Below are 72,089 nucleotides of genomic sequence, written 5' to 3' on the forward strand. Positions count from 1 at the left end.
ATTTATCAGGGTTTTGTTTTTGTTATTTGGTCTTTTGGTGGCTGCTGCTTCCTATGTCTAAGAAATATTTTCCTGGCTCCTATTAATAAAGATATACTCCTGTTTTGCTCTGAAATGCTTATGATTTCAGGTTTTACATTGAGGTCATTCACCCGTCTCATATTACATTTTGGGTATGGTATAAAGTAGAAGTCAAAGCTCACTTTTCTTTTTTTATTTCCAGATACATAATTGTTCGAGCACTATTTTGTTGAAAAGACTTTTTCCCCCATTGTGTTGACACCTTTGTCAAAAATCCAAAGACCATGAAAGTGTGGCCTGTGTTTGTGATCTCTATTCAGTCACTCTGTTGTTTTTACCAGTTCTGCTGTACATTGTTGTGACTGCTATAGTATAGTAAGTTTTGAAATTAGATAATATAAATTCCTGAAATCTTGATTTTCTTCTTCAAAATTGCTTGGGCACCCTAAGTCTTTTGCATTTGTATTTATTTATAGAGTCATCTTGCCAGTTTCTCCCAAAAGTCCTTCTGGGAATTTGAAATTGTATTGAGTTTATAAATACTTTGGGAGACAATTGACATTTTAATAATAATGAATCTTCCAAACCACATACATAGTATATTTTCAAAGCATTTAAAAATTTAAAAATTTTTTTCAGCAATGTTTTGAGGTTTTCAGTGTAAAGGTTTTGCATATCTTTTGATTTGGTTATTCTTAACTTTTTTAATATGAATTGAAATTCACTTAATATGAAATTGACTGTTTTAAAGTGACGTTTTGGTGATATTTAGTACACTCACAATTTTGTGAACAGACACTTTCTCTTTGGTTCCCACTTTCATTACTCAAAAGAAAACCCTGAATCTATTAAGCAATCTCTACCAATTCTCGCTTCCCCACGGCTCTGGAAACCACCAATCCATTTTTTGCTGCTATGGGTTTGCCTATTTCAGGTATTTCATATAAATGGAATCCAGCTTTCTGTGCCCTTTAATGCCTGATATTTTTCATTTTGCATGTTTTCAAGGCTCATCCATGTTGTAGCATGTGTCAGTATTTCATTTCTTCTTACAGCTGAATAATATTTCATTGTATGTATACACCCCATTTTGTATATACATTCACATGTTGATGGGCATTTGGGTTGTTTCTACAGTTTGACTATTGTAAATAGTGCTGCTATTTACCACACTCATATGCTGTGGCTGCTAAGTCGCTTCAGTCATGTCTGACTCTGTGCGACCCCAGAGATGGCAGCCCACCTGGCCACCCCATCCCTGGGATCCTCCAGGCAAGAACACTGGAGTGGGTTGCCTTTTCCTTCTCCAGTGCATGAAAGTGAAAACTAAAAGAGAAGTTGCTCAGTCGTGTCCGACTCTTAGCAACACCATAGAATGCAGCCTACCAGGCTCCTCCGTCCACGGGATTTTCCAGGCAAGAGTACTGGAGTGGGTTGCCATTGCATTCTCTGACCACACTCGTATACAAATATTTAAATGGTTGTTTTCAATAACTTTGGGTTTGCACCTGGAAGTGGAATTGCTGAGTGATATGGTAATTATATGTTTGATTTTTTGAAGAACTGCCAAACTTTTCACAGTGGCTATATGTGAAATGAATTTTGAGATGAAATAAGTTGAAGAGTTCATTGAAGTTTTGATTTTCCTTTCCTTGGTGATTCATGATGCTGTGCGTCTTTTCGTGTGTTTGTTTGATATCTGTATATCTTTTCTGGAGAAATGTCTATTCAGATCTTTTTCTCATTTCTTATTTGGGTTATTTATCTTTTTATTATCTAGTTGTAAGAGGTGTTGTTTTTTTTTTCCTGCTCCGTGAGGCTGTGGGTCCTTATTTCCCTGACCAGGGATTGAACCTGGGCCTCAGCGGTGAAAGCACCTGACCATTGGACCACCAGGGAGTTCCCAAGAGTTCTTCACATATTCTGGATGATCCCTTGTCAGGTACATGATTTGCAAACCTTTTCTCTAAGCTCTTTTTGCTTTTTTGATGGTATCATCTATAGCACCAAATTTGTAATTTTCATGAAGTCCAATTTACCTATTTTTCTTTTGTCTCTTTTGCTTTAAGTATTATAATTAAGTAACCATTGCCTAATCCAAGGTCACTAGGATTTACTTCTGTATTTTCATTTTTATTGTTCTAGCTCTGAGACAGACTGTACTTCAAGTAGCACTGTCTTAGAGTAAGGAGCAAATAATACCTAAGTCAAAAGAATCATGCTAACTGGTGGGATTTCAGCTTCAAGTGAAGCTGGTGAGGGGAGATATTTTGTTTATGAGAGATCTCCAGCACCCTTCAGATTATGACAGTCAGGGGACTCCCAATTAACCCAGTGCACAGGGTGCCTTGCTTGGCTCACTCGGCGGCAAGCAGTGGAGTTTAGTGGTTAAAAGCAGAGGTTAATGTCACAATGGTGAAAGGTTCAAATTTCTGATTTTCCACTTACCAGCTGAGTTACTTAACTCCTTCCAGTTTCAATTAAATAGTTAAGAACTGTAGTCTCTGCCTCAGAGGGTTGTTGAGAGGATTAAATGAAATAATGCTTTAAGACACTTAGTACAATGTTCTGCTTATTGTCATCGCTCCTTGAAAGTTGGCTGCTTTTATTATTACTGGCTGCCAAGTAATTGGGTGATAGTGCCATATAAGTAGAGGGATGAGAAAGCAGCTACATATAAAATCACAGTTTCGCCAATGATGGTTTAGTATTGAATTCAAAGAGTATTTAACCATGTTTTTAAAGCACATGATTTGGGGGAAATGTTGATTCTTTATAAAGTCAATCTCTAGAGGGCCATAAAAGCTATTTTAATCACTACAACTAATTACAAGGAAGTATAAATCAATAAACTTTGCTAAATGGTCTAAAATATAATAAAGAAAGCCATCATTAACAATCATCCAGGAAGCCACTGTCCTTAATAGTGAGATGAAATAAAAGTTGGATGAGAAGAATGAATTTTATTATTTGAAAACTCCAGACATTACCAATGCTTTCAGGGAAGTTCTTAATTTAGGACCAAGTTGTGAATTTTCAGAATGATTATTTACTTTAGGTAACTTGATTTTATTACCTCTAAATAACATGTATACCGTGCCTGGTCTGGAAATTTGCAGAAAATATTTTCAGCTCTTATTGTTCTTCCCATCCTTTCTCAGCTCCAAACCAGCTCTCTTTCTATTCCCCCTCCCAAAGCCGTATTACTGCTTCAGAGCCTGGAGTCCAGAGGCACTTGGGAAGCTTTAGCTCTCTTCTAGTCTTGTGTGGTGGCCCAAGTCTGGAGTCCCAGGGCTACCGTCTGATCGCAAGCTTACCTTGCTGCCCTCTGAATAGGAGAACCAGTGTCCATACGGGTTCCTGAGTCAAATCTCTCTCCGCCTGGCACATCCCGGACTCAAGGAGTGAGCTTGCTCCTCACCACACTATTTGTTCTCAGTGGTGTGTTTACCTGAGGCTGAAATCTGCCCATGAAGTCCAGGTAAGCAGAGGGGCCTGTTATCGTGGGTAATGATGATCAGTAGCCTCCTGCTTCAGAGACGCCTGTGCCATGGGGCTCTATTCCCTTGTGGGGTCCTGGCTACTTATCTGGTCATGGCTTTACTTGCCTTTCCAACAGTGTACCTTCCCAACCCAGTTTCTGTGCTACTCTGGGGAGCAGATCAAGTTCAGGTCCAGCCCCTTCCCCCATCTTTGTTGTTGTTCAGTCACCAAGTTATATCTGACTCTGTGACCCCATGGACTGCAGCACACCAGGCTCCTCTGTCCTTCACTATCAATTTGAGTTTGCTCAAGTTCATGTCCATTGAGTCAGTGATGCTATCCAACCATCTCACCCTCTGCTGCCTCCTTCTCCTTTTGTCTTCAGTCTTTCCCAGCATCAGGGCCCCTCATCTTTACCAGTTTATATTGCAGTCAGGGATACCAGACAGGTTGTAAACCTGCTCAGCTGTGATGATGGAGCCAAGAGATTGAGTAGGAAAAGCTGTCCATGATCATAAGAACTGGATTTGAGACTTTACTCAGCGACTAAATAGACTTCAAAACCCCATGACTTCCTTTAGCTAAATCAATGGGCTAATGAGAAGGTAAAATGATGTAACCAGAATAAATATGTATCGGAAAGTTGTCACACAAACAGGAAGTTGTGTTACTGTTGGCTGATCAGAGCTCCCAAATAGAGAAAAGGGTTTTGTAATCAGTTAGAGTTAACAGAACATCTAAAATAGCAGTGGTTAAACAAGATAGAACCTCATTTCTCTCCAATACAAAAGAAGCTTGGAAGTGGGCACTCCAGAGTTGGAATGGGGGCTCAGTAGTTGTCAGGGATCCAGGCTTCTATTATCCTTCTGTGCCACACAAGCATATAGCTTCTGTCTCAAAAGTCACCTTCATGGTCTAAGAAGACTTCCAAGGCTTCCTCCACATTACATACATCAGGAAAGAGAAACACTGCCTAACTAATCAAACTCTTTTGAAGGGACCCTCTTGAAAGTTCCACGTATTTCTACCTCCATCGTCTTGGCCACATCTGACAGCATATAAGCTGGGAAAGGTAGTCTTTTATCGAGGTGTATTGCCATCTGAGAATAGTCTGTTGGAGAGCAACCAGCAATTTGCCACATAGAGGCATCTGAAACCAAAAGAAATGTCAAAATTCTCTGAGTTTAAAGTAGTAACAGTGAAATGAGTGACTCTTATGGTGGCCCAAATAAAACAAATGAGATTCACTCAACTTGTTCAGCAAAGAATGTTTTGTATCACTGCTGCATGCCAGAGACTATTCTCAGCACCAGGGAGGTGGTAGTGAGCTGAAACAACCCTTCCCTGCCCTTATATAGATTAGGGTGTATAACCTCCCCAGAAAGAGTGTATAATTGCAAACTGTGATATAAGTTGTGTATGGGGAATGTTGTAAGATGGTCACACTTGAGCATTGTGCACTGAACTTTGTAGAGCAAGACAAAGGAGCTCTCTTCATCTGGCCTGAAATTGGCTAGAAGTACCTGCAGTGTGGGAGACCCAGGTTTGATTCTTGGGTGGGGAAGATCCCCTGGAGAAGAGCACGGCTACCTACTCCAGTATTCTTGCCTAGGGAATTCCATGAACAGAGGAGGCTGGCAGGTTGCAATCTATGGGATCGCAAAAAGACATGACTGAGCAACTAACACTTTCACTTTCACTCCAATGAATGACGTGGTTACCTGTCCTTAGAATGGCTATGGTTTTCCTCTTCTCTGACCTTCCTCACTGCTGACCAAGGCTGCTTTAAACTCTTACCCATAAATGAAAGTGTTCCTCTCTTCTCATTTATATCCCCTGTAGCTAGGAGAGAATTCTTGTCTATTTTCCATAGAGCTGAGGCTATACTTCTTGCACAATATAAGGAAATTGGGATATGATGTCCCACGCTCCTTGCCTGTGGCAAATAGATGAGCAATTCTCAGGCATTCTGAGGATCAAAAGCATCAGTCTGAACTGTCTAGTCTATCCCAATAAATGGGCTGGGACTTCTGCTTTGGTTTGCTATTGCCCTTTCTGATCTTATAATTTCATTTGGAATTAAAACAGAACTTTTATTTGCAATGCTCATATTCTACATTCGCTAATATGTGGGCTAACCTTGGAATGATAAAATAGTTGAAGTAAAGAATACAGCGTTTTTTGGCTGTCATTTCATGGAGCCAAGGATTTTATTTGTCCTTCTGGAGGGTAGCTTTATTTTTAGCCCCATGTGGTGTTCTAGATGGATGTTCTCTTTCCACAAGGCAGCTCAGATAACACAATCACATCAAGTTTTAGGGACAAATTCTTTCTGTTCCAAATTAGAAGCATCAAGCATTGCTAGGATACAGCGCTAGAACAGAGGGGAGGCATTTATTCTGCTCAACGAGAAAATAAATGGGTTATGATGTTTCCATATTATATGCTGGATTTCCTTTTGAAAATTTTGGTGCATAACTTCAGAGTTGCATGGAGGATTGATAAGCGCCAGGGTTTGTGAGGAATAGACTCAGTCTGACTAAAAAGAAAACAAAATACCTTGAAAGATGGGGGGACTCTGAGGCCATGAGAGAAAGGAAACAGGAGTCTCCAGCACTCAAGGAAAGACGCAGAGCTGGGCTTCCATGGAACCTGGAATTTAGCTGGAGATCCACAAGGCACTAATGTAGTTTCAGCATTCTAGCAGCAGAGGTCAATGGTCTCCCACTCTGAGCTTGACCATTAACTCAATTCAGGGCTATGCCATGAATAACTTGTCTAGGCTCTCAGACATATTTTGTTATCTGGTTCTAATTTTTCTTTTGCTGCAAGATCATTCGCTGGTATTTTAGCACTAATAACTCTGAGACCAATAAAGCTGCAATTGAAAAGAAAAAAAATGACATTTCAGGCTTGCTTGCATGCGTGCTAAGTCACTTCAGTCGTATCTGACTCTTTGCGACCCTATATACTGTGGCCCACCTTGTTTACATGGCAGCTTAAGAAAAAGACTTTAAATTCATCTGCAAATCTTTAGTTATTTCTCCTCTGGAGCTTCTGCTCTTACTCTGAAGATTATCTGGTCCCTTAGTTTCTGCAGAAGATGACCTCTGCTGTCCCCTGGTGGCTGGTCATGACGACAGGTCTGTGCCTTTCCTGGTAATTTTCTGTCACTTCCGGTGTTATTGACTTAAGAGTACAAAGCTAAGGATGCTAGGCTTCCATCCCTATGTGTAATCTAGAGCTTCTGTAGGAGAAAATTCTCCATCAGCTTGACTGACCAGCTTCTCTCCTCGTACCAAGCATGGGTGCCAGTTTCAGAAATGTGTGTCATGTCCGACAGGCTGTGTGAGCCCCATGCCCCGGCTCCTGGAAGAACAGCCTCCTCTCAGCGGTCAGCTGCAGCATCTTCACATTGTTTTTTGCTAGTGTCATTGGGGGCCTGTCCTCAGACCCCAGGACTTTGTTTATATCCCTTCTCTGATCCAGCTTCCCATCCTTCATGGGCTGGGAAGAAAATCACTAATGAGTATCCCTCCTTTGGTTTCTTAATGCAGCGGCTAAGGATAAGAAAATTTATCTCAAGGGTGGGCTAATTGTGAAGTTTGTATTGATAGCTCATGATAATGAAGATGGTGGGGGATAAGTATTAAATATCATGGCAATGCATTTTAAACTTCATTTGAAATCTGTCAAGGGATGCCATTGGTGAGATGCCTCTTCAGGTAGGATGGTCTTAAGCAATTCCAGGGCAGGAGAGCATCCACAGTAGACTTCCATTCAACTCAGAATTACTTTAGACATCCTGGCTCCAGAGGGTCACCACTGTGGCCTGTCTATCTCTTTCATCTGAGAGGCAGAATTTTTGGCATAAAATTATCTCATGGACTTGATTAAACATCACAGTATGGAGAAAGGCACACTACCGACTCCCTCACCAATACTGTTAGAAGACACAGCCAAAATTTAGAACCTTACTTTACCCATACAAAGATACCATCATGATGAGGAGGACTCTAGCTGCTGACAATGGCCAAAGGCTAACTTAGACTTCAATAACCATTTCTGAAGGAATTCCATTTCCAAAAATAATGTATTCAAACATTTTAAGCCAAAATAATTCTAAAAAGTATTAGTGTTGCCCCTAAGCAGATGTCTATAACTACATGAACACAAACTTTACTTCATAGTTTTTTTATTATAGACTTTTTATCCACATGAATGTTAAAGAAACTACAACAGAGTTAAATACCATTTTTGATAACATGATTATATTCTTAATTACACTCAATATTAGACTGTAAAATATTTCCAGAGGAATACAATCTTCATTCATACAGCAGGCAAAGTACCAGAGAGGAAGGGGCCATATACAAGTCTGTCCAGTTTGCTAGGAAAAGCAGGTTCGCACGGCTGATACCATCCTAGCTGCTGAAACATGATCCCCGCTCCTGGGACAGGTCTTGTGTCGTCTTTTCACCAAGAATCACTTCTTCAGATGTAAAAGGGAGTCTTGTAGAGCTGCTCTCTCCAATTGTGCAGCCCTGAGATCCCCCGGGACTGTCCATGGGTTTCCCACGCCGGTTGGCTAACAGCACTCCCATGCTCTGGGTTCGGTTGGCCTTTAGAAACACAGACTCGAACTTTGGTTCCACCAAAAGATGCAACAAGCATTGACTGCTCTGGTTGGCTCCCCCCTCCCCCCACTAGTGAATGGCCGCTACAGTCTATTTTACATGGTTGTCCACGCTGCTTTGAGGTCACTTGTCCTTGGGTTCTCCCGAACCTGATTTTCTATCTGATTCCCAAGCCCTTTCCATTTGCAGTCTCTGTGCGGGTCTGAAGTGCTCAGGGGCAGGCTGTATCTTACAAGAGCATAAGAGGAAGTGGTTCTGTGCACCTGGAATAAGACAAAAAGCACAGAATGACAACCTCAGTATGATACAATCAGATAATTTAAAAACATTTAAAGTAATATTCAGTATATCCTTCAAAGGAGACATTTTTAGTACAGTTTGGATAAAAATGTTTAAACAAGTGCCCATGAAAGCATCTTCCTTTCCCCATGTGTTTGCCTGCTACCTTAGATTATGCATCTCTGCTGACGCTGAGCCAAACTAGAACTATTACATCAGAGCCTGCCAGTTTGCTGCCCTTACTTCACAGTAAGGTCATTCTGTTGGGTTCCAGAGACTCTGATTTGTTGTGAGCAAACATTAAGCCAGACAGCCTGCGGTAAAGCGGCAGACAGAGTTACAGGCACTGATGTCCTGCTGGCTTCAGCTGGACAGTCCAAGTTATATCCATTTTTCTTGTTCTGGGTGTTAGGGCAGCTCTAGAGGTACGACTGGAGGTTTTGCCATTCAACATCAGTGGGACCACTGGATCGGTTTATTAACCATGTATTTATAACTGATAATGGAAGATGTGAATTAAGTCATGATTTCAGGTTCCAAGTCAGGGGAGAGTGGATGAAGTGTGGGCAACCTGGTTCAAATCCTGCCGCTTGTTAGCAGTGAGACCACACAACTGCCTCATCTCTGCATTTCGGTCTTCTCAGCTGTAGGATGAGGAGAGTAGCAGTACTTCTCTCAGTAGGTTGTTTTGAAGATAAAATAGTTGATACAAAGCACTTAGACACAACCGAGTTACTGAGCACGCACGTGTGCGTGCGTGCGCGCGCGCGCGCGCGCGCACACACACACACACACACACACACAGAGAAATATGGCAGCACACTCTCATTCTCAATGGAGACTCTTTTGTTTGACATCAGAGGAGAGAAACATGCTACCCAGCTCCCACCCTTTATTTTTGATTGTTACAAAAGAAAAACACCAAGTGTTCAATTACAATTCCTCCACACCCTTTTAAGGACTTTTTCTTGCCATCTTCTAATAGCAGCTATCCCAGAAGTGCAGTAAAAATGACAGGAGTTTACCAAAGAGCTAGATGTTGTTAGCATAGGGAAAAAAATCACATTTTCAAACTCTCTAGAAAGATGTAAAAAGGCAATCAGTGATGAAGAAAAATGCAGACAGAAGGCCAAAAGTAGGTGGGTTATACTCTTGGGTTATCGAGGGTTTTGAACAGACTTTAATAAAAGGAGCTCGTTTGTGAGAAAGAAGACAGAATTTGGCAGAAGACTGGCATTCAAGAATGACAGTCAACATTTAGAACTGATGGAGGTTTTGATCAGGTTTGGCCATCCACATTTCATAGATAAGAATGAGCCTCAAAGATAGTAAATGAAATTCCTTAAGATGACATAGGGGAGTAGTGTCAGATTTGGAAGCCAGACTCTTTCAAAACCAGCCCAATAATCCTGGAAAGACAGAGAAGGGGCTTAGTGTTAAACAGACCTGTATTGAATCCTGGCTTTGTCACTTTCTAGCTAAGTGACCTCACTGAACCCCTGTGATCTCATGTATGAAATGGAGACAGTAATAGGATCAACCATAAAGAACTGTAAGGATCAAAAGAGAGAATGTGGCAGAGAATCTGACCAAGTATCTGGCATGGTTAGTGCTCAATGAATGCCAGTTATTATTATTTCCAGCTTGTTCAGCAAGTTTCTATGACTATGAATGAGCCATACCTATGATTCACTTTTTACTTGTAAAAAATGATTTTGTTCTCTGTGAAAGACACAAGTGTTTCACTGAGTCACAGGGATGACATTTGTATAATGTTAAGTGGAGTTTGGGAAAAAAGAATGTAAAGTAATATTAAATTGGTGTTAGTATCATGACATTTTTATTTGCAGTGTAGATTTCACACACATTACACTGCAACATCTGTGTAGGAACTGGGGCACATTAATGATTGAAGGTAAGGAAGACCATCAGGAATAATTCCGGTGTTAAAAACAGTTCCAGATGAAAGGATAATATGTACAACATGTTGCAATATTTTTCAACTCACTTCCATTGTACTTATGAGCTCACGATAAAGCAAATGCACAGAACAGTACAATGTCTAATCTACAAGGGTTTGTTTTAGGAGGTAGTTTAAAGATAAATAAAATAAACTACAGTTTACACAGCTGGCAGCTAAACAAATAGAATTCATTGCCCCAAAGGGGGCTATGCTTAGGTTGAAGAAAGGTTTCGATGAATCCATGGATAATGGATCTGAAAGGAGTTATCAAGGGAAAATTAAGAGTTAGTCAGTATATACACCTAAATTTTGAGGTTTATCTTGTTAAAAACACAATTTGGCTCTTCTAATGGAACTGCATAGTTAGTCCCTTGGTATGGATGGACTTTTATTTTGATTTGACATGGAATCTCTGGTGTCCTAATGCAGGACAAATAAGATTTGCAGAGCAGTGATATGTGGCAGCACTTGCTCAGCTTATTAAGTGGACTGCCTGTGGTTTTGAAAAGCTTCCTCCTCTTAACAGTCACACTGGAATCCACTGGGTGGCAAGAACACAGCACACTACCTTAAGGGTCACTCTTGCATAAGACATTAATGCATCAGTCCCTAATTTGGAAACCTGTGGTCACTCAGCAAGACAGAATTTGTCTCTCTCTCTTGGTGTAATGATTTTTATTTTGTCATCTCTCCTGGGGTAATTCCTTGCAGGCTTGGCATGTTGAGAATCAAACACTGCCTCTAACAATATGGTTGTGATTCTCTGCTTGGCTGATTTAGCTCAGCATTTAAGTAACCACTAATCTTCTGAAAGCACCAGGGTCTACTTAGAGAAATCCCTGTTGTTTGCAAGGATGGAAACAAAATCAGCATGGAGGAAGCATTACTTACTAAACACAAATCAATCTTTTTTTTTTTTCCACCTCTCTGTACACTATGCCACCATCAAAGGCGTGGTTTCTGGGTGGTAGGTCTTCATTTTGCAGGTGGAGAGCAGCTCACGTGTGACAAGTAGAGAAGATGAATTGGGGAAGTGGACGGTAAAAAGAGTTTATTGAAGTCCCTAAGTATAAATCAAACTACAATCTAATGGATGTATCACAAAGGTGGAGTGAAAAAAGCCAGATACAAGAGAATGTTCTCTATAATGTCTTTTGCTAAAGTTCAAAAACAAGCAAAACCAGTCTTCTCGGGTCAGGGGAGTGATTGGAAAGAGGCACAAGGTGCTAGAACCAAGTGAGTTCACTGAGCTTTGAGTTCTTGACTTCACGACTTGTATAACTTGGTGATTCGTAGGCTTTGGTGAATGTGCTATAGTTCAATGAAAAGGTTACTTAAAAAGCACATTCCAGTATTTACTCTTTGATTTGAAAGAAAAGTAGTTTGACATTTTCAAACTTTTATACATATGGGTTTATCAGTATTCATTTGGATGATTCTTGCTCTGATTACCTTGATATCCTGCATTAAGATTTATTAGACTTAATGTCCTAAAATTATTTATTTCACACTGCTGGGACAAACCTGGTCTATAAAACTGAGAAAGAAAGCACCTCAAATCAACTTCAGACTTAAGAAAAATACCTGAATGTACAGAATGAAGCCAAACTCACAGGTGCATTTGTGTAAGTGTATGACTTCATGGAGACGGAAACAGAATGACAATATCTGAGTGTCTCAAAACAGAATGGCTTATTGTCCGAGCAACTCTGTGGCTAAACACCTGCTCACAGAAGTCACTGTATAAGGACTAAGCAGATACTGCACTTAAAGTCAGGAGGCCTAGAATCCTTCCTGGTTTTGCAACAGAGACATAAAACCTCATATCTCTCTTCACCGTATCTCAGTTCCCTGTGCATAAAATTAAGGGAAAGCATATGAATGAGAGACTGTCTTGGAAAGAATTTTGAGCTCCTAATGAAATGTGACATACATACAATTGTTTAAGACAAATACTGAAGATTATCACTAATAAGGGGCTTCCCAGATGGTGCTAGTGGTAAAGAACCCACCTGCCAATGCAGGAGATGTCATAGATGTGGGTTCGATCCCTGGGTCGGAAAGATCCCCTGGAGGAGGGCATGGCAACCCACTCCAGTTTTTGTGCCTGGAGAATCCCCTGGACAGAATAGCCTGGTGTGCCACAGTCCACAATGTCACAAACAGTTGGACCCGACTGAAGCCACTTAGCATGCATCACTAATAAAGACGATGGCAAGAAGCAGAACTGTCACGTGTGCATAGTATAGGAAGCTTGTGATAGGCAGAAGAGAAACGTAAGGAAAGAAGAGGAACCACGAACCTGTACTGCATAGACTTTCTTTTTTTTGCCAATCAATTCTATTGAGGTGAAAATAGGTTCCAGAGGGAAGGAGTGAGTAGTATCATTCTGATGGCAATGAATAAAATTGATAAATGACCACAATCCTAGTTGGCCATGAGCACACACAAACACCACCTCTGACATCTGAGCTTTTCCACTGATTTAGCTGTTCTAGCTGCTAGGTCATTTTAGTGTATTGCTACAAAAACAACAGTGTCCTAGCTTTGCATTTCTTCAGTTCTAATAATTATATATATCTTCTTCTATATCATAAAAAGTTTTTGAAATGGTTAGGTATATTCTGAATATTTTGAACTGTGGTGTTGGAGAAGACTCTTGAGAGTCCCTTGGACTGCAAGGGGATCCAGCCAGTCCATCCTAAAGGAGATCAGTCCTGGGTGTTCATAGGAAGGACTGATGCTGAATCTGAAACTCCCATACTTTGGCCACCTGATGCGAAGAGCTGACTCATTGGAAAAGACCCTGATGCTGGGAAAGACTGAGGGCAGGAGGAGAAGGGGATGACAGAGGATGAGACGGCTGGATGGTATCACCAACTCGATGGACATGAGTTTGGGTAAACTCTGCGAGTTGGTGATGGACAGGGAGACCTGGTGTGCTGTGGTTCATGGGGTCGCAAAGAGTCGGACATGACTGAGCGATTGAACTGAACTGAACTGAACTGAATACAGTCATTGAATTTTTACTGTCTTCTTTCCCCTAGGTGTCCAGAATTCTTGTCTTTTAAATTGTTGCCAGATATGTGACATTGGATCTGGCTTCATCTGTAGAGAAACAAGGACTGTTTTATAAAAGAATGAATGGCTAAACCTGCAGAAGAAGTTCTCAAAGGTCTATGTCGCCTGCAGTTATTCACAGCACCATCTGCCAGTAACTCACTGAAAGCTGGATTTCAGCAAGAATTTGAGCCAAGAAGAGAGCAAAGAAGAGGAAACATAATAAGCACAGCTTTAGACATTCTGATTTCCTTCAGCGTACCAGGAATCGGGGTGTTAGGAGGAACCAGAAGGAGCAGAAAACTTCAAAACAGAACGAAGACCACATGTACAAGACTGACTTGAGAATTTCCTTAGCTTTAGAAAATTTCCACAGAATTTGTAAGATGCACTTAGCTTCTTATTCAGGAAGTCCCAGGCCCAGAATGAAGTTCAACAGTGTATCAGCTTAAACATAGGGTGCAGCACCACCCAGCCCCCGGTGCTAGGGGGCTACCATCAAGTACATCAGTGAGGAACACAAGCAAGCAACTCAGAGTTTTCTCTGGTGAGCTCACCTTTTAGCTTTTGCTGAGATGGGCACCAAGCTTTTCTTTCCTGATCAAGCTTGCTGCGTAGGGAATCTGTAAGATAAAAACAAGCAAAACTCTCCAGGTGAGCTAAACTTGGAGACAGAGGTGTAGTGGACACCCTTGCCCTTCATTGTGCCTAGCGATTTGAATGTCTGCGGATCTGCCCTGAGGAGAAAAGGTCTCCATTCTCCCCAGCAGGGTGGCGCTTCTGGGATACAGCATTCCTAAGTCCCATTAGAAAGCATTTCAGGACAGAGCAGATGATCACACTAGACTGTTGCTACAGCTAGTCTCTGAGGTTCCTATGTGACATCTGACTTAAGAAGTTTAAAACAAAAAAAACTTGCATTTAATAATATGGTATTCTTATGTCCAAGGTCACAAACAAGAATGTGATTACAAGCTAGTTCAATGTAACTTTTCATTTAACTAGAGCAATCAAATGTCTCATTATAAATCACAAATAAGATTAACTAAATACAAACTATTACTCTGGGTAATTTCCTGATAACTACTAAGAAGCATCAGAAATAACTGCACTGAATGGAAAATATGACCCTTGAGAATTCTACCTGAAACTTGAAAAATACTCTTCAATACTGGGGCTTTGAATGAAAGTCCCTCACACTTGATATGCTAGAAAATTCAAACAACTGAAATTGGACTACATGTATAATATTATTTACATTTGCCTCGCCATTAAATCTAGTTATGTTATTTACCTTCATTATGACAAGATTAAGTTCAGAAATCTAGTGATTTAAGTCTATTTTACATTTAAAGAAACACTCAGCCTCTAGAATGTAACATGAACTATGGCTGATATTATATAAAAGCAGCGAAGGAAATAAAATTATAGCCACTCAATTAAGTAATATTTTGTGTCTTGTTTTAGACATCTCTCACATTCCCAGTATATTTATGTTTTGCTCTCCTGATCTACCAGTGCATAAATATGAACCTTTATCAACGGGAAGGAGCTACAAACCTACAGTGATGCTGGTGACTAAGATTAACTGGACCAGGTGGCCATAATAACTGGTTTGTCAAATCAAACAGTCTTTTTGATGAAAAAGAGAGAGAAAACTAAAATAACTGTCTCAGTGTCTAGATACACAACCACAACATGGATGTATACAATAGAGACATATCCGATAAAGGGCAGGATAGCAGCACTGATGTTGCTTCACACAGGACCATAAAAAGTTCAGCGTCCTAATCTCACATTTTAGGACAAGAGCTAAGGTCAGCTAGATGACCACGACAAGAACAGTCACACAGGGACCTACTCTAGGTACCTTGTCTTTCCACTCTGTGTTATGCTATAGCTGCTATTAACAGAGACACACTTGAACCTTGATTTTCCACTATGTTGTATGAAACAGTATGCCAAAAATACATGGATCACCTCTCTCTTTAGATGAATGCTATCAGAGAGCCTTGAATGGAATTCTATTATTTAGGATCACAAGTGGAAAAGATGGAAACCTGGGGTATAGAGAATTACCTAATAAAATGCATTTGGGTCACTCTTGCATTTAGAAAGCATTCTCAACATCAAGATTAGATGCCACAAAGATTTAGTAAGTATCTTCTGTACCAGGCACTACATGAGATAAGTTAATATCACCATGAGCCATCTCATCAAAGCCAGTAAAGTACTCACCCTAACCTAAAGAAAACTGCCTGAAGGGCACTACTTTCACATCTAAGTCAGAATGCTTTCTCTTTCTCTTTTTTTTCAGAAACAGCAACGCAGCATCTCATTACGATGGGAAGCTGATAAGGAAATTCTTTAAGAGGACTCAGGGAAAAAAAGGACATTTCCAAATAAGCATATTTGATCCTCAAATCTCCAGACTGAAATCTAGATCTGTGTGAAGAACTGTTCATCTCACGTTGTGAGCTGAGAATTATTAATTCCAAGTCCTAAATCATGAATGATAAATAAAGAATATATTAGCATACGGCCCAGTTGTTCATGGAAACTATCCTATTTCATTGATTCTAAGATATACTTTTCCCCCTCAGATTTTAACATTTCTGAAATTGGCTGTACTATGATTGATGGCATCCTAGAATAATAGTTAGAAGCTTCCTTTTCTTATGATACATCAAGTAATGGGCACTTTTATGATTGGTGGTGCATCAGGTTCTGTCTTCCGCATCTTGGGAAGCTTATGACCTTAGAGGCTCCATTTAAGACAATTACGCCATGTAAACCCCACATATTAGAATTCATAAAAGCTTTCTTTTCATCTTGATCAGCTTGGAAATCATCAAGACTGGCATGGACAAAAACCTCTGGAAGTTATTATGTAACTTCTAAATTACCTAGTTGGCTCTAGTGTACCAAAAGGATTGAGATTTTGCCAAAAAGGATAATTTCCTAGTTTGTGCCAAGAGAGAGTTAGTCTGAGCTCAGACATTAAAGTGGATCTACATTTCAAAAAGAGAATGACGTGAAAAAGGATATACAACTTATAAACAAGTGACTGCTTTGTCAAGATGCAAGGCAATAGATCAATAACTGGAAGAGGACCCACTTTAGTCAAAGCCATCTCCTGGAGAATCTTAAGGCAGCTTCCACAGACTTTCAGACTTAGATCAAGTCCTCTGATGTGTTACACATTTAGGCACAAAATCAAAATCCTCTAGGGACCCAGGGATATTTTCTAAAAATAAAGCGTTTGATCTACCTTTTAAAAATATGTAAAACATATTTACATATGTAAAACATACATTTACATATGTAAAACTCTCCAGGTTCAGAGAGTAGAAATCTGGGCAAGTTCCCATCCTAGTCAATCCTAGAACACCTCCAAGGAAAGACTGTATTATCTTTGAAGAGCTGTGTCCTTGCCGAAGAGGGAACACTTCTACAGCAACGATAAAGACCTGTCACTGCTCCTTTCCCTGCAAGGCAGCACAGCGCTCACACCATCAGAGAGTTGTAAACTGCTTTTTTACAAGTCCACAGTGAATGAAACATTAGTACTAAATCTAGTGGACTAACATGATGTTAATTGAGGCTTTGAATGAAGAACTTTGAGACCGGTTCCCCTTGGCTGTGTGTGACTGCAGCGTTCTGGAAAAACAGTAGAGGGCACCTAAAGACCAGCACATTTTAAAAGTGTTTTTTTTTTTTTTTTTTCCTTAATCTATGCGCCCTTGGTAGCAATCCAGCAAGTTCAAAGGATGTGAATCTGAGTCCAGACATTTATCGTGTTTTCTGTTGCAGCTTCACAATGTTCTTCAAGAACGATGACTAATGTCTTCAACAACTATGCCTTCAACTATGACATGCCTTGAACAAAGCTAATGGTAGTAGCCTCTATATATATGTACTTGCTTTAAAAAAAGTGTTGCCAAATTAGCAATGAAAAAAAAAAGGTTACCAAGACATTATAGTAATCTCGGCTCATGTTGTAAATTATACTATATCCTAGTCCTTGGAAAAACTTTAATCAAAAGGTCATATACTCTTATAGATGTAGAAAGAAACTTATGTTTACCAGGGGTTAAAAATGGGGAGGGATAAATTGGGAGATTGGGATTGATATATACACACTACGATATATACACACTACTATATATACAATAGATAGCTAATAAAGATAACTAAAAATGCTTTTTTCCTATTGTATAGCACAGAGAACTCTACTTAGTACTCTATAATGGCCTATATGGGAAAAGAATCTAAGAAAGAGTGACATATATAAATATGTATAACTGATTCACTTTGCCGTACAGCTAAAACTAACACAATATTGTCAATCAACTATGCACTAATAAAAATCTTTAAAGCAATGTCATACACTTAGCAAAATACCTTCATTTCATCCTTTAAATTTTAAAAAAACTACACATAACATTGTAATAGTTTTTTCACTTTCTTCTTAATCCTAAAGGATAATGGTTTTGGTTTACAAATTGAATACTTTTTCCCTAGAATCATAATTCACTTGTGAATGAGAAATCTTTTGCTCTTGATTATATTTAATGTAATAAACATCTTCATGAACTTGCTAATTCTAAAAATGTTTTTGATTCATACCGAGAGGAACATATTTCTTTGTATGAATAAATCTAGTTTGGTAACGAAAACATTTTAAGCATTTGAAAACCCAAGGCAGAGGTGGAGGACTATAACATAAACTGTGTTAAGAACATTAAAACTCTAATTTTAAGCTATTTGTAAAAAAAAAAAAAAATTAGCTTGTGGCCCAGGTATGTTAAACAAATTGCATATGCTTTAAATCTCACATTGAAATAAATGCACATTCATTTATAAATGTACAAAGAGAATCAATCATTTGAATCTACAGGCACCACAACTTTGCATTTAACAAACTGTAAAAGGAAGCAACGGTATGGAAATTACAGTCAGCAGATAATCTAAAAATGCAGGCACCAAAGAAATTCATAAGTTTTCTTTCTATGGCAATGATACCCAAGATGCTTTCAATATAATCTTGAATAAGAACACTGTGTAACAGCATAGGATAAATGCATTGTGGGTCTATGGGAATTGTTACCAAATATGATGGTTTTAATATACTTGAATTTTCTATGACTGCAGGATACAGTAGGTTTTCATCTCATTTAAAGGAAAAGAAACCTATTCTGCAGGTAAATGACTATTCTGTAACTTATGCTCTATACACTTTAAATATAAAATAATTTAAGCATAAATGAATAAAATAATTTTGGTGAATTGTTCTGTTCTCAAGGAACAAAGTATGTACCCATATTTAGTGATGAGGTAGAGCACTAAACCAAAAATACTGAGAAAGTCAATAATTGTGATACCTGGCAACTTGATTTAGATATAATTCTAAAGACATTTTTCTCCAGGTACTCTAGCAAATACAAGCTGAATAAGGGACAGGATGTTTCCATTCAAGAAATCTTGAGTCCACTGCCTCAATTCTAAAGCAGATGGTATCGTGTGAACACAAGTCCTTCTTGCACAAATGTATCTTTAGCCAATAGTTCCACTAACAGAGGTACTACTTCGGGAAAGAACATGCCATTAAATTGATTATTTATACTGGCATAGCATTTTATGATTTACATCTGCATTTCATGCTTATTAAGCACTTGTGCCTTATCATATACCTATCAAGATACTAGGTTGGCCCTTCAATGGGTCCCTTTGGTTTAGAAACTGATACAATGAACTATATAGGATGAATCTTGAACTCAAGTTTGCAGACCTTAAAGTTTGTATCTGTTAGTAAAGCATAAGCTCCTGGTAATTCACTAGTGGGGCTTCCCAGGTGGTGCAGTGGTAAAGAATTTGCTGCCAAAGCAGGAGATGCAAGAGACGCAGGTTTGAACCCTGGGTGGGGAAGATCGCCTTCAGCAGGAAATGGCCACCCGCTACAGTATTCTGCTGGAAAATTCCATGAACAGAGCAGCCTGGCGGGCTACCGTCCAGAGTCGAACCCGACTGAGCAAGCATGCACAATTCACTAGTAAGGCTTCTTTTAATAGTTTTGGTAGTAGTTACCCAGCACAAAAAAATATTTGGGGAAATCAGGACCAAGCCGGGAAAATCTGGAAAAGAATTAAGAGGATGGCTACATTAGATTATCAGAGTCAGGGGCATCCATGGGTGGTGATTAATTCAGCAATCTCTACTGATAGCTATTTGATATTAGACACCATGCTTGGTGTTGAAGGCAACACGAAGACCCGGACATTTCAGGATAGGGGACACAAAAGGAGGGGAAGAAGCAGAAGGGATAAATCATGCCTATTTCACCAGTTTTCATGTTGGCAGTGTGGATGTGCTTTTGTGGATTTCAGGAATTACATAGTACCCACAAGGGTTGGGGGGAAACATTCCAACTCCTCCCAAAGAATTTAATTTGCAATCAGGAAAATTTACTATCTAGAGGCATATGAATTAATAACACTTATCTAGATAAATGACTACATGACGATAGAATACTTTGCAATATAATAATGATATTTCACCATACCAGTTTGTACCATCCCATACACCGAATATCTCAAAAGACGTGAGACATTTTTCCCTTTATTAATACTGTCTGCTTATCACATGGATGCAATGTCACGTCCTCTTTTACTAAAGAAACCAAGTGTCAAAGAAAATTAAGACACTAAAGTTACATAACTGGCCTTAATAACTAGCACTAAAATAATTATTTAGTTTCCTTTCCTAATGCCCATTTTGCTATGTTCATCACCACCCAGGAGTCACACCTTTTTGGTTGCACGTACGCCAATTTTTGTTTTAAGAGTCTGAAAATCGTATCCTATGTAAAATAAGTAAAGTCTTAAAATTTTATATCCTTGTACCTCTGATTCTATCTTTATATTCTTTCTTTGGGCAAATTAAGCAATACATAAATTCACAGCAAGTAATAAGCAGCTCTTATTATCTAGGTATCAAAAGCTAAGGACAGTAGATAATTTTCTTTTTTAACTCCTGTGGGGGATTAGTGGCCAACTGATTAAGAAAATGCTTTTCTTCCCCAATGAATTTAGGTGCAAATAAAACTAACACGAACAAAACCAAAACAAGAAGAAGGATCCTATTTAAGAGGATCTTACGTTGAGGTGGTTTTCAGAACTGAGAGTCGTTAACCAGCACTTGAGATCCAGGAAAACCTCAGAAGGAGGGTTAGAGTTAGCAGCACTTTTAATAGAGCCCTCAGAATGGGGGAAAATGTCGTGAAATACAAGGATGCTTTCAAAATGACTCTCGGCAATCTCCATTAAAGCAAGCACGATTTTCTCCCACGCAGAAAGGAAACATCAATAACCATCTTTCTTAAATAATCTTGACAGAGAGCTAGGTGCCTGGCTCTCTAGACAAGACAGGCAAGTCTGCGTAGACAAACATTTCATGGCAGAAGGATAGCGGGGACCAGCTCAGAAACGCCAAACAACCCAAATTATAACAACCGTGCTGTGAATAACATTAAGAATCAGTGTTATGTCTTTACCCAAGTGATTAAAAATATCTTACAAAAACTGAGCAGAAATTATTTCCCCATTGTACTCATGAAAATGAGGAAGCTTGGGAGATGACTTTCAAAGCACCAATAAATAATACCAGATGCATCTGCATGGGGATAAAGGGTGAGAAAAACAGAAAAAGAAAATACAACTCAAAAAACAAAAACAAAACACTCACACCATTAATTAGTAGATGTTTTCCTGTTTCCCTGTTTCTGTATCAACAGATCTCAGTCCGTGTCCACTTTCAGACACGATTAGGATAGAGTGAGTAACATACTTCATTTGGAAATAATTCGTTTCTTTTCATCATCCTTCAAGGGAATTTAATTGATGAATTGTGTTTATACTAAGTTCTATTGACAGTGGTGGGCCTGGCTCAGGTCTGGATGGTGGAGGGAGGGGGAAGACAAAGACAATGGCCCTTCCCTGGGCCTCTGGCACAGCCCCGCGCTGTGTTCGGAGGTTTGCACAGTGAAAGATGATGCAGGTACCTCTGGTTCACTCTCAGAGACGATGTACACATCTGTCCATCAACACATGGTAGGTAGTTACATTTAGAGGAAACATACTGACACATCTGTTTATCCTGCATCTAAGTAAATCTCTTGGCAATTAGCATCTAAACCAGCGGAGAGGTGAGTGGACCAAAGGATTTCAAGGAAAAAAACAGGAGCAGCTTCATACATATCAGGTGGTTTTGAAAACAAACCCATCACCTTGAATTTATTTTTGAGTAGAAATGCATCTTACAATTTGTAACTGTTGCACCATTTCTTCTCTGTAGGCTAGTTCCCTTTTCATTTGATCCTGGAAATTATCTGGAAGGAGAGAGAAACAGGGAAAGAAATTAATTAAAGTGCAAAATCTACTTTTGGTATATTTAGCACATTGATGGTATAGTGACAGTTCCACAGAAACACTCCCCCTTAAAAAAATTTTTTTTTTAACTGGAGTATAATTGCTTTACAATGTGTTGATTTCTGCTGAACAACAATGTGAATCAGCCATAAGAATATATATACATATATATATATATCCCTTTCCTCTTGAACCTTCCTCTAAACCCTACTCCCCACCAGCCCACCTGTCTAGGTCATCACAGAGCATCTGGGTGAGCTCTCTGTGCTATGGTTATTTGAAGACATATTTTCTCCAAGACTGTGGTTTAATCAGAATAAATAGTAAATTCTGAGAGTGTATTAGTCACTCAGTCATGTCCAACTCTTTGCAACCCCATGTAGCCTTCCAGGCTCTTCTGTCCATGGGATTCTGGTGGGACTGGTGGGCTACAGTCTACAGAGTTGCAAAGAGTTGGACATGACTGAAGCGACTTACCATGCACACACATATGCCTCAACCGGAGAAGGAAGGAAGGATCTTTAAGAGATACTGTGCAAAATATCTTTGCCATTCTACATATTGATCATTTTTATTGTATTTCCAGAAAGGAATGACTTCTTAATGTGTATCTTGCTGTTTCATCGTTTCCATGTGATCTTTTTAAAAGGGGGACTTGGCTAACTTCAGCTTTTTCAGCTTTAATTGAGAAATTGACCTGATCTCACATGAATCTGAAGAAACCAGAAACTTTGTCATCTTTTCTTCTCTTCTTTTCATCTCGGCAGCCAGCTGGTGTGAGTCCTGTATATTCCACCTCCATCTTCTCCTCTTTGCCATTGTTACCTCCCAAATGCAGGCACCTCTTGCCTGAAAAATTTCCCAACCAACCATCCAGCCTCCACCTCCTTCCTCTTCAAATCCCTTTCACTCTCCTGCTTAAAAGTCCATGATGGTTTCCCATCACTTTCAAGGAGATAAACCCTTTACCATTCATGAGATTATGGATACTTAGAAACTAAAAACACTGTTCTTTTTATTTTTTGACTTCTATCAAGGACACTTTCTTCTTGGAAGAAAGAAAAGCTATGACAAACCTAGACAGCATATTAAAAAGCAGAGATATCACTTTGCTGACAAAGGTCCATCTAGTCAAAGCCATGGCTTTTCTAGTAGTCATGTATGGATGTGAGAGTTGGACCATAAAGAAGGCTGAGCACCAAAGAACTGATGCTTTTGAACTATGGTACTGGAGAAGACTCTTGAGAGTCCCTTGGACAGCAAAGAGATAAAACCAGTCAATCCTAAAGGAAATCAGTCCTGAATATTCATTGGAAGTGCTGATGCTAAAGCTGAAACTCCAATACTTTGGCCACCTGATGCGAAGAGCTGACTCACTGGAAAAGACCCTGATGCTGGCAAAGACTGAAGGCAGGAAGAGAAGTGGGTGACAGAGGATGAGATGGTTGGCATCACTGACTCAATGCATATGAGTCTGAGCAAACTCTGGGAGATAGTGAAGGACAGGGAAGCCTAGCATGCTGCAGCCCATGGGGTTGCAAAGAGTCACACAGGAACAACAAATCTTTCTATAATGTTTTTAATAATTTTTAAGAGATTTTAATTTAATTATTTTAATTTTAAGAGACTTAAAAAAGATAGAGCAGTTTTAGGTTCCCAACAAAATGAAGAAGAAGCTACAGAGATTTCCTATACATACTCTCCTATTACCAACATCACTCACCAGAACTGACCACCAAGAATGAACCTACACTGACATGCCATTATCACCTGAAGTCCATAGTTTACCTTAGGATTCACTCTTGGTGTTTTGTACAGTCTGTGTATTTGGACAAGTCTATAGTGACATGTCTCTGTCGTCACAATATTGGGCAGAACATTCTCACTGCCCTGAAATCCTCCATGCTCTACTCATTCACTGCTCCCCTCCCCTCCATCTCTAGCAGACTTGATCTTTTTATCCTCTCCACAGTCTCGACTTTTATAACATGTATTTTTTTAAAGACCCATTTCCTATTCTCATCTCAGAACTTGATGGGAAAGTTGCTGTAACAGAGGTAAGTCTGTAGTACTGTGCAGGGGTTAGAGGAGGAGCGCTGATTCCCTTGGAGGGTGACCGGCGAGGAAAGCGGGGAGGAGATGTGATCAGCACTCTCCACTAAGTCGCGGAGGTTGAGTGGGGAACAGCAAGTACTCAGCTGACTACAGCGCAGCGGTGGAGGAAGCTCCCTGCACCCCATCACCCGCCAAACCACGCTCCAGTCTTCACACATGCACTGTACTCCCAGCCACCGTGTGATTACCACTGGTGTGACCCTGCCCTTAGAGCAAACCTCTCCCATTTCTTCAAGCTCAAATGTTATGTCTCCCAGAATGTTCTCTGATTCTCCTGCCCTCTTCTACTCCTCCAGTACTGTACACATATCTCTGTTAATGCATCCACCGTTCATACTATGATTAGGTGTTATACATGTGTCTTTGAGATAAACAGTGAGGGCAGACAGATATATTTTAGACACTTCTAAAATTTCCAAAGCCCACCACAGTGCTTGACACACGGCAGGGGCTGGTTAATGGATGAAGAATGAAAAGAGCACTGAAATATCCACCGGAAGGTCTGGATCTGCCTTGAATGACAGTTAGCCGACTCGAGGCGCAGACCCTTATCCGAACAAACAAGGGTATGGAATAATGTGCTCTGTAAGGCCCTTTCCTTCTCTAGTGCTTTAAGATTTGATGACAAGGCAAATCGACTTGGTTGGGCTTCAGACATCCAGTTCTCTTTCCTGTACCGGTAGATGAGAAGTGGGTAATTTTGACTTGCACTGATAACAATTAGGAGTCAGGGGCTGTATGAGGGGCTGGAATCCACCTGCCACCTCAGGATGCTCTGGAGGTGGGTCAAAGCCCATAGACTGGGCACAAGGCAATAAGAACCAGCATTCCATCAGCATCCTTGGCCCCGTGCCTGGGCCAGACACCTTCAGAAGATCAGTGTGCTTTCCAGAGGCCAGAGTACATCCCAAACAGGCATCCATCTGTGAAGACGAGACATGCCCTCTGAGCCTTGGCAGCTTCCTCTGTCCCTCTTGAGCTCCGCAGTGCCTCTGATCAGGGTGGGAACTGAGAAGGTTGGGAACGAAGTCTGCCTGAAGCTGGCTGTGCCACTTCCCTGGAATCCCAGGAGAGGCTGATTTTGGAGGAGGAAAGAGCTAAGGGCAATTTAGAGTGGAATGATGGTAGCTAGCCCTTACTTAATTCATGCTCATGGCTCTCTGATGGCATACAGTACAATTCTTTAAATTAAAATGAAAACAAAAGGCTATTAAAGTGATAGAAAAATGGTGAATATTTTTATAGAAGTGGAATGAGGAAAGGTGTCAAAGACAAAAAGCAAGCCAGAAAGACTGATAGACTTGATTAGATAAAAATTTAAAGCTTTGATGTGACAACAAATGCAAACACAAAACACCAAAGTCAACATTTTAAAATGAATTGAAGCAAAAAAAAATTTGTAACATGATACAGAATTAATACTTTAGTATGTAAAAAGTTCACACAAACCATAAGAAAATGAATATATCAAAAGAAATATGAGGAAAGACTATGGCATTCACAACACGTACAAAGGGATGGCAGATATAGGCAAAGTGTTTAATATCCCCAGCAATGAAAGAAAAGGAAATAATATGAGGAACCACTTTTTCCATTTAAGTTACCAAAGATCTAAAGAAAAGATGACACATGGTGTTTCAAGGATGGGAATATGAATCCAACGTTTTGGGAAAGCAACATAAAATTTTGCATCAAGAGCTTTGAAAAGATCATGTCTTTGACACAGCAGTTCTTTTAGGAGTTTATCCTAAGAAAATGACCATGGATTTGTGCAAAGATATAGTTAACAATGATGTCTAAAACTTGGGTAAACTTTAATGTCCAACATAAGATTACATTTATAGACTGCTGGGTAGTCAAGAAAAGAAGTTCACGTTAAGTGGAAAAAAGGAAGGTTAAAAAAAAATAGCGTGTGTAATATTTTATTTTGTTTAAACAATGACTTAATATGCATTAGAAAGGTTGCAACTCCAAAATGTTGACATTGGTTTTCTCTAGGTGACAAGATTATGGGTGATTTTTATTTTCTTTCTTTTATATTTCTGCATACTTAAACTTTTCTACAACAAGCATAAATTGGGAGATATAAAGACTGCTAACTGGCAAAAGAAAAAAACTGAAAAGTTTGCTATGCTCTAAGGCGATGAAGGCACAATTTAACTGGAGATGAAAAAATCAGTAAGCTGATTTCTCTAATGAGAGTTACTTAGAGCCCAACTGTTTTGGGAAGATGACAGCATAAACGGAGATGGCAGAAGAAGCACCGAAGGCAGTCTGCCAGCCAAACACAGTGGCGACACCTGTGTTCCGCACACACGGACAGTCTGAAAAGCCAAAGAGTCTTTCAAATAGCAACAAGAAGTATCCAGCCTACATTCCTGGCACTAGAAATAAGGAGAGGACTCATACGGTAGCTCTAATTCCCCCAGTAGAGCCTACTTATCACGCAATAAGCTTTGGGGGCTTATTTCATTTACACAGTCTTCATTTTGTTGTCACTGCTTTTAAACGATAATAGAGACTTTTGATCCATACCATGTTTTAGACACTCCCTTCCCTCCTTCTCCAGAGGACACTATATAAAGAGTGAGCAAAGAAGAATTCTATGATTCTACTGATCACAGAATGAATCTAGTAACAGCCACAGGTGAAAGATGGGATGACCATATTCAGATGGACGAAATATAGTTGGGTCTTTTAAGAAGTAATCTTAAAAGGAACTTGGAAACAGATTTTTAAATAAAAATCTAAAACAATGACATGATTAACACCTACCAGTTAAGTTTTTCACAAAGCCTCAGTCATTAGGCCTTCCTTGTTGCAAACCACTGGCCTTTTTACTTGGTTCTCTCAGTGCCATGAATTTGCCATCATATCTGCAAATCCAAGGACTCAGTTCATGAGTCCTCACTAATCTCCTTTATCAGTGATCCAGTCTCATCATCTCTTTGAATATGACACCCAAACTTATATCAACCATTGATTGAGAGTACACTCTATGCCCACAATTTTCTTGGGTGGGCAGCAACAAAGACGGTTTCCTGAGCTTATTTACAACTGTCAGGTGGAGGGTGAAAGAATCAGTGAGGAGTTAACAAAAAACACCAGTGGAACTAGGACTTCAGCAAAGTATGCATGCTGCAAGAGCAGGAAGGCTTCCTGGAGGTGGCGGGACTGGAGCTATGTTCCAAGCGATGAGGAGCACCTAGACGAGGAACTAGACTAGAGAAACAAGGGGTGCAGAGGTGGAAAATGAGGGGTGAGGGCTGTCCGTGGGGTAACGAGCTGAACAGGGGGAGAAGGAGAAATAAGCAGGGTGAGTGGGGCGATTATGGAGGGTTTCAAAAGCCAGTCAGGAGTCAGATTAGTTGCAATATGATCAGCACCAGAGAACCACTATAGTGCGTGGAAGATGTGGCACCAAAGGTAGATTTTTAGGAAGGCTGGGCTAGTGGCAGCAAGCAGAAAGAGCTGGAGTAGGGAAGGGAGGTAAGGACCCAGGGTTACACTCTGCAGCAGAGACATGAGAGAGAGAGAGAGGGTAAGGGCCTTCTCCACTGGTGACTTCATCCAGCAACCTTTTGGCAAATCCCAGGTCAGGGCTAGGCTCTGAGGTTACACTGATGGCTAGTGGCAAGAGAGTAAAATGACTGAAAAATGACAGCAAAGGCCTGAATGCTGTAATAAAGGAAGGTGCCGGGTGCTGGAGGAGAAGGGAGGAAGGAGAGATTCACTAGGGAAGGCAGATACAGTGTCATAACAAAATGACAACTGGATTTGCAGCTGCAGCAACGATCAGACTGGTCCTTAGTGGGAGAGTCTGGTGGCCTGCTGGGCACAGGGCCTCTGTCTAATTAAACACAGGATGTCACTGCAGGATGTGGGACCAGTTGTTCTACTGTCACCTCAGTGACTTTGACAGAGGTGAAGCTCCTCTTCATCTGTTTCCTCCAACTCTTATTTCTAGATTACAACCCAATTCTAGATTACATTTCTCCCACCTTTCCTTAGGATCCCCTCCTGACTTCTCTTCGCTTATCTGCTCAGTTGGACAACTAAACAGAATTGTCTTGTATCAAAATCAATTTCGCTGTCTGTCCCATCCTCTATAACTACAGCCCGATAAAGCTCTAGAAGTTCTGCTTTCTAATATCAGCTGCTTTACAATAAAGCCCCTGTAGAAACATAAATATTAAACTTAAAATGGTAATAGTAACAACGACTCACATTACTACGGATAAGTATCTATGCTAAACACTTTATACATTTTACTCCTTTCTGCAATGCCACAAAGTGGGCACTAGTATTGTTCTACAGCTAAAAAGGAGGTCAGGTAAAAATCTGTCTAAGGTTACTCCGTGGGGAAGTCAGCGTCCAAACCTGGAGACCCAGCTACTAACCACCATGCTCTGTATTCCAGAAATGCTTTTCAAGAACTCAATGCTAATGAATAATCTCCTCTTCCTCCTCCTGCTTCCTCATCACCATCACTGTCACTGCCGATGCTATTAAGCACTTATCCTGTGCTAGGGATGTTCTCGGACTTTAATGTGGATCCTCTCATGTAGTCCTCATCTTTCTATGAGACAAGGATTATCTGGCCCATGTTACAGTTTCCAAGGTCCTACAACCAGGAAGTGGCAGAGCCACAAAGTAGCTCAGGGGATTTTGAGCCTGGAATCGTTAAGTTACAGGTGATAACTTAGCCTAAGTACCTAGTGTTCTAAGGGAATTAGATTTGAAGTGTCCTGACTGAATCCACCTCCTAGCAAAATGCTCTGCTTGGGTTTCCTCTCTGCTTCCTTCTGGTGTGGCTTTAGTAATTCCATCCTCCCCTTTCCACTGGAGTGAAGCTAAATCTGTCTGCCAGCCTCACGGCCTCTCACATTTAGTTAACAAGCACATAATGGGCATTTGCTATTTTACTGGTGTGAAATTAACTGCCTCTTTGTGGTGGGTCTAAACCACGCATTATTCAAACTTGGGTACCCACACCACTTCCTTGGTCAGTGGAGTACACTGCAGATAAAAAGGAGTAAAAGTTTTCTGTTGTTTTTTAATCTAAGTGTTTCATACACATGGCAACATAGAGGAGTCATCTTAATTCACAACGAAAGGATGAATGAGGGGTCTGAATGGAAACTGGGATCCCAACTTTTGAAAAAACAGAAACATCTGCATGTTTATGATAACTAGTAAGAAATGTACAAATTACTTAATTTCTTAAAATGATTTTGTTTTTCCTTGGCTGCGCCATGGCATGTAGGATCTTAGTTCTCTGACCAGGGATTGAACTCATGCCCCAGGCAGTGGAAGTACAGAGTCTTAACCACTGTACTGCCAGGGAAGTCCCAATTCCTTAAAACAGTTGATCAACTTTTATTAGTGGTAAAAATTATGGCTATCCTGGCTTCACAGGGAGTTAGGTAGACACTCCGGGGACTCACTGGGGTCTGGATCCAGTCTGCTGGATCCGCAAACTCAACAATTAGATAAACATCAGCTTAGAGGGGACACAAATCACTTAGTGTCTGCTCACTGCTGCAAGGATCTGTACAGTTTATCTTAAGGTACAGTTTTAGAAATTAGGGAATCCTGGATTATTTGGAAGCACCTGTTTTTTAAGGTCTCAAAGATATTTTAACTATGTTCCTCTTTTTCTTAGCACTACAAATGTCATGATGAGCCTGATACACTGTCAAGAGCTATTGGTCATTCTCCTCCCTTTGATCTTCTTCTGAGCCACAGGAGGCATTCTTCAAATTCAAAATACTCAAGTATCATCATGAGCGTCAAACCTCCCTTGTGGATACTGACAGAGCTCAAACTTGGCCAACTCTGCTGTTCGTTGTGGCCAGTACTCTCTTCCATCATGAGCCCTCTTCATTTTTATCCCTGCTAAACATTCTGGTGCAACTTAGTCTGACATGTTACCAGGAACCCAGAACTGTTCCAACCTACTACCCAAGAGGGCAAGTCTTTCAGTCGTGCTGACGATCACATCTGAGAAGCTCTGGTAGACCTTTATGTTCATACTATTAAAATTGCCACGATTACTGAAAAGTCTTTTTCCAGATATTTGCTTGTGACTCTTGCCCAGGAATTATCAACATGAGTTTTCTGATTTCTGGTTTAATAAACAAAGGGTACTGACATGCTCAAAGTCTCAGAAAAAAATTAAATGTATATAATTTAAAATATGTTTACATATTATTTTATTTCCCACTTTCCTCTCTCTGGAGAAAGGAATATGACTAAATGAAACTTCAAAAAGTTTGAAAAACACTACTGTGATGTACTGGATCATGGATGAACTTTTTGGTCAACCCATTACTTATCTAAGAGTGATTCAGAACGTGACTGAAGAATTTTAGAAATCTGGACACCCATCTTAGGTCTTTCTGAAATTCTAGGACTCTGGGAGCAGAATCAAGTTTTTATGCCATAATTTCTTTTGCCAATAAATCTGAAATGAAATTTTAATGCTAAATATGGATGGAGAATCCCAAACTACTAAAATTATACTAATTTTAATTAATAATATATAGGTATATTGAATAGTTAGATTTTAAATCTTCATATTTCAAGCACCAGACAGCTCTCTAGCACTATCTGAGAAAAGGAATTAACTGTTCTTTTGTTTTTCCTACCTTAGAGAAAAAAATACTTGAGTAGTTCTTTTGTTTTAAAAATATTAATATATATATTTAAATATATCTATATATTTAAGGTATATTTGCATACATGTTTTAAAAGTACACTATATATATGCACAAACACATATCTACCAATACAATTAATACTAAAACGTTCTTATAAGAAATTTTATCTGTGAGCGGATAAAATAAATAACAGGCTACAATCTCCAAACACTAAAGACGTCACAGGAAGATCATGTACTTACACTGACTAATAAAAATGTTATCAAGTATCATAATGCAATGAAATAAAAGTGATTTCTTACTGAATACTGGGAAAGATGTATTTCCTTTCAACACTTGGAATTCTTGTTCGAGTCGTCTCCGTAAATCTATTTGTTCAAATAAAACCTTCTGAAGTTCTTCTAATAAAGAAAAAAAGAAGAGTCATTTTACTAATCTTTACAAATAACTCTCCAGAGAACTGTTATATATGGCAATTTATTATTATAAGACAAAATATTTTACTAGTTTAAAAAGTGTTGCATAGACATAGGATAGATTTTGTGCAGAAATCCATGAATATAAATCAATGTAATATATTATTTTAAAGTATTATATTACAGTGTCATGTATTGATTGATATGTATGCATTAATCTCAATTATATCCACCCAATGGTCCATATATTATTCATATGTTGCTTGTCAAGCTTAAAATATGGTGTAGAGCAAATATATCCTCCTGTTATCTCTTTGGTTTTTTAAAGCTAAGAGTTCTACAGAATTAAAACTTTTCTTTACCTTTCCCCATATTTTCTACATCCTTTTTGAGTGAATGAGGTGAATTCGTCTCCTGTGTGTGTTCACCTTGTAAAAAAGGAGGAAAAAGTATTAGTTTTGTGTAGACTATTTTCTGCAAGTTTGTACTTTCACTTTCTATCTATCTATAAAAGAGTGTATTTAATATAACTTCAAAGTGGGAGTCCTCAGAGCCAAATGTTGTCCTCATTTGCTCATGTATCTCCCCTAAACCACGGTGGGGCGGGGTCGGGGCGGGTCGTGACAGAAATGAGGTCAGAGGCCACCTACACCACGACAGTGGCTCCACGAGAGCAGACTCTCTGCGTCACCCCCTCCCGTCCCCATCACCAGCCAGTCTTTACAACGATGCTAACTGTTAGAACAGCAAAAGAGGAGGTGGAAGAGTCGCCGTTTCTGGTAGAAATCTGATCAGAAGTGAAGAAGCCTGCTGTTAACTGGAAGGCCCCCAAGACCAGAAGCAGCCTTCAGTCTTCTTGAGTCGCCAAAATGGGCAGTGAAGAAGTGGGAGGTGGCTGTAGCTGTCCCTGGGATAGAATATACGAGCCTAGTGTGTGTGTGTGTGTGCGCGTGCTAAGTCATTTCAGTCGTGTCCGACTCTTTGTGACCCTATGGACTGTAGCCCACTAGGCTACTCTGTCCATGGGGATTCTCCAGGCAAGAATACTGGAGTGGGTTGCCACGACTTCCTCCAGGGGATCTTCCCATCCCAGGGATCAAACCCGTGTCTCTTACATCTCCTGCATTGGCAGGCAGGTTCTTTACCACTAGCACCACCTCAGAAGCCCCCCACTCCTTGAAACTGCATGGACTGTAGCCCATCAGGCTCCTCTGTCCATGGAATTTTCCAGGCAAGAATACTGGAGTGCATAGCCTTTCCCTTCTCCAGGGGATCTTCCCGACCTAGGGATCGAACCAAATTGCAGGCAGATTCTTTACCCTCTGAGCCACCAGGGAAGTGGTTTCCTAATAATTGATAGGTTGTTTAAGAGGAAATCAACCTAAGTGAAAGGTGTGAAATAAGTCATGTTACTTTCTAAGAATCACATGCTTACTGATGATAATTTCTTAACAAGATAATTTCTTAGCTACACGTCTTCAACCATACAAACTATATTATGGATAGAGCTTAGACTGTTGTTCTTAACTATTTTGCAAGGGCTAACTAGAATGATAGCGAGCCAAGAAAGTGTATAGCTAAGTCATAAATTGAGTCTATATAATCCAGAAAACATAAGCAAAGAAATGTAATCATTCAACTATCAGAATTTTTTAAAAATCTCAACTTGCTATCTGCAATTATCCAAATAATTTAATGAAGCTTTCCATTTTCCTCTAAAGAGATGTGGCAGTCCAGCAAATGTGCTCTGGGGAGGCTTCTTGAATCCCCCTCCTCTTTCCCTCGGGTTAGCTCCTCTGTGTCCTTGGTGCTGTTTCCTTGCAGCCTTCTGCACCTAGTAGGCAGCGTACTATTTGGAAACAGGTGCTCTGTCTTTTCTGTATGGCCAGTGCCTAGCACAGTGCTGGTCACATGCTAGGTATTCAATAAAATCTTTTCAGCTGTTACTGAAAGGGACACTGGGTGGTCATGAATTCTAAATTATAGCACAGACCAGATGGATCATTTCAGTTCTCTTCTCATTGTTTTTTAATTTTCCTTCCTCAGCAAGAAATAGAATGGAAGTGGTCCTGGGGACCTGCAGGAATACTGGAGAACTTCACTGTGAAGGTAAAAATTTCTGCAAAAAGGAAAGCAGAATTTCTTCCCAAAGCCGCTGCCTATATATAGTATCAAGGACAGACAGAGAAATCTTCAACATGATATTATAACCAGCGATTCTGTAGCTTACCTGATGACTGTCAGGAGTATGTATGTGCAGATGAGCACGTGTGCACATGTAAATAGAAATACACAAATGTTCACAAGCATGTGCACAGTTACAGGAAGGCGCTTCCCCTGGCTCCTCATTGTTAATAATATCCAAGGCATACCTGAATTCCTTAATGGCAGCCATTTTCTGTACCATCTAGACCATACTTGCACAAACTCATTCTCACTCTCATCTTGGACATTACCTCTCTCTACAGACTTTTGAATATTAATACTTTGGCTTTCTTCTCCATACAGTAAAATGATGAGAAAATATCTGCAAAGCATTTTACATACATATCTCAATATAATTCCCATAAATTACTATTATCTTAAAGAAAGTCTTCCCTGGTGGCTCAAATGGTAAAGAATCTGTCTCCAGTGCAGGAGACCCAGGTTTGATCCCTGAGTTGGGAAGATCCCCTGCAGAAGGAAATGGCAATCCATTCCAGTATTCTTGCCTGGAGAATTCCATGGATAGAGGAAGCCTGGTGGGCTACAGTCCACCAGGCCACAAAGAGTCGGACATGATGGAGCAACTAACATTAAAAGAAGAGTAACATGAAGGCTGACCACAAATTACACAGACATCAATCAAGAATGCGTGCATGCGTGCTAAGGTGATTCAGTCATGTCTGACTCTTTGTAGCCCTATGGATTGTCGCTCACCAGGCTCCTCTGTCCATGGAAATCTCCAGGCAAGAAAACTGGAGTGAGTTGCAATGTTCTCCTCCAGGGGAACTTCCCCACCGTGGGATTGAACCCACGTCTCTTACATTTCCTGTACTGGCCACTAGTGCCACCTGGGAAGCCCCCTAAGCCAAGAAAAAGGGTATTTAAAAATGAAGATAAATTCATATTATGTGCCGCCTTGCTTATGTTTACTTTAAAGTCAGCTAACCAGTTAAACTCGTTGATGTTTCATATTTACATATTGAGGTTGAACAAGAAATGAAACAAGCGTGCACACATGTCTGTACCTATCTACAGAACCCAGTGAGATTTCATCAGTCTACAGCTTCCCCAACCACAACACATGACTTCAATGAGAGAGTTTCTGAATAAGCAACTCTAGAAGCCATTTGCTTATTAGTTTCTTTTTGATCTATTAATGTATTTTGTGGACTATTTACCTTGTATTACATTTCAACTAGATAATTAATTTCAAAAATTAATATATGATATGTAAAAACGTATATCTTTTCCACTTCACAGTTAGTAAGTTTACATAGCTATGAAGCATTAAACAAATATGTAGTAAATGAAAACTAAATAAATAACAGGCAAATCTACCGGTAACATTTATAACAAACTTTTAATCCATTTTGTGGAGGTTTTAATAATATTTTACATCAGTGTCTTTTTTAAACAGATATTTTGCTACAGCTTCTCAGGAAAATCTGCCAATTTTGAGTTCAGAAGGTTCAAATGTCTCACTTACAAAGGGTTTTAAAAAGTGGGTCAGCGTTGGGTAAATAAGGAGCATAGAAGCTTCAGCTGCCTTTCGTGTATCCTTTACTGGACCGTTGCCTTTTGTATATTACTAATCTGTGAAAACCAGATTCTTAATGGTGGTTAAAAATGACCTCTGGGAGCCTGGATATGTTTGTTCACTACTACTGCTAATGTGTTCCATCTGGTTAAAAGAAAAGAAAGCAGTCTAACACTAGATTAAATAAATGAGATTTAGTTGACAATGAGCTTCCCATTTTTATACATATTCCATCAGGTTAAATGCATTTTACTTCTCCAAAATTAATGAATGGGTTTGGAGACATCCCCAAACTAAAATGCTTACTATCTTCCCATTATATTCCCCCTTTAAAAAAAAAAAAAGTTACACAAAGGCCACGGTGGAGGGGGGCATGAGATCTTAATTATAAAGAAAATGGATGAAAATAGCTTAAAGTTGGAGAATGATGGATAATTCGGGCATAAAATCCATCCTGCAGATGGATGCGATGAAGAGCCGTGGTTCTGGATGAGTCTACACAAACGCACATTTGTGACATTGCCTGTGAAGCCTGCTCGCCCCAGGAGGGTAGAGATAGCACGATCGCACATCAGAGAAACTCCACTTCTGCTGAGTGCAGCGGAGCCCAGAGAGCCTGGAGCCACATGGTTCCTGCTTCCCTGGTCTCTCCACGGTCCTCTGGGACCAGGCAGTCCCACATCTCCACCCGACCCTTGGTTCTGCCCTCACTTACACAGCCATCAGAAATTGCAAGTACAAGAGAGAGGGATGTGAGAATTCGCCATGCCAAAGCAGGCATGAGCAGTAAATAGCAGATGAAGGGGGAATCGGAGTATCCAAAGTGGGGGGAAAAAACCTTAAAAAAGCCAACATATTGACCAGGGCTACATTTCAAGTCACAATGGTAATGACTTTCTGTTAAACACCATGGCACACCTCTGCTTACAGACCCTGCAGTGGTCCCCTGTGGTCTACACTGCACGATCCACTCCAGGTTCTCCAGTGACCCTGTCCCATCCAGCTCCACCAACCTGAATTTCTCTGTCACTAAGCACCAACCCTTTCCCCAAGGCAGACTTTTATTTCCCACATCTCCCGGCTCTCTTTTAGGTGGTTTCTCTCCCCTACGGTGCACCCCCACTAGTCCATCCATTATCAGAAGTCTGCCAAGTGGCATTGACTCTTTCCTACGCTAGTTTGGTCTTCCTCAGATAGAAAATCTGCTTTCTGAAGGCAGAGGAATCCTGCCCTACAGGTAACCTCCAATGCCTCTGCTCTAGGGAAGGGTACAGGTACATTCCACAAATGCTTGTAATTCGTTTAATCCAATCTGGTTTCTGAAAGAAATACAAATTAATGTTATTGTAAAACTCCAATTATTATAATGTTTTTCAAGCACTAACTCATTCCTACAGACCAAAAAACCATATTTTGATCCATTGTACTTTCTAAGCTTTACTCTCTATTTTCAGTTAACTGGAGAAGTTTGTGATTATTTCAATTTCTGTTTCTATCTGACATTTGGAAAATTTCTTCCAGGGACAAACAAAACTATAGCACTGAATGTTAACCAAGAGATGAAAATGCTAATTCACATCCATGTCTGCTGTGGCCTCCAACTGCAAAAAAAAAAAAAAAAAAAAATCTTCCTTTTTTCAGAGCTCATTTAATTTGAAGAGCCAAATGAGTAGGTCAGATAACCTGTTCTGTTTGTTGGTGGCTGTGAGATGGGAGGAAAAGTTGATTAAAAAGATAGTATGTTCTCAAGCTAAACTTCAATTCAATAAATAAGATCATTTAAGTCTTGTATCCTGTGTGTGCACAGGGCATCTAAGTACATAGGGTACAATATAAAATGCCTGACGTTTGGATGCAGAGTAAAATTGTGGGCATTTGCCTATCCCTCCTATGGAAACACATCCTCCTTCCTTCTCCTTTCAGCCCCACTCTGTTTGCTACTCCTTATCTTGGCTGTCTCCCTTTTAGAGTCTCCTTTGAGCCTGCAAACAGCACTCAGTGGCATTACCCCAGCCAGCAGCCCCAGGGTTAGCAAGTTGCTTGTCTTTGAAAGGTCCTCTCTGTTCCCCCAGGATGGCTGTTGACAACAACTGATGAAAAACATTTGGAGAAAATACATTTCAGAAAATGCACACTGAAGGGTAAATTCAGTCAATGAAACTATTTTGGTTTGGGGCTGTGTCTATACACAAGATACACATGCATTCTAACACTTGGATGAGGAATAAAAAATTTCATCCACATGTTTGTCACCCATGGGGACTCATGTGCTACCACATGTGTTCTGGTGCAGGGGAGTGGACCCTGGAAGAGAAGGCAAGATGTGTACACAAAGCTTGTCTGCACACAGTTCCCGGGGCACTGTCATGCTCTCTGGGCTGGGCTGAGGTCCCGCCCTCTGACTCCCGGCAGCCCCAGCACAAGCCTGGCATCTGTTGATTGAGAGACTCTTCTTATGCGTATTTTACTTGCGAAGAAACACTGATTTTTCATAATTAATCTTAGTTTTATCATCTGACGTTAAGACTTCTGGAAGTTAATTTTTTGTTTCCCTAATAATCTATCTTAGAGGTACAATTTGGATGGGGTCAAAGTTAATTTACAATTTATATAACTGGTACTTTGAACAATAATCAAGATTTAGCACAATGTATGGTTTAGAGAGGTTTTTAAGAACATTCTGCATTAAGGTATAAAAAATCAATTACACAGAAAGCAAGGTTAAGTAATTTTCTCCTCTATCAGTGGGACGTGGACTTGTGTTAATTTCTTGGTGTTAAAGTCTACATTAAACTTCTCCCCTGTGACTTTTGGCACTGTAGTGAGGTCACAGAACAGAAGAGAAAAGAAAATCAATACCACTGGAGAAGGTATGCTACAAAATGAGCTAACTAAATATTAACTCCATTAACCAAAAAGAATGAACAAGAGCAAGATTAATATCGGTGGGTTTATAGTTTGTGATCAACATTTATCGTGAGTTGCATTCACATTGCTTCTTAAATCAGCATATCAGATTTTTTTGATTAGTGAATTGTGAGTTCATTTAGAATTCTCTTGAGTTCTAGAACTTGTCAATTAATGCTATTTTTAATTTTTTTCTGAAGAGTTTTAAATTGTCCTCTGTCTCCTTGAGTTTCATATATCTTATTAAAAGCCACAAAAAGAAAATGTTTTCATAAATAAAAAGAAATTTGTATCTATATTATGAGGATTAGTTCATTTCAAATACATATATTTAAATACCTCAAGTCATTGTTCATAAAAATGTTGGTAGTAATTTAGAGGTGTATAAACTGAGACCCAAAGGAGTCAAAAGGCTTACCCAAAGCCATCTAGTAGAGGAAAGAATTAAAACTCAGATCTACCAGTCTATGCTTTTTAGAAATTTTCTTCTTTTATTACAAAAAAAATCATAAGCGTGTTTTAAAATAGAATGGAATAATAAATCAGAGTGCCTCATCCGCTATATATTCATGAGAAGTGTAACTGCTTCTTACTATTCTCAGGAATCTGTCCATAGCATAGTAAGTACACTAGAGAATCATACCAGTGAAAATCAAATTGATTTTAAAACTTCTATACATAAAACAAGATGCAGCCACGCTGAGAGTCCAATGGTGCTGGCGTTTCTACACAATGAAAGGGATTGAAATGGAGGATGACTCCACTTCACGTGATTTCCGTGACCTGCAATAGCTTTCAGCTGTCTCACCGGCTTACCCCACTGCATTCAATTTCAAATCACTTAACTTCACTGAAGTTATTCAAAAAGGATATGCAAAACTTGACTCTGGGATTGCAAGCAAAATGCTGTCATTTATACTTTTGAATAGGTAATATTTTGACCAAACTGGCATCCCCCTAATCTTATATTACTTGCCTTTAAAGCCATGGGTCTTATTTTAAAGAGCCCTATAGATAAAGGTTCTGGATTCTGGGTGATTTTGGCTGCTTAAAACTTTGTTTGGTCCCTCTAATTACAAAGAAGTATAATATCTGCTATGAATAAGGTTAATGAACACTAATAGAAAGGATTTTTTAAAATCTTAAAAAAATGTAATTTCTTTAAAATTGCTGAAAAGTAACAGTTACCAGGGGCTTCCATGGTGGCTCAGCTGGTAAAGAATCCAACTGCAATGCAGGAGACCCAGATTTGATCCCTTGGTTGGGAAGATCCCCTGGAGAAGGGAATGGCTACCTACTCCAGTATTCTTGCCTGGAGAATTCCATGGACAGAGAAGCCTGGTGGGCTACAGTCCACGGGGTTGCAAAGAATAGGACATAATTGAGCGACTAACACTCACTTTCACTCAACAGTTACTAAGAGGGCTGAAAGGTGGAACAAAGGCCAAACTTAATTAAAATGGTGTACTAAAAAATCAAAGCAGAACTAAATGTTGTTGCTAAACTGAATCTGTATTAGGGACATATTGAAGCAAGTCTTTATGTTTAGAAAAAGGTCAGAAATTTCCTGATAAACTATAATTATGATTGTCATGGGAGTGAAAAATTCATGTAAAAATAAAAAATTGCATACTGACTTGTTAGGTAGTTTAAACAGACATTTCATTATTCTATGTTATACTGTATATGGACAGAAATAAAATACTGATATTATCCAATAACGATGATTGAATTAAACACTGGCTAAAGAGACATATGGCTATATAAATCTTATTGGATGTTATATTGTTTTAGATTACTACAGTATTCATACTGTCTTACAGCTCATACATTTCCTCTTTTTTATTGAAAGTAACTTGAGAGCAGGGACTGGTATTGATTCTACCTCTGAATCTCTAGAGCTTGGAGAAATAGCTAGCATACAGTAGGTGTTAAAAGACGCTTGCTCCTTGGAAAAAAGTTATGACCAACCCAGACAGCTTATTAAAAAGCAGAGACATTACTTTGCCAACAAAGGTCCGTCTAGTCAAAGCTATGGTACTTCTACCAGTCATGTATGGATGTGAGAGTTGGACTATAAAGAATGCTGAGCGCCGAAGAATTGATGCTTTTGAACTGTGGTGTTGGAGAAGACTCTTGAGAGTCCCTTGGACTGCAAGGAGATCCAACCAGACCATCCTAAAGGAAATCAGTCCTGAATATTCATTGGAAGGACTGATGCTACAGCTGAAACTCCAATACTTTGGCCACCTGATGCAAAGAACTGACTCATCTGAAAAGACTTAGATGCTGGGAAAGATTGAAGTTGGGAAGAGAAGGGGATGACAAAGGATGAGATGGTTGGATGGCATCACTGACTCAATGCACCTGAGTTTGAGCATGCTCTGGGAGTTGGTGATGGACAGGGAAGCCTGGCGTGCTGCAGTTCATGGGGGTCACAAAGAGTTGGACATGACTGAGCGACTGAACTGAACAACAGGTGTTTGGAAATATTTGGGGAGTAATTGAGTAAATAAACAAATGAATGCTATCATGTACATGTGGAAGTTAACAGTTGTTACATGGGGAAAAATAACTCCATTCACCAGCAAGGCGTTCTGGATAAAGCAGTCTATTGCTACCACTCCAAAGCACTTCATCACAAGGCTTCATAATTTTTTTGGTTCATCTGGATTTTTGACACTTTGCTAAATGAATGGATTCTTGGAGTTTGATCTTAAGTAAGTACCTTAATACCAAAACAGGCCAACGGGGGCCTCCTAAGTGGCTCAGTGGTCAAGAATCCGCCTGCCAGTGCAGGAGATGCAAGAGATGCAGGCTTGATCTCTGGGTCAGGAAGAGCCCTTGGAGGAGGAAATGGCAACCCACTCCAGTATGTCTTGCCTGAAAAATTTTATGGACAGAGGAGTGTGGTGAGCTGCAGTCCAAATGGTTGCAGAGTTGGACATGACTGAGCAAATAAACATGCGCCCATAGGTCAACTGAGTGACCATTTTGGGACTTTCTCCATTGTGAAGACCATGAGTTGATCTTCCCTACAAGCATGGACAGCCATAAGTACAGCAAGTCCTTACAAAAGCCCAAACTCCCTAACACTTTCGGCAAAGGAACCATGAGGATGAAATTCTTGTGACTCCAAGATAAATTTTTAAAAATATATTCTTCACCCAAACATTTGTTCATTTCAATAATATATTTTCATCCCTTTCACGTCCCACCTGTCTCCCATTCAATACGGGATAATAATAATACGATATAACCTACTACCTACATGCTTCCCTGAATAATGTGAGAATGAAATTGTAATATGGAAAATCGATGTGGAACAAGTTTGTCTGGGAATCTGTATCAAATTAATTATTGTGAGGTAGGGACTAGTAATAGATCAATAGTATGACTAGGTGTTATTACCAACATAACTATTGACTGTGCTGCCCTGAGTTCCAGGCACTGAGGAATTTTTATGTGAACACAGATCCTGACTTCCTTCCTTTTGGCATTCCTATTTCCATCTGAACATCAAACAACAGTCTAGTCTGTGGTTTTGATCCACTCTCGCTATCATCCTTGATTCTAATGCCCGTTTTAGAGTTTACTGAACTTACTAAGTATGCGGGAACCAAACCCCTTCCAAGGCCAGGAGGAACTCATATTCAAATGGAACCAGTCCAGTCATGAAAATTGGAGGAACACACAGAAGAGAAATTCAGTTTTTAACAAATCTACAGAGACTATTCATGTATATGGAATCAAGAAGAGATAATTCAGTAAAGAAATCAATATGTTCTAATACATTTAGATGTTTAACGGGTATACACATTTGTTGAAATGTTGATTTAAAATTTTTATAAGAATTATGAATACTAGCTATTAGGTACAAGGTAGGAAATTAAAGTTCCAAAAAGATGATTTCAGATTGTGAAACTTGGATCTTCTCATTAAATCTATGAAAACTATTTTAACAATTTAAACATCAAATTATACCACAATTTTGTACAAATTATTGATACCTCTTTAAAAACTATGTATATTTTAACTTTTATAGAACATTTATAAAATTTTATTTTTATTTTCTTTAAAGTTTGCACCCAGAGTTAGAGCTTAGATGCAAAGAGACTTCTAATGAGTCATGCTTTAGCAAAATGAAGTCTGATGTGAATTATTCCCTAAATGTGTTATTTTATATTAAATATAGTCTAATTTGAACTTTAAAATCACCAATAGCTAACTCCAAAATAAAAACCTCCAAACTTAGGAAAAACAACCTTAAAATTAAGCATATACATTACAAAGTACTAATTTTAACAAGCAACATGAAATTAAAACTTGTCTTAAGTAAATGAAAAGTGGGATCCCTATTCTGTCTCTGAGTGGGTTATACATTATTTCGAAAACATAAGTCATTGCTATATGCAAGTTTTCTTATTTTATTAGACTTCGAGCTTCATGGGGATGCTCAAAGATAGGGCTGCATATAAAATAAAATAAAAACAGATAAAAATTCCCCCAAAATTAACTTGACAGTGCCACTAGGATGTGACACAGCTTTTAAACTCTTTCCAAGCTGTGTCTATTTTGGTTAGAGAGGAATGGGAATTCTCTCAAGTGCTCACTGGTTGTACAACACCGACCTAGCAAAGGTCTCCATCCACGTCAGCTATTGAAACAGCTCGATTAATTTGTATTCACTGGGATACATATAGACTCCCATCAGTGGTTTCCAGGCATGGGAGAAATTGGGCTACTTTTAAATTTATTTTTAGCTATACAGAGCTGCTAAATATCATTTGATCTGAGGTTGAGGAATGTTTCCAAAATTGTTTTTTTATATTCATGAATGTGTTGTTTCCAGTGGCTATTAATTTCTACACATATCAAACAAAGAAAAGCAATTGACTATCCAGAAATGTCTGGGAAATGGCTAGATATTAGAGAATCAATCGAATAGAATTATAAACCCTTGTGTGTGTGTGTGTGTGTGTGTGTGTGCAAACCCATCAGAAATGCCTTGGTAGCAATCCTCTCCATTTCAAGCCTCAATTTTGTCAAATATCACACTTAGGGAAAAGGTAGTTTCTGGGCAAAAATCACTGCTTTGTGACTTTATGTGTGCACTTTAGATTAGCACAGAAAAATCCACATTAAAAAACTTTATCATGTTAGACACAGAGCAAATTCATTCGTGAAAGGTGATTAAAAAATTTTTTTTTAAAGGGCTATACTTTAGTGTGAAAGTGATAAGAAAAACACTTAAAATGTGCTAACAACCAGGTAAAATCACAAGGCACAAAAGTCAGCATTGTGAATTTTATGGAGACTTGATGTGGCCAAAGACATACCACTAAATTATTCTTAGTAACTCCTTAGCATAGTCAACCCAAACTGGATGTTGATTGATATTTATATAAAATATTCAGGGAATAATTTGGAAAGATCTCATAATATATACAGCTTTCTTCCTATGATATATAAAGGTTTTTTTTTTCATTAAAATAGGTGTTTTTGCCTTTTCCCATTTAAAGTATTGAGAAGTTTCCTTTATGAGAAAGTAAAAACAAAGGTTTGGGGACCTTTTTCATTGTACTTTGCTGTTATATAAGATTTCTTTAAGATCCTATTTTCTTTATTTCTGCTCCCCACACCACTCTTTTTCCTTCTCCCTCACTTCCTAGCTTGCTCTCTCTGTCTCATTTGACAGGCAAATTTGCAGACATTGCCGCAGGATAACAACCTCGTTTGACAGTCAATTAACCGTGAATAGTCAAAGCCAAGGCAGTTTGCATTACATAAATGGAAAATTAGATTCCTTTTTCCCAAGAAACAAAACCCTCTCCTTAAGACACTGCAATAGACAACTTAGTATCAAAACTTCTAATCACGTCTTTCCCAAACCCCTTGGAGACATTTAGCAATCAGTAAAAGGTGGTTTCATTTAATTTGTATAATGTAATTTTTGTAAATGTATTATACATTTTGTGTAGAGATCATTATCATGGAGATAATATAAATGTTGGCATAGATGTCATAAAACACCTTTAATGTCTTTCTGACAGATATTAAAAGCAATAAGCTGTGATCCTTTTTAATGGAAGGTTTCTAAGAGAACATTTCAATTATTGTCATTTTATGCTTTTCCAGCCTGTTTCATTGTGTAACCTGATATATTTCTGAATTTTCTTCTGAAATATGCCCAGCAATTAATAATCTTATTGCTATTAATGTCACTGCTTTCCCATTTGTGTTTTTCTTAGTTATATCTACTAGGAATTGATTTTATCTTTACCCTTGTACTAAATATTCAGTCTTTTGATTATGAATTTCAACCCTTCTCTCTGTCATCTGACTATTCATTCCTTCTATTTGTCCCAGCCTACCTGATCTTTCTCTCCAAAAATCTCCCGAAGCATCAGAGTCCGTGATGAAAAAGCTATGCTCCTTGTTCTTATCTAGAATCAAACAAAACACAAAATCTACAAGTGATCTGTATAGACAAGTGGGAAACAAAGATATCCAAAAATTTTAACATGTATTTGTGTATGTTTTGAGTACTGACACCATTTAAATGCAAAGAGATATGTTGAGATTGGGGACAACAGTGCTGTTATTTGAAAAATCGTCATTGCTTGGAAACTACAGAAATGCAGCTCTTTAAAATATAAACTGTGATATTTAAAAAACCCATAAAATTCAGTGGATGAAAACCCACAGAATGGTGGTGTGAGCAGGAGATGCTGGGTATAAGTCTCACAGAAATGATTAAATACAGGAAAGAAAACGGGGAGGTTATTTTCTTTTACCTGAAAAGTTGTTGTCGTCCTTTGTAGATAAAATAACTTGATTATTCTCCTTAGTTTTCTGATTCTGTATGGAGAAGAATTAGACACACAAATCAATGCCTGGATGAAACCATATGCTAATGTCAACAGTCAGCAGGAAGAAGCATCAATAAAAGTGACTCCGTGGAGCCTCGGGAGACTTCATTTTTTTTGATGATTATCTTCTTTGAATAGTTATTGTGCTTAAATACAAGTGTATGGCTCCATGTACCTGCCCTATCCTTTACGAAGTAGTATGTCAAACATGCCTGGCCAAGCTGCACGGGGCGTGCAGCTTTATTACATACTCTGTAAAGCAACATGCCGCGTTATTTGCCACATCTACACTGAGTTAGCACAGAGTCACTGGACTTTCAAGTCCTTGAGAGTGCTTTCTATGCACACTTGAGTGAACACTGAATGCTGAGCCACTTAAATTTAACTTTGGTCTTTAGGGGTCCTGGGTAGCACTTTCTCTGAGTGGAGACTGGTTTGGGAGAAGCCAGTCTTGTTAAAGAGTCTGTCTTTTGTTTTACTGGACACAGTATCTTACAGACGTGTTCATTCTGGCTAGAGCTCAGGGGTTCAAGCAGCCATTAATGCAGTTCAAACGAAACTGAATCTAACTTTTGAAGTCAAGGTATTTTTGATCTTTTGGGGTCAGGGTTGGGGGAGGCACTGAATTATAGAGAAGAAAAATAATAGGATTATTCAGACTGCACCAGTTTGTGGCCCCACTGCTTTTGGGGGAACAGCTGTGCTCAGGGGGGCGCCCCGGCTTGGGCAAAGGAGACCGGTAGACTAGAGGAAGGACTTGGTCAACTTAGGGGGTCTTTCCCAACTTCTACAAGCAGCCAACTTGAACACAGGAGGGAAAAAGAGGCCCCAAGGCCTTCCAGAGGCTTTGAAAGAGAGAGACCAGAAACCACATTTTATGGAGGACCCTTGGTAGGAAAGAAGCCCTTCCAAACACACTGAATATTTCATTTCTGTGGGGAAATCTGGTGATTCATCTTTCCTGCGCATATGTAACCGATTCCGCCTAAAGGTGCATTTAAATAATAATAATTAGCTAGAAGGAGCCTAAAGGGGATATTTACATCTTTGTAGGAGGGCTGCTCCTCCAGTGATGGATGGTGGACCGGGCTGCCGGGGCTGCTGCCGAGGCCGCCGCTCTGTGTCTGCGAGGCCAGCGGCGGGGGCGGCGGTGGGGGCAGGTCCGGGCCGCCGGGGTCGCCCAGTTTCCCGTCCTCCTGCAGCAGCCGCGAGGAGCTCAGCGCCAGCGGGAAAGCGCCCGCGGCGGCAGGCGGGCGGTCCCGGCTGCTCCCCTTCTCCGACAGCCCTCTGCCCTGGAGGAACCGGCCGCCGCCGACCAAGGGGTCCGCTAGCAGGACCCCCGTCTCCTCGTCTTCCTCCTCGTCGTCCTCGGGCTCTCGACCTTCGTCCTCCTCCTCCTCGCCCTCGGGAGGCTTGTGGCCCTCCACGTCCACCTCCTGCTCCTCTTCCTCGTCGTCCTCGTCCTCGGAGCTGTCCTCGCTGGGGTAGCTGCAGCTGGTGCCACCGGGGGACAGGAGACCTCGGGGGTGCGGCTGCGGGGCCAGCGGCGGGGGTGGCGGGGGCGGCGGCGGCGGGGCCGCGTGGTGGCGCTCCGAGCCCGGCTCGTCGGGCTGCGGGGGCAGCAGCAGCAGCGGCGGCGACGGCGGCTGCGGGGGGTGGTGGTGGTGGTGGTGGTGGTGGTGCTGGTGCTGGTGCGGGGGGTGGTGGTGGTGGTGGTGATGATGCCCTGGGGCCGAGTGCGGCGCGCCCGCGGACGCCCCATGCAGCTTGGCCAGGCTCTCCGCGTCGTCCTTGCCGCCCACCGGCCGGAAGGCGCTCGAGTGGTGGTAGCTGCCTCCGCCGGCTTTGCGCCCCTCCAGGAGGTGAGGGTGGGGGGGCGCGGGCCCTCGGGCGCCCGCGGGGCCCGCTCCGGCGGCCCCGGTCACCGAGCCCGGGTCGGCCGGGGGCGTGGAGCCCGCACTGCAGTCCCCGCCGCCGCCGCCCGGGGGCGACTCGAAGAGCGCGTCTCGGGCCCCCGCGCCGCCCGCAGGAGGCGGCTGGCCGGAGCCCGGGCCGTTGGCCACGACCGGAGGGGGCTGACCCGGCGGGGGCGCCGCTTCGGCGCCCGCGCCCGCGCCCGCGCCGCCGGGCTCGGCCAGGTCCAGGAAGGCCTGGCGCAGCAGGGCCGGGCTTTCCCCCAGCGCGCAGCCGAGCGCCGAGGGCGGCTGCGGCGGGGGCTGTAGGTACGTGGGCACCGGAAGCCCGCCCGGGGTCCGTGGAGGCCAGAACATGCAGAAGGGCGGGTAGAAGGCGTCCTTGCGGCCCGCCGGCCAAAAGAGGCCCGACAGGCCGGCCTTGGGCGCCGCGGCCGCGCCGCCCGCACCCCCCAGGGCCTCGGCCGCGGCGCCCGCGTCCTCCTTTTTGTGGCACAAGCCGAAGGCGGCGGCGGCGGCTGGGAAGGTGTAAGGATGCGGGAAGAGGCCCCCGCAGCCCGGGAACTTCTGCAGCACGCCCCCGAACGAGCCCTTGCTGGGCACCGGGATGACCGGATAGCTGCGCGGCCCTTTGGCGCCGGCCGCCGCGCCCGCGCCGGTCACGCAACCGCCCCCGGCGCCGCCCCCGGCCGCCCCGGCGCCACCCGAGGCGGCGGCCACCGAGAGGCTGGCGGCGGCGGCGGCCGAGAGGCTGGCGGCGGCCACGACGGCCGCCTCCTGCAGCGAGTCGTCGTCGTCCTCGAAGCGCGGCCGCTTGTGATGCGGCGCGTGCGGCGCGCCGGCCAGCTCGGCCAGAGGCGGCGGCGGCGGCGGCGGGGGCGGCGCCCCCAGCAGGTGCGGGCCCAGGAGCCCCCCGCCCCCGGCCACCGCCGCCGCCGCCGCCACCGCGGCCGCCTTGACTGAGCTGAGCGGGTGGCAGGCGGGGTGCGTGCCCGGCTGGGGCAGCGCGCGCTTTCGGCTCCCGCCGTTGAACATGGCCTTGACGTCCTCCCAGGCGAAGACGAGCTCGTCCTGGGGGCTCTTGTCCGTGAGCTTGAGATGACGGCGCCACGAGTTGAAGTTGGCTGCGTCCGGCTGCGTGTACTTGGCGTCGGGCGTGCGGTGGGAGTGGAAGATGAACTTGTTGGGCGAGAAGTACATGTTGCAGTAGCTGCATTTGATGCACTTGGCGCGCGAGCTGTTGTAGCGCGCGGGGATGAAGCTGCCGCGGCAACCCCAGGCGCACTCGTGCGAAACATCGAAGGCGAAGTTGTCGGGCAGCTTGGGCGGCCTGTTTTCGCCTAGGAACGACTTGCACAAGCGCTCAGCCTCGCGCTTGGTGATCATGCCGCAGCGGCGCGAGGAGATGGGCATGGCCCCGGCGCGCCGCAGGATCTCCAGCTGCACCGGCGTGCACTGCACGCACGTGATGCCCAGCGCCACGCGGCGGTTGTGGATCTCGTTGTAGCTGAAGTTCTTGAGGAGCGTGTTGGAGATCTGTGCGAGGCATAGGCGCTCCTGCCCGTCGATCACCAGCGACACGATGGGAATGCCATAGAGGATCACCTGGCCCACCTGGTTGGGTTTCAGGTTGGCGTGGCCGGGTCGCGGCTGGCTCAGCGCGTCGGGCTGGAAGGCGCTCGACGGCGACGCCAGCAAGATGTCGTTGGGCCCCGGCAGCGGGCTGGAAGCCATCTCCTCCGCCGGGGAAGCCCGGGCCGAGCCCTCCGGGTCAGCCTTGGAGACTGGAAGGGAAAGGAGAAAGCGTTGGCTAGAGCCTTTTTAGATTACCAGAGGGGTGGGTTGTGCGGCTAACTGAAGAATTATCATAATAACTTCCTTCGGTTAAGATATAATTATCACTGGGCAAGGGGACCAAGTTTCGGATACAGGGAAGTTCTCTCAAATTTCTTCAGGTGATCCTTTGGAAACGCGGGGATTTGGAAGTACTTCAGTTCTAAATATCCCACGTAAATTTTAAAAAAAGTCACTTCCTAAGGAACTCAAGACCTTATCCCGCATTTATGGAAGCCATTAGAATAAAATTGCATGCCTGTTAGAAATTAGGAAGTAATGATGACAATTGTAACTAGGACAGGTTACAGAAGTTATGGAAAACTGAGGCTTGGCCATTGAAGCCCAAATTGTAAACGAGAGACCATTCACATTTGCTTGAAAATAGATTGATTTTGGTTAAAACAATAAACCCAAGCTTTTAAAAAAGCAATGTTTGTGGTATCTGTGGTTTCCTTGGGGTAAATTCACTGCTGGTTGAGGCATAGCTCATTAAACCAAACGAAAGCCCTTCTCCCTGATCTCTGCCACTAGATATTTTGATACTTCAGTTAGAAAATTTTGGGGAAAAATGTACAGAGCTATATGCAAGATTGCACCAAAATAGGTGTTTCAAGTTTTCTAAAAGCTGCTTGCTAAATTGAGTGGTTCTGGCTCTAATAGGTTGATTGAAAAAATGAAGTTGTAGACTTGAAAATATTCAGATACTGTTCTCCTGTCATTTCCATGACAATGAGCAAATAAGTACAGGCAAGAGTGTTAAGCCCAGAAACAGTGCAAAGAAACGGAACAGCTCTTGGGGATCCTTACCGGTGGGCTTTAAAAGGCAAATTTAGTTGTAAGGTGAACCACTTTCTGTGACATTTCTTTTTCTGATTTGTGTAGATATCTCTTCACCTTATAGGGGGAATAAGTGCCCCACAGTAGGGATAAACCTTGGCCTTGATAATCTGTGGGAGCGCTGAAAGCGGAAGCCCAGAGTTGGGCCTGTGGTGAAATTCCTGTCATCTCTGGTCAGTGGGGTACTTAATGGGGGAAAACAGCCAGTAAATTGAAAATACACCAAAAGCAAGCGAAAGAAACCTTTGTGATGACGCTAAGTCAAAGCAAGCAAAGTGGCTCATTCCCTGAGAAAGCAACAGTGACCTCTGCACAGCTTCTTGTCCAGGGCAGCTGCTAAGAGTATGGTTTGCCCTGGAAAATCACCAGTGGCAGTGGCATCACCACCCTCCCCCAAGTACGCTGGAGTTTGTTACTATAGAGATTTCACTGAATACACTAGCATACCCCTTTACCCAGATGGTCATGTCCTTGTCCTCTCTGGGTTCCTGTAACTTCTATCCTGACAACCTTCGCCCTTCTGACCCCTGGATCCTCAGTTCTCATTACATTCCGTGGCCTCCAGGAAGGTCGAACAAATGCGATCAAAGAGAGGGAAGCTGGGCTTGTTGTCACTTTGGATGGATCAGTATTTCCAGGGGACAGGGCGATAAATGGCACCGTGATACCTGGGCCTGAAATAACCAATCCTAGCTTTGCCAAATGGTCCTTCAGTGCTCATCCCCGCTCCCCAAACAAGATTCTCATCTTATTAAACCCTGGGATAATGGCAACTCTCGCTCCGGAGAGATGTGTTCAGCGGGCCTGGCCCTATCGGGGAGCTGCTCTACGTTAGAGACCCGTCGCCTCCGCAGCGCTGCCCCGGCAGACGTGTGTCCCACTGGGGGTGCTCCAATTTCACCCCAAGCGCTCCCAGAAACTCCTGTCAGAGCAGAGACACAAATAAAAGGCTTTAGGTAGGGAGTTTTTTTTTTTTTTTTTTTACGTGAGTGAGGGAAGAAGAGACAATTAAAAGTTAGTTTATCCGAGGAAGCTGTCGAACTTCCTTATCCGATTTACGAGCCAATGACCCCCAGCTAAACTCCCCTGGCTCCCAAACCAATCACACCGAAGCCCTCCACTGCCCATCAACCTCACCAGGAAAATCCCACCGCTGGGGATCCCAAATTATGGACCGCGAGCTGTGCGCCAAGTGGGGGCCGGCTGGTTCCGGCAGTACCTGGTAACCCCTAGCTGTCTTTACTCGCGTGGCTGCGGGCCCATCTTCCGAGGTCGCTCGGAGGCGAAGCATCCAAGCGAGTCCTCGAATCCAGCGGGCGGGACTTCGGAGGGCTCCGCGTGCAGATGCTGGCGCTCGTCGGCGCTAACGGCGCTGGTACCCCGGCCGGCTGAGAAGGACCGCCCGAATTGCGGCGGGGCGTCCCCTCGACCGTAGAAAGTGTGGGCGCGCGGAAACCGCGGCAGGCGAGCCCCAGGTGGAGCGCAGTCTGACAGCGCCTTTCTCTGTCTCTGAACTCGTGTCGGACCGAGGGGACGCCACCCAGCGGGCAAGGTGACGTCACCGTCTCCCTGACACTCCACATTAAAGGGCTGGCATGTTACAGGGAGGGAGGAGGGAGAGCGAAAGACAGAGCGAGCAGATCCTTTCTCAGCAGGCACGAAAGCTAACACCTAAACCCACCCGCAATCGACAACCACCTCTCCAACCCAGAGCAAGCGCAGCCGCGGTGCTGGAGCTGCAGATCTGATTCAGCCGTAGAGAGCCCTGTAGTGTGCGTGCATCCCGGGGACCTGGATCCCGGAGGCTCCGGATTCTAGAAGGACGCCTCTAAATTGACTGTATCCCTGCCTGTTATCGTCTCCTCCCCTCATTTCTCTGAGCCACCCTGCTTTGCGAATGCTCCCTCGGGTACGCTGCGCAAATCTGTAGCCTCACTGTGTCTCCGAAGATAGAGGAACCGCACTTAAGCGGAGAATAGAATAGTTTCCGCGGTCCACTGAAACACTGGGCAATGAGAAAAGCCGAGGAGGAAGAGTTTCTGAGTAGCGTGCCCAATCTAAAAACTTGGAAGAAAGCATGGAGAATGTCTTCATTTGGGAATATACGTTTGCCCCCTTTTTAGGACAAGATGCAGAGCGGCATTCTCTATTTTGGAAAGTGCGATTGAGTGAGGACCCCAGTGAGAGCACGTGTGCACTCATCAATCAACTTCATTCAGAATAGTTCTCTAACCCATTTTGTAAAAGCCATGCAGGCTACCTCAGCACAAGGAAAAGCTGAGACACGAAAGCAAGGAGGGCCCCAACCTTGACCTGCACTTATGCAAGTTGAGGATGCTCCCAGGGAAGTAAATTCTCAGGGAATTATGTAGAAGCAAGCTCTTTTAAGAAAAGGAAATAACAACAACAATAATGACGATGGGAAAGGACCATTTCCCATAACTTTCACAAAGAAAAGCATACATACAATATAGTGGAGTGTCAGTGTTTCACTTCCTAATGGATCAGCTATTAGGAGTCAAAATGACCACTTCTCCTCCATCAGAAAGGGATAAAATTGCCTATTTAGAGGACATTCTAAGAAGAATACCTACAGGGAGTGTGATTGGGAGATCTTTTAAGTTTTTCCTCTACTATCAGAGCCAAATTTTCAGTTGCCGCCTGGTAAAACACACAGGCTTAGAGTTGGGTAGTCACACTGTGGAAATGGTTGAAAAAACAACCTCCACTAACCTGGAAGCCCGGCAGGACTGCCTCATAGCATCAACAGACCATCACTAAATTTGAGCATGAATGTGTGAAAGCACTTCATTAAAGGTCAGTAATACAAAAGAGTCAATTGAACAAAAAGTGAGGGATACAGGGATTGTGGCTATTTTAAATGAATATGCAGAAAACAGTTTCAGAGCCACAAAAATTGTAACGTTTCTTCGAGCATGTTTCAAATGGCTGTGAAGTAATATTTCACCCAAATTCTAGTTTCTGAAGACATTATGGGCACAAATTGGGCTCTGTCCTAAGGGGCTGAAATCAACTGAATGCTCCCTAAGTGCCCTCCGAGCCTCCTATCCTAAAAGAAGGAAAACTCACAGGGTGCCTGCCTAGCTCATTTGCCAAAAGAGCATCATTTTCATTCACAAATCCATTTCTGTGGAAAGCTGAAGGCTGCCCACCCACCTGCTCTTCTGAAGTTTCCAGGGCCTTGGCCTGATTCTGCCTCCTCTCTGAGGTCAGATGATGGTTTAGTCACTAAGTTGTGTCCGACTCTTGTGACCTCGTGGACTGTAGGCTGTCAGGCTCCTCTGTTCATAGGATTTTCCAGGCAAGAATACTGGAGTGGGTTGCCATATCCTTCTCCAGGGGATCTTCCTGACCCAGGGATCGAACCCCGATCTCCTGCACTGCAGGCAGATTCTTTACTGACTGAGCTATCAGAGAAGCCCCTGAGGCCTGAGGTCAGGTCTGAGGTCTGAGGTCAGGGGTTAGCACAAAAGGAGGGCTCGGCTTCCTCACACTTTCTAGAACCCGGCTACTAGAAAGAAAGCCTGAACTGCATGGAAAGAAAGCCGGGAAGTGGGACAAATTTAAAGACCAAAAATGGGAAGCAATGAAAAGCCTGTCTTCTCATTAATGTACCACAGGGAGATGTGTGGTCACTGCCAAGCAGGAAGAATCACAGGATCTTCCCTTTTGGTTTTGCTGTTCCCATTTGTGCCCCCCAAGGCTCCTTGTCCTCTACAGATACCTATTTTAAGAAAAAAAAATTTTTTTTTGAAAAGAGAAATGGAATGAATCTTTGCCTTTCCTCCCACCTTTGGTACTCTGAGGACTGAATCCACATCTGAGTGGTACCTGTAGCCACCCCCTTACATCATCTTTCAACATAAACATTTATACTTTACCTTGGTGACTTACTGGCCATACAAACCTGAGATTTTTTTTTTTTAATGCAAAGAAGTTTCACTGGAAAGAGAAATGTATGATGTTAAGTACTTTTGCACCAATAATTCTAAAAATAGCATGGCCTTTTATTACCCCAGTGAGTCTAGGGCGTCTGTTTGACCTGTCAGGCCAATCATATTTTTGAAAGATTAAGGTGGAGAACTGTTATTCAAAGCTAGACTCCATGCTCCAGCAAATCCTCACCAGTCTGGAGCTGGACTTCGGAATTACAGCCTGATTATACGTTTTGAGATGGTGAGCAACTTTCTGCCACTCACTATCTCTCTGATTCTTTGCTGTCTCCTAAGCTTGAACAGGCTTCCTGATGGTTTTCCACTGCCTTTCCATTTTCTTCTTCCAGACCAGGGGCGCCTGATCCTTGTCAGTCCCTTTCCTGGCCCCTGAGAGTTTGGCTAGCTCAGGGAGGAGCAGGCGGTGGCGGGAGGCAGCGGGTAGGGGCCGAGTTAATCAATGCTTTCCTATTCGAGCTGACATGCATTTTACACGTCGGGACTCTCCTCAGCCGGCTAATTGATTCAAATTGTTTTATTGGTTAAACTGGTGTCACCCGTTTGCATGATCTATCACCGCACGGAGGAGAGCATTTCCACTCTCATCTCCGTTCTGGGCGGCTGCGGTTTACCCAGGCCAGGGACAGGTAAAGGAGCCCAGACACCGGACCCAAAGGAAAACCACAAACCTAGCTGGCTGCCTCTGAACAGGAGAAGCGACTCCTCGATGCAGGCGCACGTAGCGGGGCGCGGCTGCGTGGATGCAGGTTTCCAGCTTCAGAATTTAACAATCGGTTGAAGCGAACCCACACTTGACCAGGGCTTCCTCCACCTTGGAAGGTGACTATTTCCCAGAGGCGCCGTGTGATCTCTGGGGTCTGAGTCGAAGGCCAAAACAGAGGAGCTGTCCGCGGTGCTGACGCGGTGCAGCGCTTCGAGGCGTAGCAGATCCTACCGCGTTCAACGCCCTCCCGGAAGAAGCCTCCCAGCCTATAATCACTGGAGCCCTTATATTGGGCTCTGGGCTCCAGCATGGCCTTGCAGACTTAAGGGACAGGCAAGAGACGACACAGAACCGCCCCCCCCCAACTTCTGCCACACCTGCTCCATCTCAAAGGACTCCATCTCCAGCCATTCCCCACCCCCACGTCTGTGTTTTGCATTGACCCAAAAGGAAGATAAAGGCCTTAATATAAATTCATTAAAATCAGAAACAACAGATATCCCCTCTTTTTCTACTCCCAGCCTCGGTACTGGAGAGCCCATGACAGTACAGATCAAAGAAACAGCCTCTCTCTCTCTCATTCATTCCCTCTTATCCCATTCTCAGCAGAAATATTACTGCTTCTGTGTCCCTGCAAGAAGTGTCCTTGGAATTGATGTTTCTGCATCAGGTAAGGCAAGAAATGGTTTCCTGTTAGTTCCAATTCTGCAAAAGGAGACCTGCATGGCCCAGAACGAAACCAGAAGACTAGCAGAACTAGCAGAGATGGAAGAATTCTTGTATATCAGAAACTACAGGCAATTCAGTTAGATTGAAACTGGGTACAAATTTCTCCTCAGTCATTTACTAGTTGTGGAATTCTGCTTTGATACTTAACCTCCCTAAACCCCAGTTTCTTCATCTGCAAAATGAAGAGATTGATATGTAACCCACAGGGGTGTTGTGAGGATTAAATAAGATAATATATGTAAAATGCTTGGCACAAAGTAGTCACTTAATATATGCTAGCTTTAAAAGCATTTTCCTTGGAGAATGGAGACAAGGGTTAGGCCTGAACAGTTCCAAGATATGTTTGGAGTCTTTAATAGCTCCAGAATAAAAGATTTCAAAGGCATTTTAGTTTCATGGTGAGCATAGAGGGAACCAGGTTCCCTGGAGGAACCTTTAGTTCTTTTCATTAAAATTTTATCTTGCCCCCTAATTGGTCTAGTGTTTATTTTGTATACAGGTGGCCAGAACCTTTGCTTCTGTTTGTTCAACCCATTTAAAATAAGTTGATAATAAAAATTAGCAGTGGTAATTGCTGTAATGATAATAATTGCTGATAGTCCTTAGTTCCCCCTTTCTACCCAAAAGAGCTTTCTGCAACCTAGAAAGCTGAGCTTAGACTCCCTGGTTTTTCCTCCATTGCTTTGGCTGGAATTACATGAAGGAAACAAAGGACCAGGAGCAAACCAAAACTCATCCATTATGGAAGTCATAGAAGATATGAGAAAATCCTCTGAGCCTTCTCTAAAATACTGTTCATAAACGGGAACCCTTTTCCTGGGGCCAGAGTATCTGAAGAGAAGTACAATGAGAGCACAAACCTAAAAATCTAAATCAGAATAGAGGAAAGGAAGAGAAAATGAATACATTTTGCACTGTATCTCAGCCCCAGTGATTCCTTCAGCTCCTCATGCAGCAACGACTATGGGAATCAGTGAGATTCTTTCTTATCTTTCAAGCAAACCTTTATAAGAAATAAAGACAGTAGGAGAAGGAACCAATGTTTAATTTCCCTTAAAACATTCTCCCAAGAAAACTTGCCCTTGGGTGAGTGGCAGAAAGAGCGGTTACACCACCAGGTCACAGAGGCCAAGGACTAATGGAAATATTTGCTACTGGACTTTCTTCTTTATAAAAAGGAATTCACATTTCTTCATAAGTCCTCACAAGCTTGTAAATACAGCAAAGTACACACATGCACACATAGTTTACATGAAGTAGTAAAATCCAGAATGGAACATGAACTTGGTATACTGGGTGGTTACTTAGCAAATATTAGTGGGCCAAGATAAAATGCAAAGGAACACAAAATACCTGAGGACACATGTAAGGCTACAGATGCATGCTCCCTGAACATACCTAGGAATGTGCATCAAAGAGGGACATTGGCACAAGGAATAGCCCACTAGGCTCTCACCCTTCCCTCTCTTCTCCTTTCTCTTTTTCTGTGCATGCATACACATATGTGCCTGCCCCCTCCACTTCCCTCCTCCCCATGTTGGGAAGGAGGGAGTCCTTTGAAATGGAGGTGGTCCCAGCTGGAAAACCCCAGAGCTCATTTAGATCACATCACTTCAGGCTTTTGTCTCTGCTCCTGAATAACCTAGGCCGCTACAACAAAAGGATAGGCATCTACATGGAGTTTTCATTGGCAAAGATGCATCTCAAAGATGCTGCTATAATCATGAATAACACGGCAAGATGCTTGCCTTTTTTGATTGCCACTCCTAAAGAAAGGAGCCGAGAAAGGAGAAAAGGAAAGGGAGAAAGTGGAACAAGAAATAAAGACTGTGGGAGAGAAAACTAAGGCGAGTATTTTAGTGGATTTATGCAAAAAGAGTCTAACTGTATGAAGACTTCAACTGCCACCAAGACCAAGAAATGTGGTTTGAGGCTTTAAAAAACAAAAAACTGGCTCTTTTGTTTCAGGGAAGCAATTTAAGAAGTAACTGAGGCTAAGGATGCAGAACGGGTGTGGAGCAGGATCTTTTATATCTTGAAGAAGGGAGGCAGAGGAATAGGAGTAGGGGGAGGGGCTGTAGACTGTCTGTTGACATGTCACAAGAGAGAAAATGACATAGATATACATTTAACATCTCCCTAGCTGACACTGGTGGAAGGAACATTGGATTTTATTTCCTGGGGAAATGAAGACATTCCCTCCCCTCCATTTCCTGTTCTTTTCCCTCTCACTCCTCCCTATTTGAAAAATTTTTCCTTTGCCATCAAGCTTGATCCCATTAGCTAATACATTATTAAAGTATCATGTGCTCTCAGGCTGCCCAATAAGCTTCATGACTTCAGCTTTCCTCCTGCCTGCAGTTGTTAGCTTAGTGGTAGCAAAAGGTGAAATTAGATATTAGCAAAATAAATCCCAGGGTAGAGGGGGTTAGAAATCTGAGTCATTGATTTTTTTTCCCCTGAAAAGAATAGCAAGCACTGAATATTCAGAGAGAATATTGAGAGGAATTTTCTATTTTTGTGTACTTAAAAGTACTTTTTAAGCAAAAAGGCTTTCCCTCTTGAGGTTAGGGGTTCAAAGTGAAAGCAGAGCTAACCAGATCAAAGACAAAATAACCAGTTCCAAAGTTTTGCAAGATGCATTATGATATCATCGACAAACTCTTAATGTTGGCAAATAATTAAATTTTCCATCTTTTAGAACTGTGTAACCTTGGGTGTCTTAGAAACAAATTGTACAAACAAACCACGGAGATGAGCACTGAGGGTTTCAGAGGAGATATAATGAACCAACTTTAATTACTAACTTGAAATTAAAAATGTAATATACAGATTTAAATTTATTTTCACCTAAATTGTGTATAAAATTATATGGCTTTTGCAGGCTAAGAAATGCTTTGTAACCAGCCATGCTACTAAAAAGTCTGAAGTAGTTTCCAAAACCAAGTTCCCAGACTCACATAGTAATAATGATACATTTATCATTACTGATGACCACCTACTGGGTAATTATTGCTTTGTTACTACTATTACAATCAAGAGATTTCTTTATTTACTGTTAACATTCACTTAAAACTGAATGTTAATGACTGTTCTGAATTCACCAAAGAGAGTTTTCTGTTATATTTCAGAAGTACTTATGTTCTGATTCAGAAATGGAAAACCATCTTATAACAGAGAGGAAGGTTGGGCAAGCACTCGGCTCTCACCCTCTTGTGAGAATGAAAACAGCATTTGGAGGAATTCTGGAGCAAAATTTTCCAGCTTGAAGTTGCAAAAGGTTAACATAATGCAACCACTTGACTTGTGCTAATTATGTAAGTATTTTATTACAGGAGATTCATTCATTATTGATACTTGTTTGCAGCAACTTCCTGCTTGGGGGAGTTATATTTTATATGAGAAGTAAACAACCCTCGGCTCCAGGGCTGGCCTCCTCTCCTCCAGATCTGATTTCCTCCCACCCCTTTGTCTAGTTTCACAACCCTATTGGGTTGTTGTGTCCCTATTGAGGCAGAAAGACAATTCCCTAAACTGTCCTATTCTTTTTCCCCATTCAGAACTTCCCAGTTCTTTAAAAGGTAAGAGCTCAGGGTTTGGAATGTTGGGATGGGGATGAAGTAGATGAGAAAAACTGGTTTTAGTGTTTTCTTTCATATCACATGATGACAAGTGAGAATTTTCATAAAAAATCTAGACTCCTTGAGGCCACCAACCTACTTTGGAAGCTCTTCTCTGCTCCCACCCAGAAAAGCCAGGCTGGCCTTTGGTATATCCAAATCGGGTCCTTAGGGAAGTAGGGCTGGTGGAAGCTGTTAACCAATGGAAAGGCTACAAGGCTCCTGCCTGCCCCTAAGTCAGAACCCAACCTCTCAGCCAGTGGTGGTTGCTACAGTCTACAATATTTTCTTCCCAGGGTCTGTGACAAGCTGTACTAGGAAAAGACATGACTTTCCTTGCAGAATGGACTCACTGAAGGCCTGAGGATTGTGCTGGATCCTTGGCTTAAGGGTCCTCAGAAATTTCACTCTGAAAGCATATGCTGGCCATCTGAGCCTGGCCATCTGGTGAGACGCCAGTGTTCCTAAAGGGGTCAAAAGACTGGCATTGGCCTCCAACCTAGGAGGAAGGGTTTCCTCTTGGGCTTTCTTCCAGATTCTGAGACCCCTGCCTAAGAGTCTCAGTTCAGAACTAGGGTGCATACAAGGTGCCCGAGGTCAGCATGCTTAAAACCCTCAAAGAAAGTCAGGAATTGGAGATGGTGGAGGGGCAGGGTAAGACCATTTAGCAGTGGGGTATGTGTGTGTGTGTGTGTACTACCCTGTTCTTCAAGGTTCTAATGTGGAAGGATGAGAATGAACCAGCAAGAGGCTGAAGTCCCAAATTTTTGGACAGGTTTTTAAAAAGAATAAAATGGTATAGTTTGGGATGGAGTGAGGAGGTGGCTTTAGGAAGGTGCCTGCAAGCTGGGATTGGGCAGGACTTGCCAAAGGCCTGGGCAGAACTGACAGAGCTCAAAGCCTAGATCCATCCCTTTGTCTCCACTATCTAGCCTAGAACTTCAGCACTTTGGGAATGACAGATGGCTGGAGGATGACTAGAGGTTAAGAGGGCTCTGGGAAGATAAGTCTGGTCTAGAGGAGAGGGAATGGGTTAAGTGCTGAGACTGGGTCTTTGATGGGTGCTGCAGGCTTGGTCAGCACAACCCCCAATCCCCTGGGTGCCTTGCTTCCCTGCTTCTATCCCATGACTGGGTGCCTGGGTGAAACCGCTCTGCCATCTACAGAGAAATGCCGTTCCCAGCAAGGCTTACTTAATGGTCCTTTAACAAACTCTTCGATCTCTCTTTGGCCGCCCTGGCTCTTCGATGCCTCCTCCTCCCTCCTTTCTCCACTGCCTCCATCAGTTATTTATGACCAGCGTTAATTATTCACGAAAAGAGAAAACTCCAGCTTTGGGAACTTTACTAGGAGCATTTGGGTGTTTCTGCCTTTCCCACCTCCGGGTGGGCTTGAGTCTTGGGGATTTTCAGTTTGGTTGGATCCTGCTTTGAAGTGGGGAAAGGGAAGCCCAATGGTTGGGCAGTGGGGACGCGAGAGGGTGTACTCCTCGTCTGGGTCAGCTCCAGCCTCTGCCTGCAAAGTGTAAACTCCGGGTCAGCGCCTGCTCTGCTGGCCAGGTGTGAACTCCCGCGACCGGAAGTTACCCGGCGCGCTCGAGGGAGTCGCTGTCCCAGCTTAGAGGTGCTGAAGCCACACGTGGGCTCTGGGGCTGCGGGCTGCGGGGGTGTGGGAGGGAAGATGCGGCCGTAGTCCCAGGCAGGGAAGTCTCTTTCCACAGCGTCTTGAAAAAAAAAACAAACTTCTCTTTCTATTTCTCTGTCTCCAGTCCCCGCCCCACCCCCGCAAGTGACATTAGAACGTTGTAACCAAAGATTAATTGCCTTAATCAAATCGACCCACCCTCTGCAATTAATCTTGTAGCAACAAATTAGAGACAATTTACCTCCACTTTCCGGGTCAGGCGGAGAGAGGAGGTAGGATAGACAGGGTGGAAGAGTTTGACAAAATCCACAAACGGTGCGGGGTGGGGATTGGGAATGGGTGTGCGTTTAAAGCGGGGTGGGGGGCGTGGTGGGGGTAAGGAAAGAGAGGAGGTAGGGGTCAGCTGTAGGGTTGTGGCGGCGATCAGAAGTTCCTGGAATCCCCTTCAATCCAGTTTTCTCCGAAGGAGGGGAGGCCGAGCGCGGAGGACGGGGCCACTTACCTGTCTGCGCCGCCCTCGCGGTCTTCAGCCGTCCGCGCGGTCCGCCGCTCCTGCCTCGCGCTCCGCGGCTCCACCGCCGCTCTCCGCCGCCCGCGGTCCTCTGCACTCCCGCTCGCGGTCGGGTTTTCCGCCGCGACTCTGTCCCGCCCGACTCTCCCGTTCTCTGCGGTCTTCCGCAGACACCTAGCTCTTCCTAGTCCCTTCCTGGCCAAGTTCGTAAGTTTGGGGTGAGGGTCGCTCTCCTGGAGCCCAGCTTCTCCGCTTAGCTTGCTCAGATCCCGCACCCCGCTACCCTACTCCCCAGCCCAGACCTAGGTGTCTGACGCCGCCTGTTGGTCAGGCAGGGCAGGGCAAGGAGAGGAGCGCTGTGCCAACCTCGGCTTCCCACCCGTCACCCTTCATGCCCAGTGGTACAAATTAAGGGAACGGAGGCCAGGGTTGGAGGCCTGATAACTGGAGCGGGGCCAGAGGCAAGAGGGAACAATTTGCTTTGGGGGCGTGCAGCCCGGGCAGGCAAGCTTGGGCTCCCTGCCAGGAGAAGGGTTATCGCAGGGCGCGCAGGTGGGCGTCTCTCTCGCTGCCTGAGGGCCTAGGCTAAAAGCCGGCACCCTCCCCCAGTCCTCTGGGGAAAAGACCACCTGAGGTGAGGTCAGGCCCGGAGGGCGGAGTCCACAGGGAGCGCTGGTCGCGGGCACCCTTTATGCGTCTTCAGAAAGGCAATGGGGCGGAGTGGGGAGGGGTGCCGGGAAACTGGCAAAAGGAGAATTAGTCCATCTCAGCACCACCAGGGAGAAAAGCTTTGGAACCAAACTCATATGCTGCTTTTAAAAGTTAGCGAATCCATCTCGTTATGAGTATCAGACGCTTTGAGGGGCGAGTCCAATCGAAGTCCGGGGGGGGATGGTGGGGATATGGGCCACATTTGGGAGTACTGGGGTGTCACAGAGGCCATCTTTCTGGCTCCCGCCTGGTCCCTCCCTAGGCAAATTTCCAAACGCCGGCACTCTCATCGGGTCCCTCTTCCCTTGGAACTTTGGGAAGCCTCGGTCTAGCCCTGAGTCCACCGAGACATCCACGGATTGGAGGTTCCTCCCTCACCCCCACCCCCTACCATTTTCATCCTGTCTTTTTCATTGAAAGAATTGATGGACTGTTTCTCCGCTACCCCCTCCTTCTCTAATAAACGCTTCCCATAGATTATTCGACGCAGAGAAGGAAGGCGGCTGCTTAAAAAACAAAAAGCCATAGCCCTAATGAGTTCAATTACAATGTGGTAAACACATTGCCTCTACGCTTTAATTAAGCCTGCTGCCCAATTTTAACTCATTAGTAATTCATTAAGAGAACAGCCCGGTGCTGGCGGGTGGAAGGCACCGCAGACCGACTGTGCGCCGTAGTCAACACGCGCGCAAAGCCGCTGCCGGCTCTAGCGCTGCGTGAGAGCAAATCAGGTTGGTGACCCTGTGACTTCATGCAGTAGACTGCCCTCTCCTAGATGCACGGGTCTCAAGTTCCCTGGGCTCGAGGCCGGGTTTGCAAACCTGTTGGGTGCGGAGTGGTGATGTGGGGCTAAAGCACGGTGGCGGGAAAATCTCTAGATTAACTGCGTCTTTCACTCCCAAATTCAAATCTAGTTTCCGGGTATGGTGCACTTTCCCTCTTGCTTCTTTCACTTTGTACTAGCTTCTGGGGGAAAAATCTAGACCTGACCTTAGCGCCCAGCTCTGGATATCCGCTGCAAGCTTCAGGACCCTCTGACCCGGAGAAGCTAAGATATAAATCAGACAGTGATTTTCTTTTTCTCCGGGATGGGGGTGGGAGACTTGGAGGTAGGTGGAGGAGACTGTTGGCTCAGAGAAATGGCTATCTGAATGGTAAACTCCTATTCTATCTTGCGATAATCTCTACGCCTGAGAGTAGGACTGGGGTTACAGCCACATCTGAAACTTTGTCAGTTGAGACCGGCCCTCTTTACGGAAAAGAAACGGGGACAGAGAGTTTCAGAATGAATTACGCACAGGCAACGAGAACTCTTCTAGTCTTTCCATCTAATAATCAAAGGGCAGAGTGCAAACATTCCAACTCGAGTCGTTCCTCTCTCCTTCAGTCCCCCTCCGCGGCGGGTTCTCGGAATAAAGTGCTGGCGTGTTCTGAGCGTCCTACCTTTCGGGTAGGACAGAACTCGTAGGTCTCTAGGCTCTAATGCAGAGTTTCCAAAGAGAAGGGAAGGGCCAGTTTTAAGCGGTGCGGGTTTGGTTTAGAAACGGGTCTTCCGCCCCTTTTGAATTCCTGCTCTGGGCGCCTTCTTTCGCTGGGAGAAAGAATTTGGCCGCGCGCAGCGGCCTACCGCGCCCGCTGGGTATTCCTATTTCGTTTCTCTCCGCGCAGGGCTAGCCCGGCTCCGCCTTCTGCAGGCAGCCCGGGACTCCCCAGGCTATTGTTAGCGCGGACCATCGCCCTGCCCTCTGGGCCTCAAGCAGATGCCAGAGGCCGTTTGCCCTCTACATCCTGAAGTTTCTCCCTAGGGTTGCCCGTGCCTCTGCAGGCCCTGGGCCGTTCTCGTCTCTGTCGTGAGAGGCAACTCGTCTTGGAAGGTAGAGGATGCATTGGATTTCTCTCGCGGAGGGCATTGCATCTCGCAGCCTAGCCGGATGGTGCCCCAGAAGCTCAGGGCGCGAGTCCGAGCTTCTCTGACTAGTTTCTGTGCATTTGGAAAGCTTAAGAGGGTGAGGTTAAAGCCTTTAACTTTCAGTCTATCCCACCCCTTTCCTCTCTCTGCCTAGAGGCAGGAAGTGCTCTGGGAACAGATTGGGTAGTCTGAGAACACGGGTCATGCCAGGCTTCGCTCTCCCTGGATTCCCAAGTCGGCTGGGGAGAACCGTGTGGCCCAGCATGGTTTCGGCACTGGAGATTCGCGGTGGACCGGGTCACCGCAGGGCGGAGGAGGGGCAGGAGCTTCCTGGCGGGTGTGGCGCACACGGGTGCAGACCTAGGTCCGCGGTCCAAGGCTCAGCAGATTTCGTGAGTGTTGCTCGCTGCTCCTTTTCCCCGCTCGGCCCTGGTCCTTCTACCGCAGCAACAGCGCCTTCCCGAGCTCCTAGGACTGGCCGGGCGGGATTTGCCTGGAGGAGGGCCTCTCTCCAGCCGAGTGTTTTGAAAGTATAAAAATCGAATGCCTACCTTAGGCGATCAGGGCGCCTAAAATTAAGGAGGGCGGCAGTGGGATGAGAAATGAGTGTAAATTGACAGCCTCGCAGGAAACCGCTCTCTTTCTTGGGATTTCCGGGTTTGGAGTTCAGTTAGATGTCTGAGGGGGAACTCCAAGGTTCTCACCCTTTTATCCTCTGCTAGGGGGAAAGTTGCTAGGGCAAAGGTTTCGCAAAGATCCCTCATGCCCAGTGTTAATTACAGCGGAAATAGATTATATTCCTTCATTTTTTTCCCCTTCCTTAATGAAAAAAGACAGGGAAGTAGGATATAATTTATTTCTGTTGACAGTGGGATAAATAAGTACGTTTTTGGATTACTAAGAATTGACTGCTGGAGGAGGATGGCTTCCTGACATTAGATGGGGACTCTACAGTTGGCTTTGGGACAAGGAGATGGCCTTGTTTATCAAGTGCTTTTGTCCAAACTTCACTCCGCCCCTACCCTCCTTTTTTTTTTTTTTACCTGAGAACAAAGGTAAAGGAGGCCATTTAGGGTGCATAGCTGCTAGGGATTTGCCTGGGTCAACTTAAGTTAACATTTTGGCTTTTTGCAATTTGCCTTCCTTCTATTTCTTTTTCAACCATCCATAATACCAGCTACCGTGAAGATATATCCTTAGATATCAAATGTTTGTTAATATGCTAAAATTATTTTTAGCTTTCTCGAAGGTTGTCTTTAGTGGCAGGCCTATTACCCCCATAGTTTAGGTCTGTAAATTGAGAGAGAAGGGTGGGCAGAGAGGAGGGGGAGAAATAGGAGAGAATCAACTCTTTGGAATGGGATAGAAAGCAAAGACATTTATTAGTCTCAAATAAGCAGGCTAGTAACTATGTACAAGCCTGGCTTAACAGGAACTGAGAGAGCCTGGGCACTTGCTTATAAAAGGGAAGACTGAAGCTGGGAAAAGCATTGTAAGAGTGTACTAGTAAAACAGGACATGTACCCTCATTCATGTTGGAGATATTTACTGAAGAGAAGGAAAAAATGTGTCCGTGATTAAAGAGTGTGGCTTGGAAGGGGGTGGGAAATACAATCAAAGAGGACAAATATCTGGACCTAAATGATGTATACAATTCAAGAAAAGCTCTAAATCAGGGGCTCTGGGAGTGTGCATCGCATCTGAACGGTTGGGACTTCCCCTCTAGGTGTGTGTGGAGCCTAAATTCTACCCAGAGTTATATGCATGGAAGCAGATGGGTTCTACATCCACCAGGCACCAATAAACTCTTGTTTTCTTCTGTCACACTAAATTCTATGAATGTTTTAACCGAAACCTCCCATGAGCAAGTCTCCTGTTTTTCCGTGTTTTTAGGTTCAGACAAATGTTTAGCACTAAGATTAAACTGAATTACTGTCTTGAAGTGAAGTGAAGTGAAAGACACTCAGTCGTGTTCGACTCTTTGTGACCCCATGGACTACACAATCCATAGGATTCTCTAGGCCAGAATACTGGAGTGGGTAGCCTTTCCCTTCTCCAGGGAATCTTCCTAATTCAGGGATTGAACCCAGGTCTCCCGTATTGCAGGCAGATTCTTTACCAGCTGAGCCACAAGGGACGCCCGAATTACTGTCTTAACCCTTGAAAAATGGGATCAGTGAAAGCAGACAGTAGGAGATTTTTACCTGCTTAGTCAGTCCTGTAAGGTTGTGGCAGAAACCTAAATATTTTAGGCCCATAATCTAGCTTGGCCCTCGGGCATATTGACACTGTCTTGGTCTGTTCAGGCTGTTATAACAAGTACCAAAGACTGGGTGGCTTATAAACAACTCTGGGAAACTGGGAAGTCCAAGATCAAGGCACCAACATGGTCAGATGAGGATACTCTTCCTAGTTCACAGTAGACACCTTTGTGCTGTGTCCTCTCCTGGTGGAAAGAGCTAAGGATCTCTCTGGAGCCTGTAATCCTGTTCATGAGGGTTTTACCATCATGACTTAAGTGAAAGTGATAGTGAAGTCGCTCAGTCGTGTCCGACTGTTTGTGACCCCGTGGACTGTAGCCCACCAGGCTCCTCTGTCCATGGGATTCTCCAGGCAAGAGTACTGGAGTGGGTTGCCATTTCCTTCTCCAGGGGATATTCCTGACCCAGGGATCGATCCCAGGTCTCCCGCATTGCAGGCAGACGCTTTAACCTTTTAGCCACCAGGGAAGCCCATCCAAAGCTGATTAAGTCCTGATACCATCACCTTTGGTGGGGGATGGGGGGTGTCAAGATTTCAGTATGAGTTTTGGGGGGACACAAACATTTAGACCATAGCACTGTCCTAACTGTGATATATCATACATTTGCAATGTGCATGAAATAATTTGACACATGTAGTTTTAATAGCACATTATTAACTCAAGCTGGAATCAAGATTCCTGGGAGAAGTATCAATAACTTCAGATATGCAGACGATACCACCCTAATGGCAGAAAGTGAAGAGAAACTAAAGAGCCTCTTGATGAAGGTGAAAGAGGAGAGTGAAAAAGCTGGCTTAAAGCTTAACATTCAGAAAACTAAGATCATGGCATCTGGTCCCGTCCCTTCATGGCAAATAGAAGGGGAAAAGTGGAAGGAGTGACAGATTTTATTTTCTTGGGCTCCAAAACCGCAGTGAACAGCGACTGCGGCCATGAAATTAAAAGAACCTGCTCCTTGCAAGGAAAGCTATGACAAACTTAGACAGTGTATTAAAAAGCAGAGACATCACTCTGCCAGCTAAGGTCTATATAGTCAAAGCTATAGTTCTTCCAGTAGTCATGTAGAGATGTGAGAGTTGGATCATACACACTTCTATACACAAGTGTGGAAGAACTGATGTTTTTGAACTGTGGTGTTGGAGAAGACTCTTGAGAGTCCTTTGAACTGCAAAGAGATCAAGCCAGTTAATCATAAAGGAAATCAACCCTGATTATTCATTTTAAGGACTGATGCTGAAGCTGAAGTTCCAGTACTCTGGCCACCTGATGCCAAGAGCCAACTCATTGGAAAAAAACCTTGATGCTGGGAAAGATTGAGGGCAGAAGGATAAGGGGGCAACAGAGGATGAGATGGTTGGATGGCATCACCGACTCAGTGGACATGAGTTTAAGGAAACTCCAGGAGATAGTGAAGGACAGGGGAGCCTGGCATGGCAGTCCATGGTGTTGCAAAGAGTTGGACACAACTTAGCGACTAAACAACAACAAACTTCAGTGCAGTGCTCATCTCTGCTGCCTTTTGGAGGACACATATTCTGTGTTTATCTGGCTAGCTCAGAAGCAAAAATGTATTTACTATAACAAAAATGCCAGATTTCACTCTTCCATTTTTATATCATATTATGTGAAATTACTTGATAGTCAAGCTATCCTACTGCAATAGGGCATTGAAGGAGGGGTTGATATAATTTCATCTCTTTTTTTCTTGCTCAGGGAGACAATAAAAACCCCACAGATTTTTTTTTTAAGCTTGCTATAAGCAGGAAGTAGTAAGAATTGATAGAAAGGATTTTGTATATAGGCCCAAAGTGTTAGATATAGGAGGTGCTTAGTCACTCAGTTGTATCCAACTCTTTGTGACCCCACGGACTGTAACCTGCCAGGCTCCTCTGCCCATGGGGATTCTCCAGGCAAGAATACTGGAGTGGGTTGCCTTGCCCTCCTCCAAGGGATCTTCCCAACCCAGGGATCGAACCCAGGTTTCCTGCAGTGCAGGTGGATTCCTTGCTGTCTGAGCCACCAGGGGGAAATTCTGGAATTTCAGAGGCTCAGGCAAAAATATCTGCCCCTCAGAACAACTTCCTTGCCACCTTGCTAATACTTGAAATTCTACTTTGGGTGATTTGCTTCTTTGGACATTTCTTCAAACTCAAGTAACCATTTATAAGTTAGGATAAATTAGTAGATTTCCCCCAAGATTATATAAATATATTTTAAAGTTTTTTTTCACGTGGACCATTTTTAAAGTCTTCATTGAATTTTGTTACAATATTGCTTCTGCTTTATGTTTTGGGTTTTTTGTTTGTTTGTTTGTTTGACTGTGAGGCATGTGAGATCTTAGCTTCCCAATCAGGGACAGAACTCGAACTCCCTGAATTGGAAGGGGAAGTCTTAATCACTGCACTGCCAAAAAGTCCCACCAAGATTATATACTTTGATTAGCTTGAAGGTGTAAAAAGTGTGACAATGGCAGGTAGCTGGGATTAGACAGAACATGCTGCAATCCACAGAGGGAAAGAGAGCAGGAGGAAAGGGACCTAGAAGAGGATTCACTTACTTTACCAATTCACCAGGCTTAGCGCTGCCCAGCATTGGGGGAGGTACCTAGGGGTTCAAACATAATGTCAACAAGACCCCTTATCTTCCCCTTACAGCATCACTGACTCAATGAACATGAATTTGAGCAAACTCTGGGAGGTGGGGGAGGACAGATGAACCCGGAGTGCTGCAGCCCATGGGGTCACAAGGAGTCAGGCATGACTTAGTCACTGAACAACAACGAACTGGCAAAAGTGGAACTAAGTGTGAGGTTGTTTTAATTGGAGGCTTGACCAGCTTAGGGAAGAGTGGGTCACCTGCTCTAGCCTCTTACTAGTGCTTTTGTGTGTGTGTGTGTGTGTGTTGAGATTTGGAGCCCACACTGAGGAAGTCATAATGTAATTCTTTGCAGGACCTTTCTTTCCGTTCTTTCCCATACCCCATTCTTTGGGGACTTTCTGGGGAGAGTGACCTGGTTCATGTTGTTACCACTTTTTATAAAAGTTTTCCATTTCTTTCGAAGGATAATTTTGTGTCATCATCTGAGTTTCATCTCTGGTTCCTCTTCCTTCAATATGACCATTTCAGGCTTTGGTGATTTTTCCTTCCTTGGATCTTTTCCAGCACCTGGACTCTCTACTGCTTGCTTTATCATTTATAGGCTGCCTTGTTGTTTGCTCTACTTCCCTGTGTCTTCAGTTCAGTTCAGTCTCTCAGTCGTGTCCGACTCTTTGTGACCCCATTAATTGCAGCACGCCAGGCCTCCCTGTCCATCACCATCTCCCAGAGTTCACTCAAACTCACATCCATCGAGTCGGTGATGCCATCCAGCCATCTCATCCTCAGTCGTCCCCTTCTCCTCCTGCCCCCAATCCCTCCCAGCATCAGAGTCTTTTCCAATGAGTCAACTCTTCGCATGAGGTGGCCAAAGTACTGGACTTTCAGCTTTAGCATCATTCCTTCCAAAGAACACCCAGGGCTGATCTCCTTCAGAATGGACTGGTTGGATCTCTTTGCAGTCCATGGGACTCTCAAGAGTCTTCTCCAACACCACAGTTCAAAAGCATCAATTCTTCGGTGCTCAGCTTTCTTCACAGTCCAACTCTCACATCCATACATGACCATTGGAAAAACCATAGCCTTGACTAGACAGACCTTTGTTGGCAAAGTAATGTCTCTGCTTTTCAATATGCTGTCTAGGTTGGTCATAACTTTTCTTCCAAGGAGTAAGCATGTCTTAGGTGTACCTTAAACTGCCAACAGAAGTACAGATATCTCAGTGGCCTATGTGGCCTGGAGAGCAGAAAGCAGACAATAGCTGTCTGTTATATGTAAGCTTTTGTGTTGATCTTTTATTATTTAACAGCTTTCCTTCCTGACCTTTGAGGTTATCTTTCAGTTTGGCATTCACTACAGCACATAGAGAGGAAGAGAAGCGAAGAAAAGAAGTGAAAGTCACTCAATCATGTCTGAATCTCTGCAACCCATAGTCCATGGAATTCTCCAGGCCAGAATACTGGAGTGGGCAGCCTTTCCCTTCTCCAGGGGATCTTCCCAACCCAGGGATCAAACCCAGGTCTCCCACATTGCAGGCGGATTCTTTGCCAGCAGAGCCACAAGGAAAGCCCAAGAATACCGGACTGGTGGCCTATTTCTTCTCCAGCGGATCTTCCCGACCCAGGAATTGAACTGAGGTCTCCTGCCTTGCAAGCAGATTCTTTACCAACTGAGCTATCAGGGAAGCCCCGGTAGAGAGGAGATGGTCAGTAAATGATCACTGACACTGACTTATCCTAACATTTTCCTGTACCTGTGATCCTCAGGGGAGTAGGCTGGCCTAGAGGAAAATTTGGGGGATTCTAGCACTGCAGTTTTATAATCAGAAATCTTTCCATGGCAGTAGGGGACTTGGTATGTGTCAAACACAGAAGTGGCATAAGCCCTTTGAGACTCTTTCTAATAACTTGGCATCTTGGGCGTGGGCTCCATAATAGCCTGTAACTGTCAGTGTCAGTTAATTCTGTTAGCATCACATAAAATATTCTCTTGGCCTGTGATTCTTAGCATTGCATATTATTGAGGCTTTTTGTGGTTTCCTTCTCTTTCCTCACCCAACTAGCTCACACTTCAGTAGCATTTCTAATGATGATCTCTTTTAAGGTCCCCTTATAAAGCCAGCACACTCCAGCAGGCCTGGCCATGTAATTTGCTTTGGCCAATTACATACTTGGAAATATGAGCAAAGATCACTTTGGGAACTTTAGGAGCTCTCATGTTCTTTATTGTGATCTCATCTACCTGTGACCTGGCACTGGAAGTGTTTAGAAACTTTGATCAGCCTGGGTGGAAAGCAACATGGAATGGCCCTGCAGTGGACATCTTGCTTGACTGGGAAATAAACTGGGGTGACTGCGTGTCTGTGCTGCCCTTTACTTGAATCTGGGCTGGCTTGTGATTTTCTTTGACTGTTAGATTGTGGTGGAAGTGACATTGAATGAGCTCCAGAGTCTAGGCCATAAGGTGCTTTCACTTTCCTGGGGCCCAGGTGCAATGTAAAGAAGCTTGGGTTAGACAACTGGATGAGAGACTTTATGGAGAGAGTTCCACCTTCTAGCGGTTCCTACCAAGGTGAGGCCGGGTTAGGCTTGCAGCTCCCACTGATCCAGCAGATGAGTGCCCGTAAGCTTGCCCAACCAAACCACAGCATCATGAAAAATAAGAGATTGTCATTGTTATAATCCATTAAGACTTGGGGTGACTTGTTGAAGCAATAAATAACTAAAGCAGATCTTTGTTGTTGTAAGCAGCTAAGATTTTTGGTCACTTATTTTTCACCTCAGCCTAACTTGCCCTCTATCACCCTGCTTGTTTAACTTATATGCAGAGTACATCATGAGAAACGCTGGGCTGGAAGAAGCACAAGCTGGAATCAAGATTGCCGGGAGAAATATCAATCACCTCAGATATGCAGATGACACCACCCTTATGGCAGAAAGTGAAGAGGAACTAAAAAGCCTCTTGATGAAAGTGAGAGAGGAGAGTGAAAAAGTTGGCTTAAAGCTCAACATTCAGAAAACTAAGATCATGGCATCTGGTCCCATCACTTCATGGGAAATAGATGGGGAAACAGTGGAACAGTGTCAGACTTTATATTTTTGGGCTCCAAAATCACTGCAGATGGTGACTGCAGCCATGAAATGAAAAGGTGCTTACTCCCTGGAAGGAAAGTTATGACCAACCTAGACAGCATATTGAAAAGCAGAGACATTACTTTGCCAACAAAGGTCTGTCTAGTCAAGGCTATGGTTTTCCCAATGGTCACGTATGGATGTGAGTGTTGGACTGTGAAGAAAGCTGAGCACCGAAGAATTGATGCTTTTGAACTGTGGTGTTGGAGAAGACTCTTGAGAGTCCCTTGGACTGCAAGGAGATCCAACCAGTCCATCCTAAAGGATATCAGTCCTGGGTATTCACTGGAAGGACTGATGCTGAAGCTGAAACTTCAATACTTTTTTTTTTTTTTTACAATACTATATTGGTTTTGCCATACATTGACATGAATCCACCACGGGTGTACATGCGTTCCCAAGCATGAACCCCCCTCCCACCTCCCTCCCCATAACATCTCTCTGGGTCATCACCGTGCACCAGCCCCAAGCATGCTGTATCCTGCGTCAGACATAGACTGGTGATTCGATTCTTACATGATAGTATACATGTTACAATGCCATTCTCCCAAATCATCCCACCCTTTCCCTCTCCCTCTGAGTCCAAAAGTCCGTTATACACATCTGTGTCTTTTTTGCTGTCTTGCATACAGGGTCGTCATTGCCATCTTTCTAAATTCCATATATATGTGTTAGTATACTGTATTGGTGTTTTTCTTTCTGGCTTACTTCACTCTGTATAATCGGTTCCAGTTTCATCCATCTCATCAGAACTGATTCAAATGTATTCTTTTTAACGGCTGAGTAATACTCCATTGTGTATATGTACCACAGCTTTCTTATCCATTCATCTGCTGATGGACATCTAGGTTGTGAAACTTCAATTCTTTGGCCACCTGATGCGAAGAGTTGACTCATTGGAAAAGACCCTGATGCTGGGAGGGATTGGGGGCAGGAGGAGAAGGGGATGACAGAGGATGAGATGGCTGGATGGCATCACTGACTTGATGGACATGAGTTTGAATGAACTCTGGGAGTTGGTGATAGACAGGGAAGCCTGGCATGCTGTGATTTATGGGGTCACAAAGGGTCGGACGTGACTGAGCGACTGAACTGACTGACTGACGTACTGACTAATAAAGCTAACAATG

General features: G+C 43.1%; 1 protein-coding gene across 1 annotated transcript; it reads right to left on the reverse strand.

Annotated features, from left to right (window-relative positions):
• Positions 1–14,003: 14,003 nt before the first annotated feature.
• Positions 14,004–48,230, reverse strand: SKOR2 (SKI family transcriptional corepressor 2). The gene is made up of 7 exons (XM_068993986.1): positions 45,627–48,230; positions 44,509–44,572; positions 44,086–44,157; positions 31,425–31,490; positions 30,949–31,047; positions 21,762–21,829; positions 14,004–14,066 (listed from the first exon to the last, which is right to left on the reverse strand). Exons 1-7 carry the CDS (start codon positions 48,228–48,230, stop codon positions 14,004–14,006), a joined length of 3,036 nt encoding a protein of 1,011 aa, XP_068850087.1.
• Between the last annotated feature and the right edge of the window lie 23,859 nt (positions 48,231–72,089).

Source organism: Capricornis sumatraensis, chromosome 21 (genome assembly GCF_032405125.1).
Source record: "Capricornis sumatraensis isolate serow.1 chromosome 21, serow.2, whole genome shotgun sequence".
In the NCBI taxonomy this organism is placed as follows: Eukaryota; Metazoa; Chordata; class Mammalia; order Artiodactyla; family Bovidae; genus Capricornis; species Capricornis sumatraensis.

Excerpts from the sequence above, each read along its gene's own strand:
- SKOR2 (XM_068993986.1), bottom strand. The coding sequence starts at position 48,230 with ATGGCTTCCAGCCCGCTGCCGGGGCCCAACGACATCTTGCTGGCGTCG. Across the intron at positions 31,491-44,085 it reads TTTTTGGAGAGAAAGATCAG|GTGAACACACACAGGAGACG; the intron begins GTAGGCTGGGAC and ends CTTTTTTACAAG. Across the intron at positions 21,830-30,948 it reads TACATCTTTCCCAGTATTCA|ATAATTTCCAGGATCAAATG; the intron begins GTAAGAAATCAC and ends CTCTCCTTCCAG.